This window comes from Spinacia oleracea, chromosome 1, assembly GCF_020520425.1.
Source record: "Spinacia oleracea cultivar Varoflay chromosome 1, BTI_SOV_V1, whole genome shotgun sequence".
NCBI classification, from domain to species: Eukaryota; Viridiplantae; Streptophyta; class Magnoliopsida; order Caryophyllales; family Amaranthaceae; genus Spinacia; species Spinacia oleracea.
The window spans coordinates 4,739,759-4,811,847 of NC_079487.1; the positions used below are offsets into that span (position 1 = coordinate 4,739,759).

The 72,089-nt window shown below is 39.4% G+C and overlaps 1 protein-coding gene and 2 long non-coding RNA genes across 12 annotated transcripts in view; all 3 read left to right on the forward strand.

Annotated features, from left to right (window-relative positions):
- The first annotated feature begins 29,177 nt into the window (after nt 1-29,177).
- On the forward strand, nt 29,178-35,085 carry LOC110781523 (uncharacterized). 2 transcript variants are annotated; one of them, XR_008925715.1, is made up of 6 exons: nt 29,178-29,258; nt 29,344-29,515; nt 30,286-30,438; nt 30,705-30,956; nt 31,045-31,104; nt 34,835-35,085. It is a non-coding gene; the product is annotated as an uncharacterized lncRNA (long non-coding RNA). The 2 variants fall into 2 exon arrangements; XR_008925714.1 differs by lacking the exon at nt 29,178-29,258 and having other exon boundaries at nt 29,279-29,515.
- Nucleotides 35,086-46,954: 11,869 nt separating this feature from the next.
- Nucleotides 46,955-48,613, forward strand: LOC130465699 (uncharacterized). Of its 3 annotated transcripts, none has more exons than XR_008925717.1 (2): nt 46,955-47,230; nt 48,243-48,613. It is a non-coding gene; the product is annotated as an uncharacterized lncRNA (long non-coding RNA). The 3 variants fall into 3 exon arrangements; XR_008925718.1 differs by having other exon boundaries at nt 48,342-48,613; XR_008925716.1 differs by having other exon boundaries at nt 48,363-48,613.
- Nucleotides 48,614-67,066: 18,453 nt separating this feature from the next.
- Nucleotides 67,067-72,089, forward strand: part of LOC110794062 (uncharacterized) — a 7,591-nt gene continuing 2,568 nt past the window's right edge. For 6 of the 7 annotated variants that reach the window (XM_056834967.1, XM_056834969.1, XM_056834970.1 and 3 more), the window contains exons 1-5: nt 67,071-67,231; nt 68,075-68,610; nt 69,044-69,484; nt 70,074-70,581; nt 71,249-72,089. The exon at nt 71,249-72,089 is cut by the window's right edge and continues 571 nt beyond it. In XM_056834967.1, the coding sequence (XP_056690945.1) occupies nt 68,085-68,610; nt 69,044-69,484; nt 70,074-70,581; nt 71,249-72,089 (2,316 nt within the window). In that variant the 5' untranslated portion in view covers nt 67,071-67,231; nt 68,075-68,084. Of the gene's footprint in view, nt 67,232-68,074; nt 68,611-69,043; nt 69,485-70,073; nt 70,582-71,248 lie in introns of all 7 variants that reach the window. The other variant, XM_021999003.2, reaches the window with a different exon arrangement.

Below are 72,089 nucleotides of genomic sequence, written 5' to 3' on the forward strand. Positions count from 1 at the left end.
TTGCCAGAAACTGAAATATGGACCGTATCGCAAATATAAATATTATCCAAGTCGTAGATGTTGCCGGAAACAGAAACATAGATCGTATCGGAAAATATTATCGGAAATGGAAATATTGCCGGAATCGGAAATATTGTCGGAAACGGAAATATTGTCGGGATCGGAAATATTATCGGAATCGGAAAAATGATTCCGGAATCGGAAATATTAAATATTTGTTCGAAACGGAAATTAATTCCGGAATCGGAAATATTAAATATTGTTCGAATCGGAAATGAATTCCGGAATCGGAAAATTAATCGGAAGCGCGTCCTACGAAATAAACATCGGACGAGCTTGCTAGACACAAGGCCCAGCACGAAGCCAGGCCTGCGCCTAGCGAAGCCTGCGCACAGCAAGGCGAGCCAGCAGTCCGCCAAGGCAAGCAAGGCCCAGCCAAGCAGCACGCAAGGCCAGGCCCAGCGAGCAAGGCAAGGCCAGCAGACTGGCGCGCCCAAGCATGGGCTGCGAGCCAGCGCTGTTGGGCCGAGCTCCGCGCACGCGCGCCCAGCGCCCTTCGTGGGCTGTGCGTGTGTGTGCGTTGAGTTCGTGCATGCCTCAAATCCTTAAGAATTTAGGATTAGTTCGATTAAAGATTATTTTCCTAAAACTACTAGAATTAGTTGTTGAGTTAAACACTAATTTAATAGATTTAATTAGTATCTAATTCTAATAGAATTAGATAAGTTGAATCCTAGTAGGTTTCTAGTTCCGATAATCCTACCCTATAAATAGGTGATGGCATTCAAAATTTATAATACATCAATTCAAGTATTCATATAGTTTTAAGTTAAAAACTAAAGTTTATAATTTGCCACAAAATTATAACCGAATAAAATAATACCTTAGGCTAAATTCTAGTTAGTTGAATCTAAGGCGGATCCGAACGTGCTATGGACTATCTACGGAGGGACTACACACTTGGAGTCCTAAACTTGTTCTTGTTCGGTTCGGGAGCAGCTAGGGAAGGCACGCTTCAAATGTATGCATCCTAAATTATGCTAATTGTTATGTGGCTATTAATTTGGATTCCTGGCTTTATGGTTATTCCGCATGAAATATATGTTTTATATTTGTCATAACCTAACAATCGCCTCCTATTAATATAATTCCTATCTTTGCGTAAAAAACGGTAGTTGTTTTATATTTCAAACCGCTACTAATGATAATAGTTCTTATTAAACTATTATTGTTGGAGATTTTATGTCGATTAAAAAAAAAAAAAAATCGAAGTTCATATCCGTTCCTATGTGAACGGTATCACGGGAAATATTTTTTGTTTAATGCAAATTGGGGTTTAATTATGATTTTAGCTACTTCATATTTCTAGGGAATTTTATCTAGCCTAACGTAACATGCACCATAAATTACATTTTAAAAAAAATTTGTTCATTAATACTAACTTAAAAATAAACCACTTTATCAGCCTAGAGGGATTTGAGGGTAAGTGAAAAATAAAAGAGGGTAAAGAGAATGACAAAAACCACCAAACAAACAACAACAAATGGAATGAAAACCTTTCATTCCCTTTCCCTTTCATGAAGACCCCCAACCAAATGCCCCCTTACTAGCTTATGAAACTTGATTGTTATTTAGGCTCCGTTCTATTGGACTTATTTTGACTGAACCTATATTATCTTAACTTATCTGAACTTAACTGGACTTATCTTGTAACACCCCGACAATTCTCCTTTTTCTAAAATAACCCTTTTTATAAATATAACTGTAGAGAATTATCAAAGTATTATCGCCCGTGTGAAAACGTAACGGCTTATTCAGAATTTTGCAGCGGAAAACATAAAACTAACTTTAGGTTTATGATTACAGAAACGAAAATAAGGAAATGTAAATAGTATGACAAGTTTAAAGTCCAACTTAACAAAACCAAAATCACTTAGCAAAACAAAATAAGTACAAGCTCTCTAATCCCGATCCCAGTGATGCATCATCTTCAAACCTGTAGATGGGCAACGCTTATTGATCCTTAGAGACTGCTCACCAAAATGGGTCATCATAGGATCAATAAGGCATAACCATGATCAACACACACAAACAAAGCACGTAATCAGCAAAGCTGAGTACTACATCTTAAATCAATAATAAACCTAACATGATTCTATTAAACGAACAATCCTAACATGATACTAATAAAACATAAGTAAGGGCAAACGAAACATATTAATTTGAAGACCACATTTGACTAGACTAGTTTAGACTGGACTAGAACTTTTATAACAATAATATTATTTGAATTGAAATAGTCAATGGACCGAGTTGTCTAACTAGAAGCTTCACTAAGGAACACGATGAAGGAAATAATGCCCTTGGTCCAAGTATGCATTTAATGATAAGTCTAATAAATGCGGTTCAGTATTAATTAACAAGTTAATAATTCAGTGAGATCAAGTGAGCTGAATGCCTAGCTAGAGGTCGCTTCAGTTCAAGTGGAATTAATGATATAATCCACAACTTACTCTTGACTGAACCCGTAGGGTCACACAAATAGTACGTAAACGGATCAAGTATTTAATGGCATTAAATTCTCCATCTATGGATATTCGGAATCGACATATCTTGGTTTCAGTGGGAGCTGAGATCGTCAAAGGCAAGTAAATGAATACTCCGGAAACGATGATATTGCCGGAAACGGAAATATGGATCGTATCGGAAATATAAATATTATCCAAGTCGTAGATGTTGCCGGAAACGGAAACATGGTACGTATCGGAAAATATTATCGGAAATGGAAATATTACTGGAATAGGAAATATTGCCGGAAACGGAAATATTGCCAGAATCGGAAATATTATCGGAATCGGAAAATAATTCCAGAAACGGAAATATTAAATATTTGTTCGAAACGAAAATTAATTCCGGAATCGGAAATGTCAAATACTGTTCGTATCGGAAATGAATTCCGGAATCGGGAATTTAATCGGAAGCGTATCGTACGAATTAGCATCGGACGAGGCTTGCAAGACGAAGGCCCAGCACGAAGCCAAGCCGTCGCCCAGCAAGCCACACGCATCAAACAAACATGCCAAGGCCTCGACCAAGCCCAGCGCAAGGCCAGACCCAGCCAAGGCTTGGCGCGCGAGCACGGATCAGCGAATGGGCTGCGAGCATGGGCCTCGGCGCCGTGCAGCTCGCGTGGGCCGCGAGGCATGCGCGGGGCTGTGCGGTGCTCGTGTGCGTGCTATACGAATCCTAAAGCTATCGGAATTCGTGCATTGATTAAATCCTAATGCTAAAAGAATAAATTAATTATTTAGAGTTCTAAAAGGATTCTAATTAATTAATTAGTATTCTAACAGGATTCGAAATCCTTTCCATGGTTCTATAAATATATGCCTAGGGTCATAAATTTATACGCGAGTTTTTTAACAAGTATTCATACAATTAAAGCAATGATTTTTGAGCAGAAAAATCGGTCATATTACTTGCCCATATTAGCCGAAAATTATAGTACCTTAAGGGCGATTCTAGTTGGTCAATCTTAAGGCGGATCCGGACGTGCTGTGGACTATCTACGGAGGGACGACACTTGGAGTCCTAAAGACTTGATCTTGTTCGGTTCGGGCGCAGTTAGGGAGGGCAAGCTACAAAGTGTATGCACCTAAATTATGCTAACTGATTATGTGTAAATAATATGTTTCCTGGCATTAAGGTTTTTCCGCATGATTTATGTTTTTCATATGTATCATAACCTAACAGTGGTATCACGAGCCTCTTATTATTTGCATAATCTAAATTGCATAACATGGTTAAATTTTACAAATTTGCAAAGAATTAAAAGGGGTGATTAATTTCCGTAATTGTTAATTAATTGCAAATTGCGTTTATTTAATTATATGTACGCAGTTTTTCGGCAGTTTATTCGTTACTCAACCAAATCGAGTGATTTTTGTGTCAATTCTGCATGTAAAAGGCATTCTAAAATTTTGACAAAAAAATTATTTTTCGGCCGAACCCAGAATTCCCAAATTCGAAGCCTAACTATGACTTTTCGGAGGTTTTAGTTTTTCGAACGCAAAAGTTTGTAAATTTAAGATGTTAAATTGAATATTTGCGATTCTTGTTAATAAATCTTGAATTTTTGATTGACCTACTGTATATGTTTAACAAATTTGAATGCCTAGACTTGTTAATTATACAACCTAATTTGTAATTATGATTAATTTGTTGAAGTTCGAATAATTTAGAATTTATTTGATTTTCATAATTAATTGATGATTTAATTAGGTATCCATGATTAAAAACCACCATAAAATTGTTAATTTGTGATAAATTTTAAATTTTTATGACCTAGATTTGAATCCATGTTAATCGGAAATTAATTGATTAATAAATTTTTGATTTTTTGCCCTAAAATTATGAAATTAATATGATTTATTAATTTTAAATTAATTTTAAATTAAAAAGTTTTAATTTTATATAATTCGCTCATAAAAGTTGCACGCACAAAGCAAAGGACGCTACGTGTTACCCTTAAGGGGTGTTGTATAGTGCGGGCATGCGACGACGAGCAAGGGAGCTCGTCGCCCATGCGGTACGAATGCAGCGAGCAACGAGCGTGGCATGCACAAGGCAATGGGTGCCTAGGGGCTGTGTGCTACGCGTGTGGGGCGATGGGCGATGGGCAAGCAAGTGCAGCGAGCAAGGCAAGCTCGCGTGGGCAGCGATGGAAATTGCGCCACAACGTGCGTTGCCTCGCCCAGCAGCACGCCAAGGCAGAAGTCAAGGCAGCGACAAGCGCAGCACAACGTGCACGCGGGCAGCGTTGGATGGCATGTCCAGCAAGCGTTGCCCAGCAGCGCGCCAAGGCGATGGGCGAGTGGGTTGCGCGCAAGCGTGGCCCGCTGGGCCTGACGCATTGGTGCGTTGTTGCTTGGGCTTTGCGGTACGATCAATCGAGTGACAAGGGGTTTGTTGCTTGTTGGACTTGACGAGGCATGGGCGCAAGCCCATGGCCTTGTCTTGACCCGATTGGTTCGTTTTAATTTTAATTTGAAATTTTCAGTTCGGAAATAATTTTAATTAATTTTAAAATTAATAATTTAAATTGTTTTCTCGGATTTTAATTTTGAATATTATAATTTTTATAAATTTTTATTTATACTAATTATTTTACTAAAATTAAACCTTGAATTAATTTAAATTCTTAAATTCAACTGAAAATAAATTAAATGGATTCGATTATAATTTTATATGAGCTTTAAATTTTAATTGAACTTGTATGTTTCCGGTTAGACTGGAAATACATTTTTATGTTTAAAATTAGTAAAGCATATTAAGTTATTGGTTTAAGTGGGAGCCTTTAGTCATAAAGTCTTGATTAGGTCTACAAATCCTTTAAGGTTAAACAACTTGATTAGAATTAATAAGGACTGAATAATTGGTAGATTATTGGTGCCCTTGATTAATTGCTGCAAATATTTATGTGATGCATAACATGTTTTACTAACCAGCTATGTGGGCCATTCATGATAATGAATGGGTGAATGGTATATATATTGTATATGTACTGTTTTGCAGGTTATGAAGTGACTAGTATGGCCCAAATAGGATAGAAAATATGGTCTACGTACCATTAATTTGAATGTAATTGGTCTAATGCACCAAAGTTTGTTTTTTCAATTCAAATATGGTCTGCGTACCATCAAATAGTTGTAATTAGTTTAATTATAGCTGATCCTATTTGAAGAAAATGGCGCCTCACACGGTGAAATTCAAGACGGAGTTTCCAACCCATTTTCAAGACGGACTTTGAAGTTGAAGCTTCAAGATGAAATCGGGCCATACTAGATCACATTTATCTTATGCATGCTTTAACTTATTTATTGTTTTTAAATATGTCTTAAATATGCATGAGATTGTGGCTTGATTATGTTGCATGATTAAGGATTTTAGTTCACTTAAAATCTAACCAACATAGTAAGAGCCTTAAGTTCCAAACTTAAAAATTGAGTTAAAAGGTGTCATGCCAAAATAACACTTACTTGGATAACCTTTACATCAATCTTAGTAATAGTTTTCCGCCATAGCGAGGTGTTACTTATTGATTCTAAAGGGGTAAGGTACACAAACAATTGTGAGTACATGTTAGTTTTGGTGAAACTCAACGATATAAGTAAGGAGTCCTTTTATGTCGTGGCAAAATCGATAGGTTTACCTAATAAGTTCTTAGACGCACCTATCAACCAAGAGTAGTTTCTAGACTATTAGCAAAAGACTTTTGCTTACCTAAAAGATTTTAGAATTGAGTCTAAATACATAATGTGCTTAATTCTTCAATGGTTTTTGGGGTCTTGGAATCATTTTATTCACACCTGCCGGAATACATAACTTGAATAAAATGCTTAATGAACATTAAATTATGCATGTATGCTAGAATTTAAGTTTATTAAGAGAAACTGTGAATGATTATTTATTTGTTTATTCTTTTTTCAATTGTAGTTTTAACTATGGCAAACAACAATTAATTCAACATTCGATCAATTCTCGAAAAGGAGAAGTTGAACGGGAAAAACTTCCTTGACTGGCAAAGGAACTTGCAAATAGTTCTTATGCAGGAAGAAAAGGAGTATGTCCTGGAAGAGGCGATGCCCGAAGCCGCGGGCGACGGGGTCACTCAGGCAGCCCTCAATCGTTGGATTGATGCCAACAATGTCTAATGCTTGCAACTATGAGTGCAGATCTACAGAAAATGTTCATCAACTCAGATGCTTTCACGATCATCAGTGAGTTAAAGAACATGTTCCAGATCTGGCTCGGGTCGAAAGATTCGAGACTCATAGGCAAATTCATGAGACCAAGCTTAAGAAAGGCGAGCCCGTAAGTCCACATGTTCTCAAAATGATTGGACTCATTGAGAATATGAGTCGGCTGGATCAGCAATTCTCTCAAGAAATGGTTGTAGACACCATCCTCCATTCTCTTCATAACGGGTATGATCAGTTCAAACTGAACTACAATATGAATAGTCTGGACAAAACGCTCACTGAGCTTCATGGTATGTTGAAGACCGCTGAAAAGACGCTCAAAAGTGATAAGCAAGATGTGCTTATGGTGCGTGGGGGCAAGTTCAAGAAATCTGGTAAGAAGAGGAATGCTAAGAAAGGTGGCAAGAAGGCCAGCCCGACTAAGCAAACTGGCGCCAAGTCTGAAAAGAGGAAGGTCGGTCAACCCACTTCTGAATCCGAATGCTTCTACTGCAAGAAGAAGGGGCATGGGAATAGAGATTGGTTGAAGCTAAAGGAAGATCAGAAGAACGGAACAGTCGTTCCATCTTCAGGTATTTTCGTTATAGAATGTATACTTGCTAATTCAACTTCTTGGGTATTAGATACAGGTTGTGGCTCACACTTATGTTCCAATTCACAGGGACTAAGAAGAAGTAGAAGGTTAAGCAAGGGTGAAGTCGACCTACGAGTGGGAAATGGAGCAAGGATTGCTGCATTAGCTGTAGGAACTTATTATTTGTCGTTGCCCTCTGGGCTAGTTTTGGAACTGGAAGACTGTTTCCATGTTCCAAGTCTTACTAAAAACATCATTTCTGTTTCTTGCTTAGATGCTAAGGGATTTTCCTTTTTAATAAAAGACAATAGTTGTTCGTTTTATTTTAAAGAGATGTTTTATGGATCTGCTAGATTAGTCAATGGACTTTATTTATTAGATCACGACAAACAAGTTTATAACATAAATACCAAAAAGACCAAAAAGGATGATTCAGATCTCACCTATCTGTGGCATTGTCGATTAGGCCATATTAACTTGAAACGCATGGAAAGACTTCAAAAGGAAGGAATTCTAGAACCATTTGACTTAGAGGATTATGGTAAGTGCGAATCATGTTTACTTGGAAAAATGACAAAGCAATCTTTCTCTAAAGTTGGAGAAAGAGCAACTGAACTATTGGGTTTAATCCATACAGATGTATGTGGACGAATGAGTACAAATGCTAGAGGTGGTTTCAGCTACTTTATCACTTTCACTGATGATTTTAGTAGATATGGTTATGTCTACCTAATGAAGCATAAGTCTGAATCCTTTGACAAATTCAAGGAATTTCAGAGTGAAGTAGAGAATTAATTAGGCAAGAAGATTAAGGCACTGCGGTCTGATAAAGACGGTGAATATCTAAGCTATGAATTTGATGACCATCTGAAAGAATGTGGAATTCTATCAAAATTGACTCCTCCTGGAACACCGCAATTGAATGGTGTGTCGGAACGGAGGAACAGGACCTTGCTAGACATGGTTAGATCAATGATGGGTCAGGCCGAACTTCCAATAGAATTTTGGGGACATGCACTAAATACAGCTGCACTCACTATAAATAGAGCTCCGTCTAAAGCTATTGAAAAGACTCCATATGAGTTATGGTTTGGAAATCCTCCAAATGTGTCTTTTCTTAAGATTTGGGGATGTGAAGTATACGTCAAACGATTAATTTCAGACAAACTTCATCCAAAATCTGACAAATGTATCCTTGTGGGCTATCCAAAGGAAACAAAGGGGTATTACTTCTACAATACATTTGAGAACAAGGTGTTTGTTTCTCGAGATGGTATCTTTTTGGAAAAGAATCATATTTCCAAAATGACAAGTGGGAGGAAAGTAGACCTCGAAGAAATTCGAGTCGAACAACAAACTCTAGAGAATGCTCAAGATGACATTCAGGATGAAACTCAGAGATCTTTAGAAGTATCTGGTGAGAATCATGGACAATCTAGAGATGTAACCCCGCGTAGATCGCAAAGATATAGATCTCAACCGGAAAGGTACTTAGGTATTTTGACGAACGAGAGCTATGACGTTCTATTACTTGAAAGTATGAACCTGCGACTTACAAACAAGCTATGACGAGCCCTAGCTCCAAGCAATGGCAAGAAGCCATGCAATCTGAATTAGACTCCATGTCTGAAAACCAAGTTTGGGATTTGGTCGATTTTCCAGATGGCTACCAAGCCATTGGAAGCAAATGGGTTTTCAAACTGAAAAAAGACAAGGATGGAAAACTTGAAGTTTTCAAAGCTAGATTGGTTGCAAAAGGTTACAGGCAAGTCCACAGTGTGGATTACGATGAAACCTTTTCACCAGTTGCAATGTTAAAGTCTATTCGGATAATGTTAGCAATCGCTGCATATTACGATTACGAAATATGGCAGATGGATGTCAAAACCGCTTTCTTAAACGGCGTTTTAACAGAAACTGTGTTTATGACACAGCCTGAGGGTTTTGAGGATCCAAAGAATGCTAAAAGGGTATGCAAGCTTAAGAAATCAATCTACGGATTGAAGCAGGCATCCAGGAGCTGGAATATACGTTTTGATGAAGCAGTCAGTGACTTGGTTTCATCAAGAACGCAGACGAATCTTGTGTATACAAGAAGGTCAGTGGGAGCAAAATTGCTTTTCTAGTATTAAATGTCGACGACATATTACTTATCGGAAATGACATTCCTATGTTTTTCAATGAAGGATTTAGGAGAAGCACAGTACATATTGGGCATCAAGATCTACAGAGATAGATCTAAAAAGATGATTGGACTTAGTCAGAGCACTTATATCAATAAGGTGCTTGATAGGTTCAAGATGGCAGACTCCAAGCGAGGCTACCTACCCATGTCTCATGGAATGACTCTAAGCAAGACTCAGTGCCCAAAAACACTTGATGAGCGTAGACGAATGAGTGGGATTCCATACGCATCATTGATTGGTTCAATAATGTATGCTATGATATGTACACGCCCGGATGTTGCGTATGCACTCAGTGCTACGAGCAGATACCAGTCAAACCTAGGAGAGGCACATTGGACTGCTGCCAAGAACATTCTGAAGTACCTGAAAAGGCACAAAGATGATTTCCTGGTCTATGGTGGAGATGATGAATTAATTGTTAAAGGTTATACGGACGCAAGTTTCCAAACCGACAAGCATGATTTCAGATCACAGTCTGGGTTTGTCTTTTGCCTCAACGGAGGTGCAGTAAGCTGGAAAAGTGCTAAGCAAAGCACCATTGCGGATTCTACAACTGAAGCGGAGTACATTGCTGCACATGAAGCAGCAAAGGAAGCTATATGGCTAAGGAATTTCATAGGTGAACTTGGTGTAGTCCCCTCCATTAAAGGACCAATAGCCCTATATTGTGATAATAACGGAGCTATTGCACAGGCAAAGGAGCCTAGACACCACCAAAGAGTCAAGCATGTACTTCGTAGATTTTACCTTCTACGAGAGTTCGTTGAAAGAAAAGAAGTCGAGATAAGCAAGATTGGAACTGATGACAACATCTCAGATCCATTGACTAAACCTCTGCCGCAGGCGAAGCACAACTCGCACACTTCAGCTATGGGAATCAAGCATATTGGATAATGGCTTTGATGTCCTTGTTTAATGTTTTAAAGTTTTAGAGTTTAATACTTTGTAAAACATTATTGGTTAATCATTCACAATAAATGAATAGAATTCATTTTTCCATTTAATTTGTGGTTTATTAAATGATGAGTCCCTTCAATTTGACGAAATATTGAAGATAGACTGTCAGGACCAGTCCTGTGACTAAGAAATGTCTATCAAGTGAAACTTGAATGTCAAAAGTTGAAAATGGTCCCTGGTCGGAGTTTTCTATAAAGATTGACGCATAGCAAACGTTAGACGTTAGAATGCAAGATGACTAGTAGTTCTGTTTCTTGAACTATGTGGACATGGCAATGTCATAATCATTTGCATAGATACTTACTTTGGGAAGACTAGTATCGGACAGACCTATGAAACTTTACTGTAAGAGATGAAAATCTTTCATAAGTAAATTTCATTAAAATTATTAGACACTAATCCTCAATACCTGAGTGATTTGAGATTACTTGTTTGAGAACTGCTTACTTTGACGTTGTCAACCGTCGCACCGTAAAAGGAGGCTATAAAGGAAACGCTCAGGTAATCACCTATCAAACGAAGTCTAATTTCAAGATCGCAAGATTGGGATTGTCCTCCCATAAATCAGGATGAGATGCTAAAAGTTGTACAAGGCCACTCGGAGAGCTAGAAACTGTAAAATGCATGGCCGTGCTCAGATAAATCATAGGCTATAATTATCTGTTTTATTTGATCAGTTGAACTATGAAACCGAGAAACACCTTTGGACATAATAAGGATGACAACTCTTACCTTATGTTCAAGAGCGAGCATCGAGCGACAAAGGAATTAGGAAATGCACACTTGTCCCTAAGGACAAGTGGGAGACTGAAGGAAATAATGCCCTTGGTCCAAGTATGCATTTAATGATAAGTCTAATAAATGCGGTTCAGTAATAATTAAAAAGTTAATAATTCAGTGAGATCAAGTGAGCTGAATGCCTAGCTAGAGGCCGCTTCAGTTCAAGTGGAATTAATGATATTAATCCACAGCTTACTCTTGACTGAACCCGTAGGGTCACAAAAATAGTACGTAAACGGATCAAGTATTTAATGGCATTAAATACTCCATCTATGGATATTCGGAATCGACAGATCTTGGTTTCAGTGGGAGCTGAGATCGTCAAAGGCAAGTAAATGAATACTCCGGAAACGATGATATTGCCGGAAACGGAAATATGGATCGTATCGGAAATATAAATATTATCCAAGTTGTAGATGTTGCCGGAAATGGAAACATGGTACGTATCTGAAAATATTATCGGAAATGGAAATATTACCAGAATCGGAAATATTGTCAGAATCGAAATATTATCGGAATCGGAAAATAATTCCGGAAACGGAAATATTAAATATTTGTTTGAAACGGAAATTAATTCCGAAATCGGAAATGTTAAATATTGTTCGTATCGGAAATGAATTCTGGAATCGGGAATTTAATCGGAAGCGTATCGTACGAATTAGCATCGGACAAGGCTTGCAAGACAAAGGCCCAACACGAAGCCAGGCCGTCGCCCAGCAAGCCACACGCATCAAACAAACACGCCAAGGCCTCGACCAAGCCCAGCGCAAGGCCAGGCCCAGCCAAGGCTTGGCGCGCGAGCACGGATCAACGAATGGGCTGCGAGCATGGGCCTCGGCGCCGTGCAGCTCGCATGGGCCGCGAGGCATGCGCGCGGGCTGTGCGGTGCTCGTGCGGTGCTCGTGTGCGTGCTATACGAATCCTAAAGCTATCGGAATTCGTGATTAAATCCTATACCTAAAAGATTAAATTAATTATTTAGAGTTCTAAAAGGATTCTAATTAATTAATTAATATTCTAACAGGATTCGAAATCCTTTCCATGGTTCTATAAATATATGCCTAGGGTCATAAATTTATACGCGAGTTTTTTAACAAGTATTCATACAATTAAAGCAGTGATTTTTGAGCAGAAAAATCAGTCATATTACTTGCCCATATTAGCCGAAAATTATAGTACCTTAAGGGTGATTCTAGTTGGTCAATCTTAAGGCGTATCCGGACGTGCTGTGGACTATCTACGGAGGGACGACACTTGGAGTCCTAAAGAGTTGTTCTTGTTCGGTTCGGGCGCAGCTAGGGAGGGCACGCTACACAGTGTATGCACCTAAATTATGCTAACTGATTATGTGTAAATAATATGTTTCCTGGCATTAAGGTTTTTACGCATGATTTATGTTTTTCATATGTATCATAACCTAACAGACGAGGTACGGGCGCGACTCCGTAAACTCAGTGACCTGCGATATCGAGGAACTTTTGAATAAAAATAGGACACGGTGATCAATCTGGTCCCAGAAAAGGCCATGGGCTACCACCATGAACCCCAACTCATGTTTGTCCGTCACTTCAGACGTGCACAGTCTAAAGCTATTGCTACTCAGTTTCACTTTACATGATTTACATATTAAAAACTCTTGTTGATACGGTTATGGATGAAAGTGATAGTCTTATGCTAGCAATTGGAACCAAAACTGATTTGGGTTCAATGGCTCTTTTTGTGTGCATGGTGACTTGGATTGAGTGAGCTCGTTATATGGTCCTTATTATCAAGGTGGTACGTTAATCAAACTGGTCCGTTTAATTACATTGGTCCGCTTGTTTAAACAGATTATACGCACTTATTATTTTAATTTCTTTGGTTAAAGTCGGTTTAATAAAGGGATATTTGTTTAAATCCCCAATTTAAATTCATTCATTACTTAGCTTTGATTATTGCTGTTTGTAAGGAGAGTTTTATAGCCTTTGTAACCTCCAATTTAGTGACTGAATTAGGAGGCTTTAGAGCTTGTAACTGCCAGTTTTAAAGGCTCTTAAATGGCTCTTAATTAGCCGTTTAAAGCTCTTGTAGCTGTTGGTTTTTGGCTATTTATAGTCAGCTTCTTGATTGGAATAAACAACCAACTGGATGATTAAAACACTTGTTTGTTACATTTCGAATTATAGTTTATAATTCAGCCTTTTTCTTTGTTTTGGACGCGTTTCCTATTCAAAGAACTGATTGTGAGTCAATAGGTCTTGTCTTGCATTCACGATCAACGAGTTAAAGGTCTAGCTTGTTAATCAACTATCCTTGTTTATACAACGAGTTTTTAAACTCCTATCATTAGTGGTATCAGAGCTGCTGTTCGTGTGATCCGCCCAAAAAAAAAAAGAAAAAAAAAAAAAAAAAAAAAGAGCTGCTGTTCGTAATTCTTACAAACTGAAATATGGATTTTGATGATCCTGACTTTCTACAACATCTCCAAGAAGCCTTGAAGAACGTTAGAGATGGGGGGTATCGTAGGCCTCCTAGGCGTGATCTACGGGCTATGGATGAATTCAAAGTCACCGAACTTCCTGAATTTGTTGGTGGAACAGATCCGAAAGCCTATTTGGAGTGGGAGCGCAAAATAGAGAGAATGTTCGATTTCAAGGACATTGATGATGAGAAGCGTTGCAAATATGCCATATTGAAGCTAGGACGAGGGGCTTCATTGTGGTTCGAGGGACTGAAATCCAAGAGAATACGTGAAGGGAAGGAGAAAATTACCTCTTGGGTGTCTTTGAAGCGTAAGATACGTAAAAGGTATGTGCCAACAACTCATAGAATAACAACTTATCGTAAAATTGCCGAACTGAGGCAAGGAAAAATGAGTGTGGCTGAATATATCGATGAGTTTGAAAAGTTGTCCTTAATGGGAGAAATTGAGGAAATTGAGGAACAAAAACTGTCCAGATTTTTAAGGGGTCTAAATTATAATATTGCCAATACCGTAGACCTTTATCCATATTCTGATTTTGACACTCTTTGTGGACTTTGTTTAAAATTGGAAAATCAAGGGAAGGAAAAATATGGGGGAGGGTCTAGTATGGATGGTAAAGCCAAGTCTTGGGCTAAATCCGAACCTAGCTTGAAACCAAACACATCACCTAGTACCGTAGGTTCAAGTAATTCTACGGCTGCCCCTAAACTATCTAACCCAACCAAAGAAACAAGTCTGTCCAAGGTGCGTTGTTTTAAGTGTCAAGGGTTTGGGCATTATCAAAATGCGTGTCCAAATAAACGAGTAGTGACCTTGAGAGAAGCTGTTGAATGTCGAGAGGAGTTGTTTGAAGAGGAAAAGAGGTTGGGGGACGTATTTGTGTTTGATGAGAGTGGTTATGAGGAGGAAGAGGAAGGGTATAAGGCTCCAATTTATGACACAAATCTGGTTCTTAGAGCGCTACAAACTCAAATTTCACCTATTGATCTAGACCAACGAGATCAGTTGTTTCATACTAAATGTCTAGTGAAAGATAAGTGGTGTAGTGTAATTGTTGATTGGGGGAGTTGTACCAATGCTGCTTCTAGTGAAATGGTGTCAAAATTAGGCTTAATCACTACTGCCCATCCTAGGCCATACGCACTCCATTGGCTTGATGATGGTAATAGTGTAAAAGTGTCGAAGCAAGTAAGGGTTGGTTTGACTATGGGTTCGTATGTGGATGAAGTTCTTTGTGATGTTATTCCTATGGATGCTTGTCATATTTTGTTGGGTCGTCCTTGGCAGTTTGATAGGGACGTGATTCATAAAGGGAGAAGCAATGAGTATGAATTGAGAGACAAAGGCAAGAAAATTGTGCTAAAGCCTATGTCATCTCAAGCGGTTCGATCCATGAGTGTGAAACAAAAGAAAAAGCCGAATCTCACCATGTTGGCTAGTGAACAAGAAATTGAGAAAGCTCTTGATCATGGAGAGTTGGTGTATTTGCTCGTGGCTAAGGAGAGTCCAATTGAAGGCCAAAATTGGAAAGAAGGCAGTCCCATTGCCGAATTGCTGTTTGAGTTCAAGGATGTATTTCCGGATGAATTACCACCAGGTTTGCCCCCTATTCGTGGTATTGAACATCAAATTTATCTTATTCCAGGAAATTCTTTGCCTAATAAGGCTGCCTATCGTTGCAATCCGGAGGAAACAAAGGAATTACAAAAGCAAATTGATGAACTTGTGAATCGAGGCTATGTTAGAGAAAGCTTGAGTCCATGTGCTGTTCCGGTGTTGCTTGTGCCTAAGAAAGATGGAACATGGCGAATGTGTGTTGATAGTAGGGCTGTGAATAACATTACCATCAAGTATCGTTTTCCAATTCCGAGACTTGATGATATGTTAGATGAGCTCCATGGTTCGAAGTTGTTCTCAAAAATTGATTTGCGAAGTGGTTATCATCAGATTCGGATGCGTGAAGGAGATGAGTGGAAAACGGCTTTCAAGACAAAACATGGTTTGTATGAGTGGGCCGTCATGCCATTTGGTCTCACTAATGCTCCTAGTATGTTTATGAGGCTAATGAACGAAGTGCTTAAATCATTTTTGGGCAGATTCGTTGTGGTATATCTTGATGACATCTTGGTGTATAGTAGGAACGAAGAGGAGCATCTGATTCATTTGAGGGATGTTTTTGAAACACTTAGAGCTCAAAGACTCTATGGGAAGCTAGAGAAGTGTTCATTCCTTGTTGACAATGTTGTATTCTTGGGCTATGTGGTTTCGAAAGATGGAGTGTCCGTGGATCAGTCCAAGATCGAGGCTATCAAATCGTGGCCTAATCCTAAAACTATAAGTGAGGTGCGTTCATTTCATGGTCTTGCTTCATTTTATAGACGTTTCATTCGTGATTTCAGTACTATTACTAGTCCTATCACTAGTTGCTTGAAGAAAGGTGCTTTTGTATGGGGAGAGGACGCTCAAAAGGCGTTTGATGTGATTAAAGAGCGTTTGTGTGCTGCTCCTATTTTGGCGCTGCCAGATTTCTCTCAACCTTTTGAGGTCGAGTGTGATGCTAGTGGAGTGGGGATTGGTGCTGTTTTGATCCAAGGTAAGCGTCCCATAGCTTATTTTTCGGAAAAGTTAGGGGGTGCTCGTTTGAATTATTGCACTTATGATAAAGAGTTCTATGTCATTGTTAGAGCTTTGGATCATTGGAGTCATTATTTGCGTTCTAGCCACTTTGTTTTGCATTCTGATCATGAATCTTTGAAGTATATTAATGGGCAACAAAAATTGAGCCCAAGGCATGCTAAATGGGTTGAGTTCTTGCAATTCTTTCATTTTTCTTCGAAATACAAAGATGGTAAAAGCAATGTGGTGGCTGATGCATTATCACGAAGGTACACTTTGCTTGCTACACTTGATGTTCGTTTGTTGGGGTTTGAGACCTTAAAAGATTATTATCATGATGATGGTGATTTTGGAGTTGCATTCGAGAAATGTGCAGTTGGTGCTTATGGGGAGTACATGTTGCAAGATGGGTTTCTTTTCAAAGGTAATCGCCTTTGTATTCCTAAGCATTCAATTCGTGAGTTACTAGTGCGTGAGGCTCATGGTGGAGGATTGGCTGGTCACTTTGGCATAGCCAAGACCTTGGAAATCTTGAGAGAACATTTCTTTTGGCCTAAAATGTTAGGTGATGTAACGAACATTGTGAATAAATGTGTGACTTGTCATATGGCCAAGAGTTCTTTCAAACCCGGTTTATACTCACCTTTGCCGGTTCCAGTTCGCCCTTGGGAAGATGTATCCATGGATTTTATAGTGGCTTTGCCTCGTACTCAAAGAGGTAAGGATGCTATTATGGTCGTGGTGGATAGATTTTCAAAAATGGCTCACTTCGTTGCTTGTCACAAAACGGATGATGCTTGTAATGTGGTTGATTTGTATTATAAGGAGATTGTTCGTTTGCATGGAATTCCAAAGACTATTGTTTCTGATCGAGATTCCAAGTTCTTGAGTTACTTTTGGAATACATTGTGGAGAAAGGTGGGAACCAAGTTGTTGTTTATCACTTCACATCACCCTCAAACTGATGGGCAAACAGAGGTGACAAATCGAACCTTGGGAACGCTATTGAGAGGGTTGGTAAGTAAAACGCAAAAGGATTGGGATGTCAAGCTTGCTCACGCTGAATTTGCTTATAATCGGTCTCCTACTTATGCTACTGGTCATTCTCCATTTGAGGTAGTATATGGGATTAATCCATACTTGCCCTTGGATTTAATTCCATTACCAAAAGATGAGTTGGTTCACAAGGATGCCGATGCTAAGTTAAAGTCTATGATGAAACTGCACCAACAAGTTCGTGAGCGAATTGAAGCTATTAATGCCTCTTATAAACAGAAATCAAATAAGAATCGCAAACCGAGGTTGTTTGAAGAAGGTGATTTGGTTTGGGTTCATTTAAGGAAAGAGCGTTTTCCAAGCAAACGCAAGAACAAGCTTATGCCTAGGGCTGAAGGTCCTTACAAGGTGGTTGCACGTGTGAATGATAATGCTTACAAGATTGAGCTTCCGGGAGACTATGGTGTCCATGCTACTTTCTATGTAGGTGATCTTTCACCTTATCTTGATGATGATGGCCTTGCTGAATTGAGGTCACTTCCTTTTAAAGGGGGAGGGGATGATACGGTTATGGATGAAAGTGATAGTCTTATGCTAGCAATTGGAACCAAAACTGATTTGGGTTCAATGGCTCATTTTGTGTGCATGGTGACTTGGATTGAGTGAGCTCGTTATATGGTCCTTATTATCAAGGTGGTACGTTAATCAAACTGATCCGTTTAATTACATTGGTCCGCTTGTTTAAACAGATTATACGCACTTATTATTTTAATTTCTTTGGTTAAAGTCGGTTTAATAAAGGGATATTTGTTTAAATCCCCAATTTAAATTCAGTCATTACTTAGCTTTGATTATTGCTGTTTGTAAGGAGAGTTTTATAGCCTTTGTAACCTCCAATTTAGTGACTGAATTAGGAGGCTTTAGAGCTTGTAACTGCCAGTTTTAAAGGCTCTTAAATGGCTCTTAATTAGCCGTTTAAAGCTCTTGTAGCTGTTGGTTTTTGGCTATTTATAGTCAGCTTCTTGATTGGAATAAACAACCAACTGGATGATTAAAACACTTGTTTGTTACATTTCGAATTATAGTTTATAATTCAGCCTTTTTCTTTGTTTTGGACGCGTTTCCTATTCAAAGAACTGATTGTGAGTCAATAGGTCTTGTCTTGCATTCACGATCAACGAGTTAAAGGTCTAGCTTGTTAATCAACTATCCTTGTTTATACAACGAATTTTTAAACTCGTATCACTTGTATGACTCAACAATCACATAAGTCATACAATCAACAACTATTCACAACTGCTTTTATCTTGGAATTAAGTAAGTGATCACAAAGGCATCAATCAAGACTCATTCCAATTAATCCAACCTTTCCTTTAACAATGATCAACCCCTGCATATGGGTATAAGGTTTCAACTTACTAAACAACGTACTCGGCCCTCATAAAGTGGTGAAAGGCTAAAAGGGAACAACGATCAATCGATCTGAATCAATATATATATATAAAATAATCTACTGTTCCCAACCAACATGTTTGCATCAATCATCCATACTAACATGTTATAATTCTCATAACGAAATATATGTTCAACATGTCCATCCAACAATATTAAACATGTAATTTCAACATAACCAAGTTCATCAGCAATTTCAACATAGTTTCAACAAATAACACACATCTCCAAGCACACAGGTATGTGCGTACCTTGTGTAAACAAACTGATAGGCCACTTTAACACTTTTAAAAGTCGCCTATAGATAATTCTCCGCCTAAAACAATCAACAAAGATTACCAATCAACTTCTAATCATTCACCACAATAATAGAGCACTCTAAATACATCCTAAACATATTTAGAACATTCCTCAATATCCCAAACTTAATTACTAAATCTCCTAGCATAGTGAATACTTCACTAACGATCACGAATCATCACAAATCCCAATATAACACGCAATTTACAATTTCCAGCAATATAAAATAGTTTCAAACTAATCCAAAATATATCCAACATACTTAAAATCATAAAAATAATAACTTTAACAACTTATAATCATTGTATCATGATTTTAAAATATTAAAACCTTAAAAATTCATGCTTTAATAATTAAAATCCTTATTTCAATTCAATTACATAATCTGAAAATAAAATTATTAATTATGTAAAATATATAATCTAAAATTCATAACTTAATAATAAAAAACTATAAGTTTAATTCAAGCAACATAAATTAAATTATCAAAACATAACTAAAGATCAATTAGTTTAGGGTTTAAGAAATAACCAAAAGTGAGGGAGAGAAGGATGCTGGCCGGCGATCATGGACGGCGGCAGCAAGGCAGGCGGTCGGCTGACGCAAGGTGGTCGACGGCTGGTGTCAGCGACGGTGGTGGTTGTACTGATGGTGAAGCAAGCAAAGAATAAAGGGAATTGACGTGAGGAGGGAGAGCAAGAAACAGCGAGCCTGACTGTGAAGCGACGTTCGACGGGGTAGGTGGTCGGTCGGCCGCGGAGGCACTAATCTGCGGCGGAGCAACAAGGTGGCTGGGCTTGCGGGAGAAACAAGCAAAACATAACCCATGATTAAGGAGAAAAAAAGAAAGAGAGATAAGGAAACACGAAGGAGAAGAGGAGGAAGAAGAAGTACCGGATGAGAAGAAGGACCGGTGGCGCTGCGAACGGCGGTGGCTGGTGCGGCGGAGCAAAGAGAGGTTTTGGGATTTGAGAGTTTCACGCGAAGAGAGGAAGGGCAAAATAAAGTACGTAGTTTTGTTTTTGGGTTTGAGAGTTGGGTTTTTTTTTCTTTTTTTCTTTTCTTTTAGCTGAACTTGAGCAGAGAAGAGAGATATGGGTTTTTCAATATTGGGCTTTGCCAATTTGGGCTAGGATTAGATATTAGTTTGTTTGACTCTAAAATGGTTAGGATTGTTTTTCCGAATTCAATCGAACGTGTTTTCGTAATTCAAATTATTTTCAAAATCAAATTTTAAAATTATTTTTGATTGCATAAATCGTAAAATATTTAGAATTTAATTAAGCAAAATAAATATAGTTAATTATATATTTATTACTAAAATTCGTAAATTCTATTTAAATATAAATAACTATACGTTAACATATATAAATAAAATATATAAATTTACGGGGGATTAAAATCCAACCCCTCTTAAAAGAATTTTCGTCCCGAAACTTGACAAGGAAATTCACCTAATTTTCAAAAGTTTTCAACTTATTCTTACTGGAGAATTACTTGTGCCACTTATGTGCATTCTTTTGCCAACTTAAAGTTGTTTGTGTTACTCATGAACACATTTTTCTTGTGCGGAGAATCTACTTACTTGCATCAACATGTATAATTTGCTAAAAATGAGCATAAAATGCATAAAAATGCCATAAAAATAGGTAAAAGCGCGAATTTCTATCGCATTCTACCCCTCTTAAAGAAAACGAGTTACGCCCTCGTAACTCACCTCAGGAAAAAAAACTCTGGATATATTTCCTTCACCGAATTTTGCCCCTCAATACTATATTTTTACTCAAATCATTCCAGCAAATGGAACTCTACACTTTTCCACACAATGCCTCAACAGGTGCCATCTTAAAGCTCGCATAGTAACTATTGTTGCAAGAAATTCAATCGAATCTTGGTGGTTTTGCCAATTACCCTTAAAGTCAATAACACAGGTTTTCAACATATATTCCGCTAGTAATCTCAATCTGTCTATTGGTTGCAGGGTGGAAAGCAATACTCATTGTCAATGTCGTCCCCAAGATTCACTGTACCTTTTTGCCAAAATTTCAGACTTTTATGGTCGGTAAAGATCTTACATGCCCTATAAAGGTAATGTCTCCAAATATTCGAAGATAACACAATAGCAGCTAGCTTTAGGTCATGAGTAGGTTAATTAGCCTCGTAAGGTTTCAACTGACGCGACAACGAGTGCGGAGGTCAAATGCTCCTTTAAAATCTGGAAAGCTTCCTCACATTTCTCACTCCACTTGAATTTCGATTCCTTTTTCAACAAGTTGGTCATTGGTTTTGCTTTCTTCCAAAAGTCTTTCACAACCTCCTGTAATGGTCATCTAGGCCTAGATAACTTCAGATATCAGACGCGTTCTTTGGAGTAGGTCACTCACTCACAGCTTGAATCTTAGCAGGATCTACAGAAACTCCTTCTGCTCACTTTTCCTTTTTACCGGACCTCATCACGCCTTTCATGGGTGCATAACTTTTGGGCTTAACTCCTAGCTCTTTTACCAATTCATATAATTCCTTCCATCTTTTCAAGACACCAGATGATTTCTAACGATCCTGGACCACTCGAATCTTCTCTTAAATTTATTCCTTTACGTAACGTAGTTTTCAATCAATTTAGTCCTTCACTTTTCCGTTGGTGTCACTTATACACACATGACTTCAATATTTGTATACTTCATCTAATAAAACTAGATTCTTTCTAAGCGTCTCTAAATAATCCTCAAGTGTTTGTCATTCTCTTTCTCATTCCTTGAATAAATCAGGATATCATCAATAAAATAATAACGAACTTAATTCGGAATTCGTGGAAAATCTTATTCATCAAATCCATAATTATGGCAGGTGCATTAGTTAACCCAAAAGAAATTACTCTAAACCCATAGTGACAATAACGAGTCCTAATGAAGTGTTAGGCCCTTATCAACTATTCTCAATTGGTGGTACTTCAAACACAAATCAGTCTTCGAGAACACACTCGCCCAACTCAATTGATCCAATATGTCATCTATCCTAGGCAAAGGATACTTGTTCTTGATGGTGTTTAGTTCCCTAAAATCGATGCATAATTCCATACTCTTATCTTTCCCTTAATAAACAACACAGGAGCTCCCCACGGTGATGCACTAGGTCTAATATACCCCTTAACGAAACAACTCTTGCAACTGTGTCTTAATTCGCTCATTTCGGGAGGTGTTATGCTATAAGGTGCTTTAGATATAGGTGTCGTTTCAGGAATTAACTCTATAGTGAACTCAAAGGCTCTAACAGGTAACATACTTGCAATTTCACTCGGAAATACATCAATGAATCCACTCACAATGGAAACATCCTCGATTTTCACTCCAACTTCTTTACTCAGCTCTAACACACTACAGAGAAAAAGTTCACACTCTCTATTCATCAATTTCCTCACTTGCATTACAGAAATCACTAAAGGTTCTTGGACTTCTCAAAAGCATCTTCATGAGGTCAACCTTCCATTAGGGCTCCTTAACTTACTTTCTGGATTTCACAGTCTACCTTAGCCTTGTACAAACTTAGCCAATCCATCCCCAGAATTACATCTAGGTTTCCCAGGTTAAACTCTATCAAATCAGAAGGAAAACGCAATCTTTTATCTTCCAAGACAAGTTCTTAAACAACTTGATACACCTTATGGTTACACCGGTAGGTATACTAACAGGTAAATCAACCACCTCAAAATCTACTAAGTTTAGACTCTTAACAACAAATGACGAAACAAAAGAATGAATTGCCCCTGAATCAAACAACGTTTTAACTAGCACAGAGTTAATAGAAAAAGTACCATGAACTATGTCTGCAGAATGTTCAGTTTCATTTCTACTCATCACGAACAGTTTGCCCGGAGCCTTATTATGGTTGTTATTCTCATTAGCAGACTTATGGAGGTTCTCTTAGTTGTTCTGCGCCCCTACAGGCTTCGAACCCTAATTTCCTGACTGGTTAAATCCCTACTTCACCTGGTTACCACTCCCATTACCATTTTGTTCCTTTTTCTACTTAGTAAAGCACTCATACTCCCTATGTCCCTTTTTCTGACAATAGTTACAGGTCACTAATTCTTCCTTATAGTCCTTCCCATGGTGGTTATTGTTGCACCTCTTGCAGTGGTACGCTCTCTCAGATTGGTTTCTATTGTTGTAGTTATTCCCCTGGTTGTTTCTCCCCTAAAAATTCCCATGTTCATTCCCATTTCCATTCATAATCCTTTTGAAGTTCCCTTGACTTCCCCCAGCATTAAACTCTTTTCTTTTCTCCCCAACAACATTTTTCTTGTTCCTTCTGGACTGCAAACCATAAATATGAGCAGTTCTCTCATACACATTATCTAAAGATGTAAAGGTTTCTCCACCTAATCCCGACTGGATCTCATCGGTCAACCCTTGCTCAAACCTCGGAGCCTTTATCTCCTCTGTGGCTACAACCTCAGGTGCAAACCTCGACAACTCTAAATTTGCTATAATATTCAGCGATGGTCATACTCCCCATCCCAAGGTTTATGATTCCTGCGCTTTTTGTTTTGTTATAAAAGGAGGATAAAGTTTTCCCCTCAATGCAACAACAAATGAATCCCAATTTAATCCCTCAGCAGCTCTAAGTCTATCCTCATTTTCTCTCCACCATAAATCAACTTCATCTTTCAAGTACAATACAGCTTGACCCACTCTCATATTCTCATGACAGTTTACAGCCCCAAACAGTTTCTCAAACTCTCTAACCCGGTTCTTTAAAAAGGTAGGATCAGCTAGCCCCTTAAAGTATGGCAGCTTAACTTTCGCAAGCCTTTCAAACACTTCCCCTGCAGAATCGGGGCGCTCAGTTCTTTCCTGGGTTAGCTTTCCGTGAAGAGGCGAATAGCAGCAGGTAGGTCATTATTGTTGGTCATTCTAGAGAGCGACCTCAAATTAATATATTCTACTTTAGGTTCAAAACATCATTTATTAGTATCCTATATCACGTAATATCGCTTCAACAGATAGAATTCACGTAAAGCAACCAATCATTTACGAATGTGCAACAATCATCTACGAAGGTGCAACAATTTTTCAAGGTAATCTCCTTGATCATACATGAACGATATTCACATAAAGGACATTCAATTGAGGAACAAGGAACGAAATTCAATCATCACGAATAATAAGGTAGAATAAAAGAAGAAAACATTCCCCTATCGCGTCCCAAAATGAACTCTTGATCCTTTGAATAATTAATAATCTAACTTTTATTCCTCAAAAGAGTGTTAATAACAATTTTTAAACCGTAATAACGCATTCGTCCTCAAAATACAATAAAGGTTCTATGATATAAACATAAACTATTGTTGGGAGAATTATGGAATTTTCACATCGAAAACGAATACATTAGCTTTTATTGCTAATTCTATAAAGGTTTAATACATCCTTGAAAAGAATAAAGAATAATTCTAACTCCTATTGCTTTAACTTTAAACTGTTGTAGCTTTGCTACTTATTCTTCAAAACATAAAAGAATTACCTAACTATTATAACTTCAAATATTTGTGGCATCTTGCCTATCTGTTCTTTCCTTGGAAACTTGCGGAGTGAAATCTAGATTTTCAAGATTCGTAGAACTCTTCCTCCAACTCCACATCTGAATCACTAGAGATCTCAATGGTAGGCTCATGGGCCCCTTGGTTAGGGTTTTCTGCCTCAACCCCTGCATTCTCATCCTCAACGGCTACATCATTTCCCTCTAGATCATTATTTACACCCACTCCCATAGGTTCCTTAATAAATGTGTCCCAAGCATGACTCCCTATGTCTTTACCCTCCTTGAACTCGCTTTCTGCTACCTCAATAATGGTGGTCATAATCTCTGAGTCGTATCTCCAACTACCATCCTAGTCCCATACTTAGCCAAATTTGGTGTTCCATCATTAGAATGCATGTCTTTAAACCTATATTTGAGTTCTAGGTATGGCATTTGGTTAGGTGAGCAATGAACAATAGTGGATACTATGATATCTTCTCTCATTAAGGTAGGTTGGTCTTGTATCCTATCAAAATACTCACATCCAGACACGACTTGGAATCCTATGGTGGTGTACTTGGAAAGCCACATTTCATTCCTAAAAGAAACAACTTAAAGTCTCACTAATGATTTCCCAACCAAACCATAATCAAAGTTCAACAAAGCAATAAGTTAGGTTGAATCAAACAATCTCTCTAATGCACATTTAAATGCAACACTTAAACATTTAACACATGCATATAACAATTAACTTCTTATGCTAGAATTAACTAGCTACTAATGCACACATAATTCTATCCTATATGCCCTTCTTATACTACCCATCATCTCTCATAATATAATTAGAATAAACTAAAGCATTTAAGTAATTTAAATAATAAAATAAAACAAAGATAATAGTGAGAAAAGAAAAAAAAAAGTAAAAGTTTAAATGTTTTTTTGTTACTTTTCAAATAAGAATTAAAGTAGATTCGAAAATGAAGAATAATTCGAACAAAATAATTTAAATTTCCTAAAAAAAAAAAATTGTACCCTTTTTCCTTTTCTTAAAAAAATTCGAATATATTAAATAAATTCGAATAAAGACATTAATCAACTCGAACAAAGGGAAGTTAAATTTTCATATAATTTTAAATAATTTTGAAGAAAAAGGAATTAACTAGCTCAAATAATTTAAAATAAATTCAAGGAAAATAATTAATTCGAACCATAAAGAAAGTTTCGAATTTATAAAATTTTAGATTTAGGCCAAATAAAAGAAATTCGGACTCTTTGGAAAATGAAGAAAATATTCCGATCCACTTAATTTAATTATTTGGAATTTAACTCAATGAAATTCGTTTTAAGTAACTAATTAGTTAGTTAGGCGCCTAAAAAGTTTAAAAATAGACATAAAAAGTCAATAAAACCTATAGCTCATAACGCCTCGACAATTCTCCTTTTTCTAAAATAACCCTTTTTATAAATATAACTATAGAGAATTATCAAATTATTATCGCCCGTGTGAAAACGTAACGGCTTATTCAGAATTTTGCAGCGGAAAACATAAAACTAACTTTAGGTTTATAAATAATCAATTACAGAAACGAAAATACGGAAATGTAAATAGTATGACAAGTTTAAAGTCCAACTTAATAAAACCCAAATCACTTAGCAAAACAAAATAAGTACAAGCTCTCTAATCCCGATCTCAATGATGCATCATATTCAAACCTGTAGATGGGCAACGCTTATTGATCCTTAGAGACTGCTCACCAAAATGGGTCATCATAGGATCAATAAGGCATAGCCATGATCAACACACACAAACAAAGCACGTAATCAGCAAAGCCGAGTACTACATCTTAAATCAATAATAAACCTAACATGATTCTATTAAACGAACAATCCTAACATGATACTAATAAAACATAAGTAAGGGCAAACGAAACATATTAATTTGAAGACCACACTTGACTAGACTAGGCTAGACTGGACTAGAACTTTTATAACAATAATATTATTTTAATTGAAATAGTCAATGGACCGAGTTGTCTAACTAGAAGCTTCACTAAGGAAGACGAGGTACGGGCGCGACTCCGTAAACTCAGTGACCTGCGATATCGAGGAACTTTTGAATAAAAATAGGACACGGTGATCAATCCGGTCACAGAAAAGGCCATGGGCTACCACCATGAACCCCAACTCCCGTTTGTCCGTCACTTCAGACGTGCACAGTCTAAAGCTATTGCTACTCAGTTCCACTTTACATGATTTACATATTAAAAACTCTGTTATGACTCAACAATCACATAAGTCATACAATCAACAACTATTCACAACTGTTTTTATCTTGGAATTAAGTAAGTGATCACAAAGGCATCAATCAAGACTCATCCCAATTAATCCAACCTTTCCTTTAACAATGATCAACCCCTGCATATGGGTATAAGGTTTCAACTAACTAAACAAGGTCCTCGCCCCTCATAAAGTAGTGAAAGGCTAAAAGGGAACAACAATCAATCGATCTGAATCAATATATATATATATATATATATATATATATATATATATATATATATATATATGTTTGGGCTCCCAATTGATATTCAATTGGGCCACTAAGTCCAAAGCCCAATGGCTCAAAACAACAACATCAAACCTGCCACAAACCAACATGGCTATTGTGAGGGGGTCGAAAAAGCGCGAGGCTAATGCGTGACCATGTCCCTCGTGGGTGTGACGATTCTATTTTGTTCAATCAAGTGTAGTTGGATTTCCTGTGAGTATACACCCAATTGACTTGTAATATAGGAGTCGCCATTCAGTTTTTAACGACAATGAGAAAAACTGACAAAACCCGGTTATCGTGACATAAAGGGGGTGCAATTATGTTTGACCACGACGGCCGTAGGTTCCCTTGTGATCCCTGGTGTGGGGATCTCTCAATATACGCCCGCAAGGTAGAGATTGAGGGTTCGGGGGACTGTAACTACCGAGAGGAGTACTTCGCTCGTCGATAACTCCAGAGGCAGGATATCCTTACTAGCTCAGCATAAATAATTGAAGGGACATGCGTTAACTATCAAACTAATCTGAGTTGATTTTAGCAATATGCAACATATAATACTAATTCGATCGTGATTATCTGATTTAAATAGCGTTAAGGGACCTAGCATGATAATCCGATTTCCCAAAAATATTATATTTGTTAGGCGTGATAGAACAATCAGATTAGGTTAGTTTAACAGTTCATAAAAAGGGCGAGGAAAGCAGTTAAATCATCGAAAAGGGACACATTACGACGCACCTTGAGAGGTGCATCACGGTTCTCAGAAAACTAACCACTTTGACTTTGCTATTTCTCCTTTTTATTTAATGAATCTCAATTATGGGACAGGATACGTTCTGTTCGATTTATGGATCGATTGTGACAGAACGCGTGAACAGTTTCGCAGCGAGAGGCTTAGGCTAAGGGTTGGAGTCAATACTCAGAATATAATTGTGTGTTGTTGTGTGTTGTATCACGTCGAATCTAGGGGCCTATTTATAGGGAAGAGTTCGTGAAAAGATAGAATTGCAGAGTTCTAATCCACATAGAATTAGGAAAAAACACGTACCCAGGTATTTTCAGCGCCCAGGGTTGGGCGCCGAAGATTTCGGCGCCCAGAGCCAGGCGTTGAAAATAGGGTCTGGGCAGTTTTCTTTAGTCAGATTCGGATTCCTGAAATCCGTAGAGTTTGAGACTTAATCGAGTCTTTTAGCGCGTATCAATTTTATGACGGAATGCGTCTGGGCCCGTTACGAACTCTAGGCTCGTTAGGATTTCAATTAATACGTAACTCTTATTTCCGAATCCTATTAGGAATAGGATTCTCGCAGTTTTCTATCTCATTTAGGATTTATGTTGGAATGCAACACCTAATTCTGACAGGTTTCTATCTTTTATGATTTGCCACTTTTAGAAGCTACCTTTTACGGCAGTTACTATTTTTAGCAGGTTTCCATAAATAGCAGGTTTCGGGTGAAATGAAATGGGGAATCGAGATTCGTTTATTTTATAGGAGATGCGTTGTCAAGTGGAGATTTTATGCTTTCATCGTCGAACCTTTCCCTTTCGGGAATGGGGACAAAAGTAGGTGTCTACAGTTAGCCCCCACTTTGACTGAGTCTTGGAGTAAGACGATGGTCAAAGTATTAGACGGAGTGCGTCACACAAGCCATGGTGTATGTGACCTGTTTTGCGAGGGTCTCACGAGCCCCCGAGTGATAACATTTGACTTAAGGGTCATCACTTGAAGTGTCGACATATCCCTCACGTTTCATTGGGATTTGTCAACTGATAGTATAGACACTAGTAGAAAAAACCCCTGTTGCAACCCCCTTGTTGCAGCGTACATGTAATAATACGCTTCAACAACCAGTAGGTCAACGCGGGTCAAACTTTATAAAGGGTTGTTGCAGCGTACAAATTAATTGCCCGCAGCAAGAGAGTTTTTTGCAGCGTACAAAGTAAAAGCCCCCTGCAATAGCCCATTTATTTTGCAGCGTACAGATAAAAGCCCCCTGCAATAAATTTTTTTCGCTGCAAAGCTAATTAAGAAAAACATTTCATCTCAAACCTAAGGACCATTTCCACGCTCAGTACTCCCTCTTCTTCCCTCAGCTTTCCCTGCGTACTCTCTCGCCTCCTCATTCTTCTTCTTCTTCATCTGCTCTCTTTCTCTCTCTAATTCGTGGTTTTTTTGGGTTTTTTGCAAGTAATTGTTGAAATTGGGTGAGGAGTGTGGATCTGGGAAGAATGCTCCTGATTTATTGCTCTGCGACGGTTGCGATCGAGGCTACCATTTATATTGTCTTAAGCCTATTCTGGCTGCTGTTCCTAAAGGCTCCTGGTTTTGTCCGCCTTGCTCCGGTGGCAAGAAGCCCAACAGTATGTTTCTGGGTTCTCTTTATTTTCATTTAATTTTATCTGAAATTTTGTGGGTCTTGTTTTCTCGTGCTTATACGCCATTTTACATTAATTTCAGCTAGAAATTTGTGGGTATTTTGATTGCTGAAGTTGGTCGGATTTAGATGTTATAATCAATTGTTCTGATTTTGGGTTTTGATCTATTTTAGGATTAATTGGGTTAGCAGTCTGTTAGTAGTTGATTTGATTTTCTGGGTTTTGTTAATTTGGTGAAATAGCTTAATATTGGATTGAATTGAAATTAGGGTTTGTTCCAGACAATCCCGATTTTAAAGATCGGATTAAATTGGGAAAGTACATTTGGGGAAAATGGGTGAAATGGTTTATTGCTTCAAATTGGAGAGAGAATCTAGTGGTGCATTGCTGGAACAAATGGTGAGATATGACACATTGCAATTTGCAAATAAAAAAATTGAGTGCTTTGCATGTTGATTTGGTTGAATTGTTGGAAATTGATCATTGCTTAGGTGGTCCAATTCTTGTAAAAATCCGTTGTTGGACTTGATTAATTGTCTTTAATTGTTCAAAATTATGGTTTCGAACTTTTGATTATTGAGTTTTCTAATGATTTTCATCCTTCTGGCTTTTGCACATTTAAGGTATCCTTTTTATAGATTATATTTACTCACCATTTTTGCTCTGGTTGCAATAAAGGAAGGGAAAGGTAATTGATTAAGGGGACTGCGGTTTGTTATAACAGCTACTGTGCTTGACTTTTTGTGTTATTTCAGCAAATCAATCAAATGATTGCGGATGTTGACAAGGATGGAAGTGGTGCCATTGATTTCGATGAATTTTGTCACATGATGACTGCTAAAATCGGAGAAAGAGACACTAAGGAAGAATTAATGAAAGCATTTCGTATAATCGACCAAGATAATAATGTAAACCTCTGTTTATTCTTGTTTTAGTGTCTTATTTCAGTCATCAGTGATTTGTTTTGTCTATTTGACCAATCTAGATTTTCCAGGTTTACGTACTAATCTTCTTTTGTGATATAAAAGTACAATCTCTGCATCTGTTTCCAGATTCTTTACTTGTAGATTTCCAATATGTAGTTCAAAATCCCCATATATATATATATATTGCAGGCCATTTTGGTAATTCCAGCTGTTATCTTACCTAAATATTGTATTGTTATCTGCTACAGGAACACTAATGTCCCTGTCTTCCCTGAAGAAGTATGTGTCACCTAGTTGGGGGCAGCCATTTGTAGGAGCTAGCATTTTGGCAATTTCAAGGAATGGAGCTAGCATTTGGAGAGAGGCTGAACTTGAATCTTGGGACGACAAACTCAATAAAGGCCTGGTTGTATTTCGTGACGATGGAAGCTCAGAGACGGTGGGGGCAGAAGCAATGTCATTATCATTCGAGTGACAGATCGAAGTAGACTGATCATAAGGTTAGAAGTTGTTCACTCTTCTCTTTTCATGCTATTTGACATCTTGTAGCTTCATTTTTGTAACATCTTTAAAGATTTATTATTATAGACTCTACGAAGGCTTGCTCAGAACCGTGAGGCAGCAAGGAAAAGCCGGTTGAGGAAAAAAGTAAGACATCTAATTTTGTTTCTTGCATGTACTTTGGTGTTGGTTAATTATTTAATTTGTTTTCTCATTTAATTAATTAATGGAATTAGCTGAAGAAGGATTCCATGTGGGGAAAAAATAAGTCATAAAGCTAATATGAAAATCGGCTAAGTTTCTACTTGTTTTTATTTTTTGGTCTTTAACATGCTCTTGTATTATCTTTCTTTTTCTTTCCCTCCCTTTTTCTTTTTTGGAAATAGGCATAGGTTGTTCTTGGATTTGGGTGGAAATAGGCATATGATTAGTTGTAACTTTCCAAGACTCAATCCAATCTATTTATGTACATTTGAAACTTGTTTGGCTATATAGGTCATATTTAGGCTAAAATGACATTTTCGCTCCCAACTTTGAACTAATGAACCTAAGAACTCATTTCAAACTTACTATATGATTTATATGATTAGCTTTAACTTTCCAAGACTCAATCCAATCTATTTATGCACATTTGAGACTTGTTTGGCCATTATAGGTCATAATTAGGCTAAAATGACATTTTTCGCTCCCAACTTTGAACTAACGAACCTAATGACTCATTTTATTCTTATTACATGATTAATATGCATAGTATTAACTTTATAAAACTCATTCTAATCTATGTATGCACATTTGAGACTTTGGTCGTTATAGGTCATAGTTAGGCTAAAATAAGTCATTTTCGCTCCCAATTCATAACTAGATAACCTAAGGATTCATTTCAAACTTATTACATGATTAATATGATTAGTTTTAAATTTCCAACACTCGTTCCAATCTATCTCTGCACATTCGAGACTTCTTTTGCCGTTATAGGTCATATATAGGCTAAAATGTCACTTTCGTTCCCAACTTTGAACTAACGAACCTAAAAACTCATGTCAAACTTAAATACATGATTCATATGATTAGTTTCAACTTTCCAAGACTTAATCCAATATATTTGGTTTAGCATATTTTGGAATTAGTATGTGTTTAAAATTATCCAACCCCAGGCTAAAATGACATTTTCGCTCCCAACTTTGAACTTAAGAACCTAATAGCTCATTTTAAACTTATTATATGATAAATATGCTTAGTTTTAAGTTTCTTAGACTTATTATAATCTATTTATGCACATTTAATGCTTGTTTTATCGTTGTAGGTCATATTTAGGATAAAATAAGGTATTTTCGCTCCCAACTTTAAAATAAAGAACCTAAGGACTTATTTTAAACTTATTAGATGTTTAATATGCTTAGTTTTAAGTTTCTAAGACTTATTCTAACTACTTATACACATGTAAGGCTTGTTTGGTCGTTATAGGACATATTTAGGCTAAAATGACATTTTCGCTCCCAACTATGAACCAAAGAACGTAAGGACTCATTTTAAACTTACTAAATGTTTTATATGCTTATTTTTAACTTTCTAGGACTCATTCCAATCCATTTATGCACATTTAAGGCTCATTGTGTCGTTATAGATCATATTTAGGCTAAAATGACATTTTCGCTCCCAACTTTGAACTTAAGAACCTAATGACTCATTTTAAACTTATTATATGATAAATATGCTTAGTTTTAAGTTTCTAAGACTTATTTTAATCTATTTATGCACATTTAATGTTTGTTTTATCGTTATAGGTCATATTTAGGCTAAAATGAGGCATTTTCGCTCCCAACTTTAAAATAAAGAACCTAAGCACTCATTTTAAACTTAATACATGTTTAATATGCATAATTTTAACTTTATAAGACTCGTTCCAATCTATTTATGCACCTTTAAGGCTCATTAGGTCGTTGTAGGTCATATTTAGGCTAAAGTGCCATTTTCGCTCCCAACTTTGAACTTAAGAACCTAATGACTCATTTTAAACTTATTATATGATTAATATGCTTAGTTTTAAGTTTCTAAGACTTATTCTAATCTATTTATGCACATTTAATGCTTGTTTGATCGTTATAGGTCATATTTAGGCTAAAATGAGGCATTTTCGCTCCTAACTTTAAAATAAAGAACCTAAGCACTCATTTTAAACTTAATACATGTTTAATATGCATAATTTTAACTTTATAAGACTCGTTCCAATCTATTTATGCACCTTTAAGGCTCATTAGGTCGTTGTAGGTCATATTTAGGCTAAAATTACATTTTCGCTCCCAACTATGAACTAAAGAACCTAAGGACTCATTTTAAACCTACTAAATGTTTTATATCCTAGTTTTAACTTTCTAGGACTCATTCCAATCCATTTATGCCCATTTAAGGCTCATTGTGTCGTTTTAGGTCATATTTAGGTTAAAATGACATTTTCGCTCCCAACTTTGAACTTAAGAACCTAAGGACTCATTTTTAAATTATTATATGATTAATAAGCTTAGTTTTGAGTTTCTAGGACTTATTCTAATCTACTTATACCCATTTAATGCTTGTTTGATCGTTATAGGTCATATCTAGGCTAAAATAAGGCATTTTCGCTCCCAACTTTAAAATAAAGAACCTAAGCACTCATTTTAAACTTAATACATGTTTAATATGCATAATTTTAACTTTATAAGACTCGTTCCAATCTATTTATGCACCTTTAAGGCTCATTAGGTCGTTGTAGGTCATATTTAGGCTAAAATGACATTTTCGCTCCCAACTATGAACTAAAGAACCTAAGTACTCATTTAAAACCTACTAAATGTTTTATATTCTAGTTTTAACTTTCTAAGACTCATTCCAATCCATTTATGCCCATTTAAGGCTCATTGTGTCGTTTTAGGTCATATTTAGGTTAAAATGACATTTTCGCTCCCAACTTTGAACTTAAGAACCTAAGGACTCATTTTTAAATTATTATATGATTAATAAGCTTAGTTTTGAGTTTCTAGGACTTATTCTAATCTACTTATATCCATTTAATGCTTGTTTGATCGTTATAGGTCATATCTAGGCTAAAATAAGGCATTTTCGCTCCCAACTTTAAAATAAAGAACCTAAGCACTCATTTTAAACTTAATACATGTTTAATATGCATAATTTTTAACTTTATAAGACTCGTTCCAATCTATTTATGCACCTTTAAGGCTCATTAGGTCGTTGTAGGTCATATTTAGGCTAAAATGACATTTTCGCTCCCAACTATGAACTAAAGAACCTAAGGACTCATTTAAAACCTACTAAATGTTTTATATTCTAGTTTTAACTTTCTAGGACTCATTCCAATCCATTTATGCCCATTTAAGGTTCATTGTGTCGTTTTAGGTCATATTTAGGCTAAAATGACATTTTCGCTCCCAACTTTGAACTTAAGAACCTAAGGACTCATTTTTAAATTATTATATGATTAATAAGCTTAGTTTTGAGTTTCTAGGACTTATTCTAATCTACTTATACCCATTTAATGCTTGTTTGATCGTTATAGGTCATATCTAGGCTAAAATAAGGCATTTTCGCTCCCAACTTTAAAATAAAGAACCTAAGGACTCATTTAAAACTTATTACATGTTTAATATGCATAATTTTAACGATCTAAGACTCGTTCCAATCTATTTATGCACCTATAGGCTCATTGGGTCATTATAGGTCATATTTAGGCTAAAATGACATTTTCGCTCCTAACTTTGAACTAAAGAACCTAAGGACTCATTTTAGACTATTAGGACATTGTCATTAGTTTCTTGAATGTTAAAATGTGATATTTAATTTGTATTTAATCTAATGTTTAATTTAAATTTCTGTTTTTGTAAAGGTCTACACTCCGAGGATTGCGCCTTATGCGAGGAATTTGATGTGGTTCGTGAGCAATGGGCCAAGTTTTTTACCAGCAAGTATTTATTATTGGCTTTAGCGCGCTTGATCGAGTTGGTTTAGTTGTTATAGAATAAATTTTATATTAAAATGTATGTTTATGTTGAAATTGGAACATATATTTAAATGTAATATGTGCACTTAATTTGGTTTTGGGATATATAGTATACAAAACTCCAGTTGTTGTTTTTATATTTGTTATACAGGTTGCGTTATTCTATTATTGTTTTGACAGGTTTCTATATTTGGTGCAAGACACTCTAGGTATCCCTAAACAAAATTAGAATTTTCCCGCCAAAAGTGCTTTGTTGCAGCGTACATATATATTGTACGCTGCAACAAGGGAAAAAAATTTCGCAAAAATTTAGACTTGTTGCAGCGTACAAATAAATGTACGCTGCAAAAAGTTGAGTCTTTTGCAGCGTACATATATATGTACGCTGCAACAAGTCCAAATTTTTGCCAATTTTTTGGCACTTGTTGCAGCGTACATCTAAAAGCCCGCTGCAACAAATCACTTTTTGCAGCGAACTTGTACGCTGCAACAAGTTCAGACTTGTTGCAGGCCCCCCAGTTGCAGCATACGATGTACGCTGCAACAGGGGTCTAAAAGCCCGCTGCAATAAGGGTTTTTTCTACTAGTGAGAAACTTCCTCACTTTGTCATTGGAAGGATCTAAAGGTGCGTAGAAACTCCCTGACTTTGTCATTGGGAGTAGCTACAGATGTTTTCGAAATTAAAGCTGTAAATTGTAATTGGGCCTGGCCAAGCCCAATCACGAGGTAAAACGTTTTTTTTAAGATTCTCATTTTCAGGGCTAGCTAAACGAGAAAACCCCCTTGTTTTTATAGGACGTAAAACGAAGGAAAATCCAGCACATCGTTCTTTTTTGGAAAAACGGAAAACCAATCCTTTAATTTTTGGAAAAAGGGAAAACCAATCCTTTAATTTTTGGAAAAAGGGAAAACCGAAAAAAGTTATCGCTGCAGCGACTAAGGACCTGCGCGGTTAGTGAGGCAGACCCCGCCCGCTGAAGGTGGGCGAGCCTGTCCGCTGAGGGTGGACTCCCCGTCCGATAGAAGTGGACGAATTTGTTTTGATGTTTTGAAAATAAGGACCTACGCGGTTTGTGACGTAGACCCCGCCGGCTGAAGATGACGAACCAGTCCGCTGAGGGTGGACGCCCCGTCCGATAGAAGTGGACGAATCTGTTTTGAAATTTTATTTTGTTTTTTTTTTTTGAAAATAAGGACCTACGTGGTTTGCGCCGTAGACCCCGCCGGCTGAAGATGGCGAGCCTATTTTAAATTTGAAGACTTTGTTTTTGTCGAAAACTGAGGACCTGCGCGGTTAGTGACGCAGACCCCGCCGGCTGAAGATGGCGAGCCTGTTTTATTTTGAAAATTTTATTTTCTTTTCATTTTCGAAAACTGAGGACCTGCGCGGCTACGGCTAGTGACGCAGACCCCGCCCGTTGAAGGTGGGCGAGCCCTGTCCGCTGAGGGTGGACGTCCCTGAATTCGTTTTTTTTAATTTTGGAACTCGCGTGGTTCGATCTTGCCTGATTGAGGTGGGCAAGTCCCTATTTCATTTTTTTCTTGTGATTTTTTTTTGAGAATTTCTTTTTATTCATTCTTATAGGAGCGAATTCTTCCGAGGGATGCTCGGATTTAGTTGCAACCTGAATGTGGGTTGACAATGTGCTTAGATGGACCATAGTCTCGTGGTCATCACCTTTTCATGGTTTTGAGCTAGTCTTTTGGCTCAATTTTGCCATTACCTGGGTCCTTGATTGGGGGACCATGTATAAGTATCAACGGCGACCTTTGTCTTGAGGTCGTAAACCGGTTCTTTTTTCTTTTGAGATTATCCAAACACGGGATTTTGTACAGCGTAGTCTGGGAATATTGTTTTAACTTTGCATACCCCTTTTTTTTAGATATATTTTTTTCTTTCGAGCCCCCAAGCACTTGTGCTTGACGGTCATTTTTTGTCAAAGAGGTTACTACGCATTTTTCAATGTCTTTGATCGTGTTTGGGATCGTGCTCGTAAGTGCGAGCGATTTTCGTAGTGGTGTGCTACTCTTGACAAAGTCGTGAGGTGCGACTTTCAGTAAGGAAATCGGCAATTTTCGAGTCGAATGGATGCGGCATGGCCCAATAGAAGTTAGGGCCTTTTTTGAGCCTGGGTTCATTTTCAGCGCCCAGGCCTGGGCGTTGAAATAATTCACGCCCAGGTGGGGCGTTGAAAGTGTTGTTTGGGCTGGTCTTTTGATGACAGAGTTGAAAGTTCTATGTATTCTCTTCTCTTTTGTTTTTTCTTTATTTTCAGAACGTGATGATTTTCTTGAGAAGCCGTAGCCGATTGGTGGACTACGGTGCTTGTCGCTTTGGGGCGATTATTTTAAGGAACTGTTGCTCTTTAAGGCGTACAGTTATTGCAACAGTTGGGCGAGTCTATATGGCCCGAGGAACATACCTTGAGGCGTAAGACTTTGATCGCTCTTGTATATATTTTTTTTCTTTTGAATGCGTTCGTGAATGATGACATGTATGTGCGAACGAGTGTTCATAGAATGGCCGTTGTGTGCGGTCAATTAATCAGTTTGCTTGAATCATTTTTTTTTAGCAATGACTTATTGTGAATAGTTCGCTTAGAAGCTTGATAGGGTTCAGGCCCATTTACGAGGTGGGCTCAAACATCGTGCCCTTTTGATTGTTTCAAACATTTGCTTCGAGATTTTTTTTTTATTTTTTTATGGTTGTTTCGTAGCTTGGAGCCCCCAAGTATGCATGTTGGGATGCTTCCTTTTGGCGTACGAAAAGATGCCTTGGGGTTCCGCTCGTGTAGGTGCGAGCTATCCCTTCCGTTGTAGGTAATATTTTGCTACCTTTAATCCTTAATGTAGAAGTCGTGTGGCTTGCATTTTGAATTTGGGCGATAAGTAGTCTTTGCCTCTTTTACACGTGCTCTTGGTCGTGCCTACATTAGTGCAACATGCCTTACTCCTTTTTAGACTTGTACCGTGGGACGGTTGAACTTATGGTGCGACGTAGGCTTGTGTGGCCTAACGACGTGTCTTATAACATTCTTCCAGGTGTTGGGATATCATTTGCATTGGAGTATTTCATCATGCCTTGTTCAGGTGCTCGAATAAGTGTAGCACCTTCTGCGTGGGTTTGCACGGCTTATTACTTCGTTCGATGCGAGGATTCATAGGTGTTTCTTTCTTGTTTTTATATCAGGGCAAGATTTAGCATGCAGAGATATTCAGCGCCCAGGCTGGGGCGTTAAAGATATCGGCGCCCAGCCCTGGGCGTTGAAATTGATTTCTGGGTATATTTTGACAGTTCTTATCCTTGATTTTTTTCTTTCGCTTTTGTTTTGGAACGAGGTAGACTGTGTAACGGGCGCTTGTAGGGCGAGCGTTATCTGCAGTAGTTTGATCGGAGTTTTGGTGACTCGCGATTTTCAGTTACCCTTGTTAGTGGGGTGACTTTATATATTCTAAGTAGCGCTTAGAATTTGGGAGGGGTTGTAGCCATTCTAAGGTTCGTTTTACACGATCAAATCTTAGGATTGTGCCCCTATGATGTATGTATAGCATTAGCGTCGAGAATTTGCGATAAAATCGTCATTTCGAGCATTTTAGAGTGTTTTTCTCAAGCCCCCAATTGTAGCTACGGGATTGGCTTGGTGCTATAATGTTGTGCATACGTTTTTGTGCATTCATGGTGACATGGATCATGAATAGTTTGAACCAGACTCGTTTAGTGCGAGGTACGTTCGAGTAGTGATCTGCTACTACTCTTGTAAATGTCGTATTGTGCGACATTGCCATGGTCAAGGTAGTCACATGTTGAAGTGTACCTTGACCAAAAGCTAGGTGCCTTTCTTTACCCATAATCATATTTAGAAATCTCTTGACTCACTTGCAACATTGAGATAAACGCATACTTAGCTTAAACCAACGACACTTTATTATGTTCGAAGAAGTCTTTGAAAATCATTTGAAAATTATTTAAAATCCGAGTCCTACTATGTACAACCCGAGGTGTCCTAGGTAAGTTGACTTATAGAAAGGTTCGTACAGGATTATATGAGTGAATCAAAATACTGTTACGATTTTTGGAATGCTGTCTAAGGATTTGCTGGAAGCCAGGGTGCAGGTGTCAAGATATTACTTGTGCCCGTTTGGCATATGCTTTTAGGCTTTTCGGGCCATCTTTTCCAGAATTGCGGGAATATAAACCGTTTTCAAATTGACTTAGATTTACTTGGTGTATGTCTGCACAAAAGGTCAAGGTATACTTAGTTCTTTCCCTAGCTCTTTCATTTCACTTTTTAGCCCCCAGTTGTTGTTATGTCTTCCCATTAACGATGCTTTTTTAAATTTCGATTTTAGATGTCCGTGTCATATGTCTGAGTAGGGTGAGCCTTGGTTAAGTGCCAAGTCCTATTGACAATGTCTGATTTTTTTTTCAAAGGGGATTCGCAAGTATTTGAATTACCATGAACGGGTGCCCTGAGTTCGAAGGAATGATGGGGCAATGCCGTAGAACAATTCTCTTTATTGCAAGCCTACTGCCTTTACTACTTGTTGGCGATCATGACTGTGTCTAGTGGTGAAAGAAGGTCTTTAAGCGAACGACTATGTCTAGTGGTGAAAGAAAGTCTTTAAGTGAGTTAGTTCGCTTTAGGGAGGGTCAAGCCGAGTACTTTAGAGGTCATGGACGCTTGCGCTAGCCCCCATTCAATTGAGGCAAAGCGATCTTTTTGAGTCTTGGCTAAGTGCCTAGGAGTGTGAGTGCTCCTTCTGGCAAGGGTACGTGCCCTTATTATTTTTCGATGTGTGCTCATTAATTTTGGCATTTTGATGACTTGGATTCTTCATTTTGACTTAAATTTTTCTTTCGACTCGGATTGCAAGTAATTAAATTTCAATAAGGGACTTCTATTTTTATTCTTGTTTTTCTATACGCTTTAATATTTTTGTCAAGTTGGTTGGACCGAATCATGGATTGCCTACGTATCCGCCTTAAATAAATTTAATTTGGAATCAGGTCTTGCGTAGTTCTTAGCCTAGAAAATGGTTTTTTAGAATGCCGATTTTAAACAAGTACGTTCTGAGGTGGAAACATATTATTTGAAACGGTAGAATAAGTGAAGTTTGTTATTATTTTAATCTGCTGCTTTGCCGTAAGCCAAAAATTTGTTTTATATTTTTTTGAGTACATGTATTTCTTGGTGGTACGTATATCTGAATACGTGCTGTACCCCTCCAAGTGTTCGTTATTTTTCCGTGCATGTGCAGATAAAATGACGAGCACTTCGGGACAAATTTTTCAGCAAGCAGAGAGATTCGGCGCCCAGGCTTGGGCGCTAAAGATTTCGGCGCCCAGCTGTGGGCGCTGAAATTATTTCTGGGCGGATCTTTTTTGGTGCGCTAAATGCTTATTTTTCTTTTTTTTAGACTAATTTTAGGGGCTCTTTGCAAAGTTCCTTTTTTGTTATTCACATTTTTTATATATTTTTTTATGTTAAGCGTAGAATGTACTTTTCATTTGTTTTTTTTTATATTCGTGACTCAAGACGACTTGAAAGATGGGTTGAATGAGTGGTATAGGTATTAGTCAAGCACGAGGATTACATCAACCAAGGCCAATGAATAGCATGGGGACAGCTCAAGGGTATAGGATGTATCCACACAAGTTATATGGTCATTATGCCAATGATGGTGTAAGAACAGGTTTGGGCTTTGGAAATAATGGGTATGACGCACGTGTCAATGGCCGTGCGTGGTTTGCGGTTGACAACAAGTTCAAGAACACGAGTTGAGGTAATGGTTTCTTGGGTTATGGCAATGAGAACATGGATGGGTTAAATGAGCTGAACAGGGGCCCCAGAGCGAAGGCGTCTAAGAACATAAGGATTGGAAAGGGTAGACATCGTAGAATTTTATGATTTGGATTGGTTAACTCAATTCTTTTCCTTCGTTTACTTGGGTAGGTTTCGCACTTTGGGAGGTACGGGCTAAGTATTTCATGGCTCGCTCTTTTCGCTCTCTCTTTTCTCTTTCTATTTTTTCTTTTTTGCTCGGGATTTCCCCCCTCAACATAAATTTTTTATTTGGGCTAAAAGGTAGGTGGTTGTGGTCTTTGAGTCACGAGGCGAGACTGAGTGAGCCTCGTTTGGTAGGCCTATAGTGGACCTTTAATTTGTCTTACTTTGCAAGCGTATTTAGTCGTTTCTTAAAATGTGCAAATAGCGTAGATTCAAAATGTTGTTTTTACCTTATTGAAATTTAACGAAAGAATTACATCGAAAATAATCTTTTTTTGCTTCTTTTCAGATTCCAGTTTTCGGGATTTAATTGGAAGTTGTGATTTAGACTCAAACTTTCATTAATCTTTCTGATTATAACCCGTGTATGAATACAAGGAGGTGGCCTAGACTCAAAATAATGACGTGGCGTAAGCCTATAATACTTGACCAAGCGACTCTCAGACTTAGGCTAATTGGACCATAACTTTCGTTGGTTGACACTTTAGATTTTAACCCTTGGGTGTTCATTTGTCATGCGCCATTTTGCTTAATGTTGACAAGGTAGTTAGTTGGGGAGATCGAATTTTTATTTTTGCAAGGCTAGAATCATTAGTGCGGCTTCTCTCTTAGTGTGTATTGCTTTACCCAATGGTAGCCTTATGGTATGCCGATTTGGGTATTTTCATGGTTGGTCATGTTGCATTCATGGAAAATCTTTTAGTCCGTACTTAGTAGTATTTCAAGGAGTGAGTGACTCGAGAGGACTATGATAGTCGTGTCCCAACGTGATCATAAGCCTTGAGGCCATTAATTTTGCCGATGGTATTGATACCTTAGGTTCACTTTGGGGGTTGTGCGACTATGGGGGAATGATTTTCAGAACGTGACTGTTTCCATTTTGCAAATACTATAATATTATTTTTATTGGTGAGAGAGAGTATTGAGGCCGTGGATTCTTAGCAAGGGATGACAATTACATATGGGTGCTTATTGATTTAAATGTTAGGAAGGGAGACTCAATATGGTTTAACCTTTTAACTTGCAGAACGACACCAAGCATTAGGACCGATTCTATGGATAAGACAACTAAGACTTAGGATTTGGATTGTATTTTGGCATAGCCTAGTCTAGACTCGGATTTATTTGAACATTTATTTTTTTCTTGAAGACTTTATTCGAACATTATTTTTTGAATATTTTGCCCATGTGACATTCAAGGTTGTTTAATTAGCATGCTCGGTTTTGGTGCCGAGCATTGTCATCGTAGGAGGCCTAACAACGACACAAAGAGTTATTTATTTTTTTATTTTTTAGTCGCTTTTAGAGTCGAGTGCCTTTTCATACGCCCCTGCAGCAATTTTTACGAAAAGTTTTTTTTTTGCTACGTATATTTTTTCATGCGTGGGCACCGAGGCTGCTGTGCCTGACCAAGAGGCCAGGCAGCAACTTCAGCGCCCAGCGAGGGGCGTGAGAAATTTTGGCGCCCAGCCAGGGGCGTTGAAAATGCGTCCCTGGCTGGTTCTCGTTTTCTGTTTGCGTATACTTTTGTTTATGCGACTTCGATTTTGCGTGCTTGCCTAATAACGTCCTTACGCGTTGTGCAACGTTTGTGGGATTCGTTACAGGCCATCCCGAGCGTCGCTTATTTTTGTGGTGATCGTTCGGGTTTGTGGAACACGTGTTTCGGTATAACTCTTTGGCAAATTAGTCTATGAATGTTTGGGCAATTTTTAAGGTCGTTGGTTTTCTAGGATAGTTTGTCACACACAATCACATATTTCGCTACACATAACTACATTACAAACATGGATTTGAAAATTAAATATGCCACGTAGTTTATGATAGACTTCTATAGGTAGTTTATTTGCGCCTGGCTTGGTACCGCTTCTATCGTAGATCCAACACATGCCCCGGTCGAGGTAGTGTCTTCAACAGACGAATTTCGCTCAAGAGGCCAACCCGCAAGTGCAAGCCAAGGGGGCATGCAGGCGAGAGGGACCTAATGGGCGAGCGATTAGGTTCGGGATAGGTGTACTACCTGCACAAGTACCGAGTGGGAAACATGCGCGGCGTATGCACCCCCCTATTGGCGAAAAAAGGTATCCTGAGTCCCAACTCCCGAGGGAGCCGAGATTCGTTATGATGTTCTGCCCGTTCACATTAATATGCTGATTTTCAGGTCGTCCCAACTTGATGGGGAAATAAACGCGGGGTAGGATCGTTTCACCCTTCGGCTATTTTGATTACCTACAAGCACGAGTATTTCCTTCACTATCCCCAGTGGAGTCGCCACTGTGAGGGGGTCGAAAAAGCGCGAGGCTAATGCGTGACCATGTCCCTCGTGGGTGTGACGATTCTTTTTTGTTCAATCAAGTGTAGTTGGATTTCCTGTGAGTATACACCCAATTGACTAGTAATATAGGAGTCGCCATTCAGTTTTTAACGACAATGAGAAAAACTGACAAAACCCGGTTATCGTGACATAAAGGGAGTGCAATTATGTTTGACCACGACGGCCGTAGGTTCCCTTGTGATCCCTGGTGTGGGGATCTCTCAATATACACCCGCAAGGTAGAGATTGAGCGTTCGGGGGACTGTAACTACCGAGAGGAGTACTTCGCTCGTCGATAACTCCAGAGGCAGGATATCCTTACTAGCTCAGCATAAATAATTGAAGGGACATGCGTTAACTATTAAACTAATCTGAGTTGATTTTAGCAATATGCAACATATAATACTAATTCGATCCTGATTATCTGATTTAAATAGCGTTAAGGGACCTAGCATGATAATCCGATTTCCCAAAAATATTATATTTGTTAGGCGTGATAGAACAATCAGATTAGGTTAGTTTAACAGTTCATAAAAAGGGCGAGGAAAGCAGTTAAATCATCGAAAAGGGACACATTACGACGCACCCTTGAGAGGTGCGTCACGGTTCTCAGAAAACTAACCACTTTGACTTTGCTATTTCTCCTTTTTATTTAACGAATCTCAATTATGGAACAGGATACGTTCTGTTCGATTTATGGATCGATTGCGACAGAACGCGTGAACAGTTTCGCAGCGAGAGGCTTAGGCTAAGGGTTGGAGTCAATACTCAGAATATAATTGTGTGTTGTTGTGTGTTGTTTCACGTCGAATCTAGGGGCCTATTTATAGGGAAGAGTTCGTGGAAAGATAGAATTGCAGAGTTCTAATCCACAAAGAATTAGGAAAAAACACGTACCCAGGTAATTTCAGCGCCCAGGCTTGGGCGCCGAAGATTTCGGCGCCCAGAGCCAGGCGTTGAAAATAGGGTCTGGGCAGTTTTCTTTAGTCAGATTCGGATTCCTGAAATACGTAGAGTTTGAGACTTAATCGAGTCTTTTAGCGCGTATCAATTTTATGACGGAATGCGTCTGGGCCCGTTACGAACTCTAGGCTCGTTAGGATTTCAATTAATACGTAACTCTTATTTCCGAATCCTATTAGGAATAGGATTCTCGCAGTTTTCTATCTCATTTAGGATTTATGTTGGAATGCAACACCTAATTCTGGCAGGTTTCTATCTTTTATGATTTGCCACTTTTAGAAGCTACCTTTTACGGCAGTTACTATTTTTAGCAGGTTTCCATAAATAGCAGGTTTCGGGTGAAATGAAATGGGGAATCGAGATTCTTTTATTTTATAGGAGATGCGTTGTCAAGTGGAGATTTTATGCTTTCATCATCGAACCTTTCCCTTTCGGGAATGGGGACAAAAATAGGTGTCTACAGCTATTCAGCCATCCACTAAGGCCCAAGGCCCAATAGCAATAAATGACCTATGTGCATTTATTATGCAAACACTATAAATAGGCCGTCAAGGCTCACACCTCAAGGTACGTCCAATTGATCGCCTTAAGACTACTCTTCTAGAGAACTTCTCTCTAGAATCTGAGCATCGTTCTTACTTAGGCATCGGAGGGGCTTTCCTCGGAAAAACCCCGAGGCTAGTGATTTTACTCTTGTGCAGGTGAATTCGGACTCGACTCATTCAAGCAAGCAAGATCTTCGACACACACGAAAGGGCCTTCATTCGAAGCTCATTGTTTCCACCTTTACAACACCGGAACAATTTGGCACCGTCTGTGGGGAAGAACACTTCAAAGCCTTGAAAAACACGAACCATCTCTTCCTGCAAAATGGTTAAGGATGTTGTCAACAACCATAATGACGATATGATAGTGCGATCAGATTCAGAATCTGATGAGGAGGCGCATCCTCAATCAGTGGCGAGGTCACAGCCAAGCAGAGCTACGACCGCCACAAACGTAGGACCTCCGATTCCATCCAGGGAAGAACTTAATGCGGCCATGACCATCATGCAAAACTTCCTCTTCAACGAGAAACATCAAGGATTGGCAAAAGATCGCAGAGAGGAGAGGAGGACCAAGCGACGGCTGAACGAGCCGCTCAGTGTCGAGGTGTCTAGACCCGAACGAGAACTCCCTCCCTTGACAGGAACACACCTAACGTCAAGATGGATGGAAAGCACATGGGACACCCAAAAAAGGGCACAACAACAACCAGATTGGTTTGCAAAACCAACACCTACCCCAACAGCTCTCCAAAGCGGATCGACTACTCCTAACACTCGGATCCGAAGTTCGGTACTCAGCAGGTTGAGGCCCTCGGTCCATTCGAGGTTAAGACCTTCGATCCATTCAAGGCTTGGGGTAGGCGAATCAAGTAGATCCAGCGAACGGCCCGAGGTCAGTAGCCGAGAAAGAAGAAGAGACAGGAGACATGATCGAACCCCTAGCCCTTGTCGTACGCCCGAGCGTTCTAACCATAGAACCCCGGCAAGCGAAGGCATCAGGGCTAGACTCAGGAAAAGAATCATGACTCCAACGTCATCCCCTTTCTCGGATGAGCTGATCATGGAGGAAATCCCAAAGGTCAGACTGCCAGCACACCTGACGTATAGCGGAACCACGGATCCGAGGGATCACATCATCTCCTACGAGAAAAAAATGTTCTTGAGCCCCTACTCCGAAGCATGTTGGTGCAAATATTTCCCAACCACGCTAACCGGAGTGGCGGGAGAGTGGTTCAGATCGCTGCCGAAGGGATCGATCAAAAGCTGGAAGAAGTTGAAGAAGAGATTCTGCACGCAGTTCGTGAGAAACAATCGCCCCGAACGAACCACCGCGGAATTAACCTCAATCCAACAAGAAAGAGACGAAAGTCTAAGAGAATTCATGGCCAGATTCATGAAGGAATCAACAAACATATCAAACTTGCAGCCAGACGTGGCCATCTTCGCTTTAAAGCACGCACTCCAGGAGGGGAAATTCCGTGACAAACTTTCAATGAAAAACCCCTCCAAAATAGCCGACGTGCTCCAAATGGCTGATGCATTTATCAGAACCGAAGAATTCAACAAAGCTGCTGCAAGGTTGAAAGGATCGTCGGGTCCGAGAAATACGAAAAACCACCCGAGAAAGCCCGAGGGCAGCTCAAGGAAAGGGAAAGAGAAAGTGGGAATTAGAGATATGAGCCCGAAGAAAGACGGGAGAAGGGGTGAACTTCAACCCAAATACACTAACTACACTCCACTAGCTGTGCCCCGAAAAGAAATTTTTAGCCTCAACAGAAATGATGAGAAGTGGAAGCTACCAGGAAAGCTCAAGTCCAACCCGGCACGGAGAAACAAGAACAAATGGTGCGAGTTTCACGATGACTTCGGTCACCACACCGAGGAATGCAACTCGCTGAAAGATAACATTGAGGACCTCGTTCGCCGAGGCTACCTGTAAAACCCCATTAATTTATGATTTCGTAAAATATAACTTATAGCCAAAATAAAGTTATAATTCTTATTAAATGATTTTCCGTTTTTAGTTAGTCTCTTTTAATATTTTCAGAAAGTTCAAAACGCTATTTTAAATTTAGTAGGACTCTTATTATGAGTACTATATATTTGTACTTCCGTTAAACCTAATATTAGTTTCTATAAAAACTCTCATCGTTCTGCCGTTTGCAATATTCCTTTACCCTAATTATATTAGACCCGTGCCCTCTCGTGATTTTGAATGCAGCAAAGTGATCTTTAAAAAGAAATATGCTAGTTCCATCTTTTTCCAGCGTCGCCGTCATCAAATTCAATCTCATGCGTGAGATTACAATCACCCAAAATTCTACCACTTATTTCCACCACACCTTGTTCTATTTTGATATCAAGTAATTTATGTTCAGACTCATTCATAGGACAATTCTTTCGGTTCGACGCAGATCCGTTTTTGTGATGGATATTTTGTTTCGGAAGGTAATCACGCTTAGTCCCTTCTAATAGTTCGTGTATATTATTAGTTGTAATCACGCACACTAAGTCTCTTAGAGTTGTATGTTATTGTTAATTATATGTATTTCTATTATAAGATACCGTTAGATTTATAATCTCTTAAGTGACGTTTGTGTACTTGATTCTTATGATAATACTAGTACTTTATATAAATCAGTATGCTTTATATTTTTAATGTACCGTATAGTTTAAGTGTTTCTTATTGTGCTAGTTATTGGTAATTATATAATTATAGCCTTGAGCATAGGAGTTACGAGTAGAATGTATTTATTAATGATATTGTTTCAGAGATTATCATGTAAAGGATATAGGTTTAATTGTGAGATTGATCAAGAATTAGTTTATATTCGAGAATTATTTTTATTTTCCTCAAAGAGCTAAAGTATATTATGGAACAAATTATGTCATAATATTATCTTGAGATATTGTGCCAAAATCGAGATGCATAGCTTATTAATCCATAATGGATATCGGTGATATTGATCAGGTTATGAGAAAGGTTGAGAATATAATTGTTGTATTATTGGTTTGAGGCTCAATGTGATAGACCTTAGTTCTTGGCATGTTGGTAAGGAGATGATAACCATTAGTAGAGGAGCAAGATACAATCTTTATTATTTTCTTATTATCCCCAAAGTGGGATTTGGTCCAAAAGTGGCCTTGACTCAGAGAGTCTTTCTAGTAGCTATTGAGAGTTTCAAGTTTTTATACTTGTTGGTTTATTATTCAAATTACCCATGTCCAAGGCTAGGTATAGAACAAAGAGCAAATATGGCACCTATTGGTTTGAGTACGTTTAGTAGAGGAAAAGATCATATTGACATATTTGAGGTTCATAGGAAGAGAATATTTATAGTTTCCATAGAGTATGGAGTTAGTTTTATCTTTGGGATCGTATTTGAATGTAGTTTCATACTACATTATTTACATGAGCTTTATTATATATTCTACATTAGTATGTTTTTGTATATTACAGGTGATTACTCAGCTTTTTGCTGACGTGTGTGTTTATTTGCTATGTGTGTTTGCGGCCATGTCTTTTTCTTATGGTGGCCCTACGACGATCCTTTTGGAGTTTGTCCTCTATGGTGAGCAGTCAAGATTAATTGGAGCAGACTGATCGTGAAAGATCGCAGTTCAAGATGAAGGAGCTCAAGTGTTATTGTTTAGTCTTTTATGACAGTTTTACACTTTTCCGTTGTAAATAGACCACCTAGTAATTGAGTTGTAATAGTTTAAGTCTTGAAAGCCTTAGCACTTGACAATGTGGTCAAGTGTGGCGGTGATACCACCGATTTAGGTGTAAGCTTCCGCAATTTTTATAAAGTCTTTTATATTTCTTATTTATTTATAGTTAGTAAACCGGGGGTGTTACACTACCTGAAACAATACTTGTTAGACCGAATGGAGGAAAAGGAAAAGGCCGCAAGCGGCAAACCGCATGAGCAATCCCAGAAAAGGGTTTACGAAGCAACAGGGCAGAAGAAAAATGACATCCTAGTGGTGTTCGGGGGGCAGAGGTCTGGCCAGGCCAGCAAGAAACACCTAAGAGCTCTCTCCCATCGAGTCAACTTCAGCGTCGTGGGAGACAGCCAACCACACCTCCCGAACATGACTTTCACCGCTGATGATTGCTTCGGAGTCCAATACAAACATGACGATCCCTTGGTAATTTCCATGGACCTTAATAACCACAATGTACACCGAGGGTTGGTCGACGGAGGAAGTGCCGTCAACATCATCTTCAGAAATTGCTTCGAGCAGCTGATCCTCGAGGAGTCAGAAGAATCGCTGACGAAAGTTAGCTACCCCCTGATCGGATTCAACGGATCCGCAGCTATCCCTCGGGGAAAGATCACTCTACCAGTTACAGTTGGCGAAGGCCAAGCAGCAAAAACCCTTCGAGACGAATTCTTAGTGATGGATTGCGACTCAGTATACAATGTCATCATGGGGAGAACCATGATTCACAAAATGCAAGCAATCCCATCCACATACCATCAGCTGATGATATACGTCTCGGACGCAGGATTTGCCGAGCGAATCAGAGGTGATCAAGAGGTTGCAAGAAGAACCTGCCACACCGCCATCCGAAAGCCTAAGTTAGGAGACGGTTCCGAGGCTGAGGAAGAAAAGAAAGATACTCCAAAAGAGGATAACGAGGCAAAGAGGAGAAAAGCAGGCACGAGCAGCCTATCTCCCGCGGAGGTTGATGCTCGCCCCGAAACCCTATCTCCCGAGCTAGATCAAGAAATGGAGGATATCTTCCTCGAAAAAGATTCAGACAGGAGCGTTCAAATAGGCAAGGGCCTAAGCTCGGGGCTCCGAATCGATTTGATCCAACTGCTTAGGGATCATAAAGACATTTTTGCATGGTCAGCAGCAGACATGCCAAGGATAGATCCAAAGCTGATTTGTCACAAGCTGGATGTCAACGTTGAAGCTCGGCCAATCAAACAGAAAAAGAGGAATTACTGCTCGGAGAAAAACAAAGCCATCGCCGAAGAAGTAAAAAAGTTGCAAGAGGCTGGATTCATCGAGCCATGCATGTACCCCAAATGGTTGGCCAACGTGGTAATGGTCAAGAAAGCAAACGGCTCTTGGCGAATGTGCGTGGATTTCACAGATCTGAACCGAGCCTGCCCCAAAGACTGCTATCCCCTGCCGAGGATAGACCAATTGGTAGACTCTACAAGCGGCCATGCACTGCTCAGCTTCATGGACGCCTTCTCAGGATACCATCAAGTGTTCATGCACCCCGATGACAGGGCGAAGACAGCATTCATCACGAGTGCAGGAGTGTTCAACTACAAAATGATGCCCTTCGGCTTGAAAAACGTCGGCGCTACCTACCAAAGGCTAGTTGATCACGTCTTCGCCGACCAGAAAGGGAGGAACGTCGAGGTTTATGTAGATGACTCCATCGTAAAAAGCATCAAGGAAGAGGACCATGTCAAAGACTTGGCCGAGACCTTCGGAAATCTGAGGAAATACAACATGAAGCTGAACCCGAAAAAATGTGTCTTCGGGGTGAAGTCCGGAAAGTTCCTCGGATTCATGGTAAGCGAAAGAGGAATCGATGCAAACCCGGACAAAGTCCAAGCAGCATTGGATCTACCCGAGCCGAGGACCAAGAGAGACGTGCAGAGGCTAACCGGCAGGTTAGCCGCACTGACAAGGTTCATATCAAAGGCCTCGGACAAAGGAGCTCCTTTCTTCAAAGCGCTAAAACCAAAAAATCTCCCCGAAGGAGAAGCATAGCCAATCAAGAGAAAGGGCGTCCCGAGGAAAGTGGATCCCGAGCTGATATGGGAACAAGAGCAAAAAGAGGCTTTCCAACATCTCAGAGCCCACCTAGCCCAACTGCCGACACTGGCCAGACCAAAGGAAGGGGAGACCCTATATCTATATGTCGCAGTTAGCCCGGAACCGTTAGTGCAGTACTCCTTCGGGAAGAAGAGAAAAAGCAGCAGCCAATTTACTTCACCAGCCGAACACTCACAGGGGCCGAAACTCGGTACCCACTCATTGAGAAAGTTGTATATGCAGTGGTGGTAGCTGCACGGAAACTGAGGCCATACTTCGACTCTCATCAGATCACAGTACTGACCGACCAACCGCTCGAGAAAGTACTTGACAAGATAGAGAGGTCGGGAAGATTTGCTGCTTGGGCCTTCGAGCTATCAGAATTCGACATCAAATATCAGCCGAGGACAGCCATCAAGGCACAGGCACTGGCAGACTTCTTGGCCGAGTGCTCATACCAAGAGATGTTGGATGATACGAAAAGCACTTGGGAGGTCTTCACTGACGGATCTTCCACAGTAAACGGCGCAGGAGCAGGAGTTGTATTAATCCCCCCAACAGGGAAAAGCATAGAGTATGCATTGAAGTTCGGATTCAAAGCAACTAACAACGAGGCCGAATATGAGGCCGCAATCGCAGGGATAGAGCTTTGCTTATCCCTGGAGGCCGAGCATGTTTGCCTCAAAACTGATTCCCAACTTGTAGCCAATCAGATCCGAGGGGAGTATGAGGCCAAGTGGCCCAGCATGACAGCTTACTTAGCAAAAATTAAATCCTTAACGTCAAAGTTAAGATCCTTTGAAGTCACTCTCATTCCCCGAGGACAAAACACGCAAACTGACGCACTATCAAAACTCGCAAGCTCAACACTCATCGACCTAAACAGGTCGGTCCACGTGGAGTTTCACCAAGAGAGAAGCATTGATCTACCACCCCCCACAGTATGCAGTTTACGTACCGAGCCTAGTTGGATGGACGCAGTAATTGCATACAAAGAAAGGGGAGAACTTCCCGAAGACAAGCTACAAGCGAGGAAGCTGAAAAGATTCAACAAATGGTTCATCATTGACGCCAAAGGAGAGCTCATGAGGAAATCATTCTCTGCTCCATTGCTGAAGTGTGTGGGTCCAACCGACGCTGACTACATCCTAAGGGAAATCCACCTCGGAATATGCGGAAACCACATCGGAGGCAGGACATTGGCACATAAAGCCCTTCGGGCCAGATACTGGTGGCCCACCATGGTTTCCGAAGCAAAGCAGATGGCGAGGAAATGGAAATTCGCACCAGCTATCCACCAGCCAGCCCAAACTCTACAATCAACAATATATCCCTTACCCTTCGCATAGTGGGGGTTAGACATCATTGGTCCCTTCCCCTCAGCTGCGAACCAAAAGAAGTGGCTGATTGTAGGAGTCGACTATTTCAGCAAACACTAGTGAAAAAAGGGTCATTTGCATCGCACATTTAAGTGCATTTGCGTCGCACATTGTGCGTGGCAAAAGCTCTCGACGCAAATGACCCTTATTTGCGTCGCACATTAAGCAAATCTGCGTGGCAAATGACTTTTCAGGAACCATGTTGAAAAGTCATTTGCCACGCACATTAGCTTAAAGTGCGTGGCAAATGACTTTCAGGCGCCAAAAAAAAAGTCATTTTCCACGCACAATAGCTTAATGTGCGACGCAAATGACAATTTGAGCGCCAAAAAATTAAGTCATTTGCCACGCACAATAGCTTAATGTGCGTGGCAAATGACTTTTTGGATATTTAAAAAAAATTGCTGCTGATTTTATTTAATCTACAGATTAAATAAAATAAGCAGCTTTTAATACTACCAACACACAAAATGCAAATATGGTGACATTCAATTTAAACAAAATTCCAGAATGTTAAAAGTTACAGAAATTATCAAAAGAACAAAAATATGGTATCGAAGCCGGAAAGATATACCGGAGCACCAACATCTAGACCTTACGGTTATAATATTCTATAGGGGAAATCCATGCAAGGACCCATCCCAAAAAAAGTGTTACTGGAGTCTTCATGGACTTCCTTATATGGTAGCACAAACTTATTCGCAAAACGAGACTCCTCTAAAACCTTCTCTGGGCAAGCAACGACCACTCAGCAGTCAGCACCAGCAACATAAGAAACTCAGAAGCTTCTAGCATACTATCACAACCATCACCAACCAGAACATAGACTCAAAAAACCAATACCACCACGCTGCAGGCAGAACCAAAATGACAGCAACACAAAAAAGAAAACCAGCAGAATCCACTAATAACAAAGCCCTTACTCAGTTTGGGCTGAAACCTGTTAAAATCCAATCAAGAGCGAAAAGAGGTTATAACTGAGAAATAAACTTCCAAGGTCTAGTGCGATGAGCATCAGTATAACATTCTTTATTAAAACCATATCTGCTCATAAGCTTCATTATGCCAAAGAAAACCAAATCCTTGTGAAAAATGGGAAATACCAACACATTTCCCATTAACAAGACGTTTTGTTTTTAGAAACCTAACTTAAAAAAAAAATCAAGCTTCCCTCTTCCTTGGGAAAGCAACAAGCAGAATAGAGCAATAAGCAGGAAGCAAGATGAGCAACGTCGGTTAGAATGGAAAGACTGTTGGGTTTGATCCAACCAATAACTTCTATGGTCATGAATATAACACAAAGACCAACAACAATAAGAAGATAATCTCTTTGCAGCATCTACAATGATCAATACTACCAATTCGTATCTACAATGATCAATAGCAAATCCTCCTCCTACAAATACCATGATTTAGTGATTATCAGCTCAAGTTTTAATCTAAAGCTATGGTATTCTTTTAAGATTATTATATATATCACCTTGAATTGACAAACTGGTCAAACAATCTACACATGCATTCTGAACCTTATTCGTTGGGTAAACACTAAACAGAAAAATCCAGACCTGTCTATCACCACATTTCACACAAGACATGAGCTAGCATAAGTTTACACTCACCATGAAAACTGAGATTTGATCAGTCATACCAATTACCAAGCAAGTAAATACCATGCAGTGCGTAACAATCTCAAACTCGTAGCTATGTCATGTGTGTTCTAAGTCTTCTAACCTAAGAGGCCAAGATTGCATTTTTCATGCAAACCTTCAATGCTTAACATGTGTTTACTTTCTCCCTTTGCTTTTTGCTTTTTTGCTTGAAGATTTTGTTATTAGACATTTATCAAACGATGAAGCTATCACATTCTCACGTGAGGGTGCACAAAACATTTTTCTACAAAAGTTGACCAAACATAATATCCGATGACTGAAGCGACATTTCAGAACAAAACGAAGGAAGAAGAAAATACTCCCAGAGAGCAGAGAAACAGAACTGCATCCAAGCCAGTTTCAAAAGGGCATGAAACATGGTTAAGCATTACAAGGAGGCATCATCGAATACTGTCATGTTCTTTCACGTTAAAACGGAAACTAACGATGAAAGGAGGAAGTTCATGGTACAGAGAGGGGGAAATTGAATATTAACAATCCAGTTTTGAAATTTTGCTGTTCGAGACAAACTAACATACAAAACAGCGAGAGCTAATGCACATAAACTTCCCTAACAATCTAAAATATATAGCATGCAAATTCTTGAATCCTGCAGCCATGGCTTAGTGCAAAATTGCAATATCCAATCTACAAAATTCTGATAAAGGGGTCAATAAACAAAATCGTGGACCGCTGCAAAAGGGCCAAAGTAATCCACAACATAATGATATATTGTTCTTCAAAATTAAATTCAAAGTAATATGCTAAGAATTAACACAATCCCAGAGAAAAATAGAGAAAAGCAAAGAGGAAATAGAACAGTAACCAGATATGATGTATTAATGATCACAATAATCAAATAATACAACTCACCTTCTTTCGAGAGGAAAGCAGCTCTCCAAGAGAATAAAATCTCAACAAACAAAAAGAATTTGAAGTTTGAATAAGTTAGAGACCATCTCATAATTTGTTGGAGACCCAAGATTCGACATAATCAATAACAAACAACACACATCTCAAATCAAAATCCTCAAATTAAAGTTCAATTAATCGCAAAATAAAACTCGAATTCACAAACTTACTAACACAATTAAACCCTAGATTCATCAAAACAATATAAAAATGGTCATTCAAAACAATATAACGGAGTCCCCGTCAAAACAATATAAACACTGGATTCATCAAAACTCGATTGAGCATATGTTCAATTGGGAAATGAATAGAACATGGAAATGACGGTAATTAGAAAGAAAACATCTCAGAAACAATACCTAGGCCCATTAACGGTGGCGAGGTAAACCGGAGCTCCATCCCAGCTTTCAAAAATCGAACAAGTCGACCCGCCGATAAACGCAAGCCAGCCAAAATGCATTGAGATGTCGCCTTCTTCCCAACGCCGAACCTAGGGTTTCGCCTCTTCCTACCATTTTTGAAAAGGTTGATTTTTCATAGAAAACTGAAATATTGGGATGGGTTGGTGAGAGAATATTTAGAAGGGAAAAGCACAACTGATTTGTTGAAACAAAGAAAAGTTGGAGTTTAATTTCATGCGGCAATGGAGAAGAAGAGGATGAGAGAGAAAGAGAAAGAGAAAGAGAGGAGAGGAGGAAATTGTAGATCTATAACTCCTCGGTGATATCGAAATTAAAGAGTTATATGGAGTAAATGGGATTGCATCGCACAATAGTAAAGCTGCGTCGCACGTTCGTTATTCTACAACGCAGATGACTAAAATCCCTCTTATTTAGTATTTTGCGTCACAAGTTTATAAACCAGCGACGCAAATCATATTTTTTTACCGAAATTACTACTTCTGCGTCACTCATTAAAATGAGCGACGCAATAATAGGGATGCAAATAGACCTTTTTGTACTAGTGAAATGGATCGACACTAATGTTGTTTCCTCCATCACCGAACCTCGGGTCCACAAGTTCATATGGCAGAACATCATCACAAGGTTCGGCATACCAAGACTAATGGTCTTCGACCACGAGAAGCAGTTCGACAACACCCCGATGCAAAAATGGTGCAAGCAATTCGGCATCCACCTAGCTTACTCGGCAGTCTGCCACCCACAAAGCAACGGGCAAGCCGAAGCTGCAAACAAACTCATCCTCAACGCACTCAAGAAAAGAGTCGAGGATGACAAAAACAAGTGGCTAGAAGAGCTACCTGGAACGTTATGGTCCCTTCGGACCACCGAGAAGGAAGCCACTAGGCAAACACCATTCCATCTAGTATACGGGTCCGAGGCTGTCATCCCTGTGGAAATCGGAACAGAAAGTTTGAGGATCCAGGCATACAACAAGTATGATGGACTCCAAGGAGAAAGCAACGACCAACTTCTGTCCGAAGCTCTTGACCTACTAGATGAAGCTCGGAACGATGCTAGAACACTCAACGCAGCCTACTTACAGAGGGTCAACAAGCATTACAATCGAAGAGTCAACGCCAGACCTCTAAAGGTCGGCGATCTAGTACTCAGAAACGCCGCCTCGGTTCAGAAAGGACAGATCCATGGCAAACTCTCAGCCACCTGGGAAGGACCATACATCATCCATTCCGAAAAAAGGCCGGGCACTTTTATGCTGAAACAGTTAGATGGAACAATCTTGAAGAACCATTGGAATACTGATGTTCTCAAAAAATATTTTGTATGATCTCTGTCTGTAATCCAAGTAAGTTGTTTAATGAGAAGAGGAAAGCCTTTGGCACCATGTGTTTCATTAAACGGTTTTTTCATGAAATACCCCCGAGGTTTACAAAAACGCACCAAATACCCTCGCGTGTTTCGATTAACATAATATACCCCTATTTATCCGTATTGTTCATGAGATGCACCTAACAGTTAACGGCGTTAGTCTACCGTTAGTGGAGTTTTACTATTTTGCCCTTAATTGTGTTATGACCCCATTTACTTACCTTCCCTTTGACAGAAACTCAAAAAAAAAAATCTCATATTCTTCTATTTCTCTCTCCTCTCCCCTGTTCTTCAAGCTTCAACCTACTCGAAACCCAGTAATTCTGGGTAGATCCTCCTGCTCTCTGGTCGCCGGCGACGTCCGATCTCCGCTCTCTGGTCGCCGGCGGAGGCCGATCTCTGGTCGCCGACAGTGATCCGGAGGATCACTTAAATCAGATGTTGATGGTGGTCGACTTGGCTTCGCGGAGGGTGGTCGTTCTCCGGTGGCCGCATTGGGAAGGTTGTCGATTCTCCGGTGGTGCGGAAGTTTCGCGGCGGTGCAAAAAACGAAGTTGTTCTTCCTCCTGCTCTCTGATAGCCGACGGCGTCCGATTTCCGTTCTCTGGTCGCCGGCGGAGGCCGATCTCGGCCCAGGGTTCAACATCCTCGGTTGCACCGTCGATTCATTGACCCACTCAAGTGCAACGAGCAATAGAGAAAGAAGGGATTCGGAGGACGAATCCCTTAGTTTCTGCAAAGGTAAGGGAGTTGAAGAAGATGAAGAGGAGAGAGAGTCTTCAAAAGTTTCTGCAATTTGAAGCACAAAAGGGTCAAAAAGTGCTGCATTTAGGGTTAGAATTGAAGCTGATTTTGACGAAATTGGGTATTTTGATTTGCAATTGAATGAAATTCGAGAAGTTGAGGGTGTTGGGAATTCGGAATTGGGAGAGTAAGTAAAATTGAGTGGAGACTGTTTGAAGAAAATTGGAGTCAATGTAGAAGCAGACATTGATTATGGATTTATGGTGGTGGATTTCCAGAATCGAATTCTAATTCTAAGGTTTCTGACTTACTACTAAGATAGTATGAAGCACTTAGTTAAGGAATTCTCTGTAAATGTTGTTGATCTGAATATCTTTGATAAAGTGGTTTAATTCTTGCAGCCTTTGTGTTTTAAGTAGCTCAATCCCGTATGTTCTTCTCTGGGTCCGCCCTTCTTGTTTCTCCAATCTCAGTCCAATTTGTGGGCGATTAGTGTGAATGGAAGTAATTGATTTTTCGAATTTGATTGTTTGCACGTTGATTCTTATGTTGGCGGTTGTAGAACAATGGAGTGCACCGGAGAAGATGGATCAGGAAAAGAGAAGGAAGGGATGGAGAGAAAAGAAAAAAATAAAAGCAGTTTGGATATTTAGTGCAACTTAGTTTACAAATAGGTGTATATTGTGCAATAAGTTTAAAAATAGGGGCATTCTGTGAATTATAAACATGACTTAACGGAGGACTAACGGAAGGTCGGATTAGGGGTATTTGGTGCAAACTTAGGCAAAAATAGGGGTATATTATGTGATTCGAAAGACACGAGGGTATTTGGTGCGTTTTTGCAAACCTCAGGGGCATTTCATGAAAAAACCGTTCATTAAACCTATCTCTATATTTCAAAATTCATTGTCCTTTTATATACATGCAGCCTCGGATCTGATCAATCCGAGACTATAAACAGGTTGACTTTGCCCATTCCTTGATAAAATGCAAGAAATGACCAAATCATATACTTTGGAGCATCGTCCAAAATCCTCGGATCCGCGATACCTCGATAAACCTTGTTCGCAACAAACAGTCGCTCAAATCAAGTTATAAAACTTCGGCTCAGATCCATGGATCGCCAAAGTCATAACTGAGAGGCAGACTAGCGATCTCTTGCCCAGGTTTCCGAACCACAAGAGATCGGAAGAACAATTCAGACCTCTTAGCAAATCGACGGATTTGAAGAGTTTGGAAATTAAAGAGTCTCTTAGCAGATCTACGGATTTGAAGAACTCGCAATCCTTAAAGAGTCTCTTAGTAGATCTACGGATTTGAAGAACTCGCAAACTTAAAGAGTCTCTTAGCAGATCTACGGATTTGAAGAACTCGCAAAATTAAAGAGTCTCTTAGCAGATCTACGGATTTGAAGAACTCGCAAAATTTCCAGAGTCTCTTAGCAGATCTACGGATTTGAAGAACTTGCAAACTTAAAGAGTCTCTTAGCAGATCTACGGATTTGAAGAACTCGCAGAACTAAAGAGTCTCTTAGCAAATCTGCAAAAAAAAAGAAAGAGCTCGAAAAATCCATGGATTCAAAGGCAGACTTAAAGCTTCGGAAGTGCAAAAGAAATTGAAAAGAGGCAGCCAAGTAACAAACATTCATTTTTCATTCAATATTCGGGGGAAGTATAAATACATCAAACAACTCGGTGCATACCCGAGGACCCTCAAAAATTGAAAACAAAATAAAACAGTTAAAATCGGCAGCCATCAACAGACAATACCGGCCTACCAAAGTACTAAGAAAGCAAACAGAAATAAGTACAACGCAGCGCCGAGGCAAAATGGGGGAAGGCAAGCACACATTCGGAAGTCCTCAACTGGAACCAACCGACTCTGAGGAAGACGACTGCCCGAATCCCTAACTCTTGGGAGTCTCAGAAACAGCCCCTGGGGGAGCATCTTTTGAAGAACCTCCAGCAATGGTGTCACCTTCGGAAATCGCCTTCTCAGCCCGAGCCTCTGCAAGAGCAGCTTGGCGTTCAGCTTCGGCTTCATCTCGGTCAGCCTGGCATTCCACCAAGTGGTCATGGGCCCGCATCCAGAGAGGAACCTTCTCATTCCAAGGGAAATGAGGCATGTGCTTCGCAAACATGCGCCGAGCACCCAAGATACCATTCCAGTACTGTTCTCTACACTGATCAGCAGTATAGAGGTCAGCTCTGTCCTGCTCCAGCCTCCGAATGTACTCATCCTTCTCTCGGATCTCCAACCGAAGAACGGGCACCTTGTCAGCTTGATTCTGGATCATCTCCCGGTTCTTGACAAACTGCTGGAGCCTCGCCTCCGCATCCTTGCTCTCCTTATCAGCCGCCTCAAATTTAGACTTCATCTCCTGTAGAAGTCTATCCTTTTCTTCAAGTTCGCCCGCGAACTTGGTGGCCATATCCTTTTTCTCCTTGTCGAAGGAAGCTATCTTCTCAGCATCCTCTTCGACTCGGAAGGTGATCTTGCCAACTTCGGCCCTGATCTTCCCAGCGATATCTCTAGCCTCGCGACTGTACTGGAGGTACAGTTGCTTGACTTCCACAAGCTCGGAGAATAGCTGCCCAGCCTTCTAGTCCAAAATAGGAATATCACGAGCATAAGCCTCCTGATATTTCTTCAGTTTTCTCTCCTCAACCGAGCTGCACCCGGAAGCGAACGAGGACCAGAAGACAGCCTGGGAAAGAAGAAAGGATAAGCAAAAAAAAAAAAAAAAACAAAGGGACAACCCAAAGAGAATCAACACTTACCTCATTCAAGTAGTATTGGGCCATCATAGCTGGATTCCTCTCTTCGACCCTAGGAACCCTCCACTGCGGATTGGCCCGAAGCAGGTTCTCCCTAGCAGCTTCGGGACCCACCAGCGAACCCACATGAGCCAAGGGATCCTCCCCCAGGACCGAAGGCCTAACATACTGAGCCATCGCCTCCCTCACTTCCTCGGGAATTCGCTTCAACGGAACATCCGAGCAAGGGTCAGCATGGATCAGCCTATCTAGAGCCGAAGTCGAGGTAGAGCCCAAAGTTTCATGGCGCCTCTTCTTCCCCTTGCCCTGTTCGGGCTGCTCCTCCTCAGCAGAAGGGACAGTCTTCTCGGCCACCGAAGCCTCGGGAATCTCAACATCAGGACCCGTAAGATCTACCATCACCTTATCTGGACTTCTCTCCCTTTCGAGAGGGACGTCAGCAGATTTCTCTTTTTCCTCGGCCACGATGGGGACATCCGAGCCAGGAACAGAGTCGGTCTCGAGCGCCTCCACCGCCTTAGTGATATCCTGGATCACAATCCCTGAAGGAGTAGACGGCTTCAGTGGAGAAGGGATGGCAGTTTCCTCGGCCAACGGTTAATCAACGGGCGGCAGCTCCGAAACCACCACACTCTTTAACTTCTGCCCTGTCAAGGGCATGAAGTGAAGAAGGTTCTTGGGAGGAGGCATCTCTTCCAAAGTCATTTCCTACAAAAGCAAGCATTCAAGGGTCAACTTCGGAAGAGAAAAGGACGGACTACAAGAAAGCTCTTGGATCAAAGCAATACCTTTTCCGAAGTCTGAGAAGCCTTCGCCTTCTTTGGATGCGCAGAAGACCTCAGAAGAGTGCTACCCTTCCTCTTCTTCTGATCTTAAGAAAAAGAGACCGAGGGTCAATAAACCAGAAGAAAACAAAAAAAAAAAGAAATAAAGAAAAGGTGAAGTACCCGGTTCCTAGATAAAGAGATATCTATCCGAGCCGGGGATGAAACTGAAGGAACGGCGCGCGGCACAGCGTCAGTCCCAGGACCCTAAAAAGATGGTCCAGGACCAAGACATTAGCCGACGGCCAACCAAAAAGGAGTAAAGACGAATAAAAACCGAAGAGATAGAAACACTCACCGGATTCGAAGTTGTCCTTAAGGGAGGAAGCACGACCTTCACTGGAACAGCTTCGGGAGAAGAAGCAGAATCAAACGGATCGGCTCGAACTTCAGAAATTCGAGAAACACCCGAAGGAGACAACACGTAATCCTTCAGACGAGGATTGCGAGGATTCTCTTTCCCGAACTTGTACTCAGGAGTCGAGTCGTGAATAGTTCGCAGATCCAAAGACATGCCCAGGATCTCAGGATCAAGACAACTGAAACCGTATTCTGCAAAAACAAATTACGAAACAAGTCAATAAACCGAAGGAAAAGAGAGGAGGCCAAACTCACTGAAACACGGTCCCAGCCGAAAGACACCTACCCCTGTCAAAAATCCTGCTGAGACCGGCGACAGCAAGAATGTCCTCCCGCAAGATGTAGTTAAGATTCGGGAGCCAACTAGACGGCAGTTTGTAGTTATCCTCCCGAGCCAGAAACCACTGGAGGAGATCCACGTAGTGCTGATGATTCCGATCCGGAGCAGCCACCCCCACCATATCAGGATCAGGCCTCACGAACCACTTGGGAGGACGATAGAAATTGGGGTGCTTCGGTTCCGTCGGCACACGAACGAGCAACCACTCCGTCTTCCATTTATGGTCGGAGCTGAGGTAAGGGTAAGCCGTAATATAGTTCGGCTCGCCCCTTCTTCGAGATTTTTTGTTGATGATGGTCCACCAGCCATACCCATCACCCTTGGAAGTATGGTTGAAGGACAGATCGTGGAGATCTCTAAAAACGGAGATGGAGCAGGGAAAGTTAACAAAATCGCACACCCATCGAAATCCGATGATGTGCCTCATAGACTTGGGAGTAAGTTGGGCCAAATTGATGTTGTACGACACCAGGAGCTCGGAAATGAACGGATCCAAGGGAAAACGGAGACCATTCTCCAAGTGATGAGTGTACACAGAGATGAACCCCTTCGGCGGATGAGTCACCCGAGGACGCTCCTGATCGGGAAGTTCACACCAATACCCCAAAGCATGCTAGATTCCATATAGCTCTTCGGCCTTCCGATGGTAGGCCCCCAGCTTCGCCTCCACTAACCAATCACCACTGACTGATTTCTCCAATGGACCATCAATCTTGGTGGTCTCATGCAAAATCGGAGCATACTTGCCCTTCGGATCAGCTTCAGTCCAATGAACTGGAAACTCAGGATAAGGCCGACGGAGACCCGAAGAACCAGCCTTCTTACCAGAAGCAGCGCGTTCAGACCCACCAGATCCTCCAACAGCGCCATCTTTGGAGGCATCCCAACCAGTCGAACGTTTCTCCACCACCTTATCCGAAGGCCAGCCATTCGAAGTTTTCTGTACCCTTTCCGAGGGCACCTCCTCCCTCTCACTGGAAGAACCAACGACGAACTTACTCTTGCCTTTGTTCTTCGCCATGGTTGCAAATTCTCGGTTCAGGGTTTAGATTGAGGAGTAGAAGAAAGAGCGAAAAAATAAGGGAAATTCACAAACAAGTTACCTTTTTCCGAAGCAAAATTCGCCGACAAAGTGAATGAGACAAGTTCCCGAAGACAAAAGCTAACTGAAATCCGTAGATCTGAAGAAACTCGAAAGCTGCGATCGCCGGAAAAAGAAAGGAATTTTGTGTGAAAGAGAGAGAAAGTAAAGGTTTGAAGGAAATCTTGCGCCCAGTATTTATAGAGAAAAAAGGGCGCACTAACTTCTTTCAAACCCACGATCTCCACGACTCAAAACAAGTCCCAACACTTGCCATCAATGCAAGTCGCCTCTTTTCAAAAAAGAGAGGGAACTTTTGGACTTCTGACAGCTGGAAACTCACCCATTTAACTCTAAATGGACCGGGTCTGGGGGGCATGTTGTTTGGGCTCCCAATTGATATTCAATTGGGCCACTAAGTCCAAAGCCCAATGGCTCAAAACAGCAACATCAAACCTGCCACAAACCAACATGGCTATTCAGCCATCCACTAAGGCCCAAGGCCCAATAGCAATAAATGACCTATGAGCATTTATTATGCAAACACTATAAATAGGCCGCCAAGGCTCACACCTCAAGGTACGTCCAATTGATCGCCTTAAGACTACTCTTCTAGAGAACTTTCTCTAGAATCCGAGCATCGTTCTTACTTAGGCATCGAAGGGGCTTTCCTTGGAAACACCCCCGAGGCTAGTGATTTTACTCTTGTGCAGGTGAATTCGGACTCGACTCATTCAAGCAAGCAAGATCTTCGACCCACACGAAAGGGCCTTCATTCGAAGCCCATAATCTACTGTTCCCAACCAACATGTTTAATTTTCATCAATCATCCATACTAACATGTTATAATTCTCATAACGAAATATATGTTCAACATGTCCATCCAACAATATTAAACATGTAATTTCAACATAACCAAGTTCATCAGTAATTTCAACATGGTTTCAACAAATAACACACATCTCCAAGCACACAGGTATATACGTACCTTGTGTAAACAAACTGATAGGCCACTTTAACACTTTTAAAAGTCGCCTACAGATAATTCTCCGCCTAAAACAATCAACAGAGATTCCCAATCAACTTCTAATCACTCACCACAATAATAGAGCACTCTAATTACATCCTAAACATATTTAAAACATTCCTCAATATCCCAAACTTAATTACTAAATCTCCTAGCATAGTGAATACTTCACTAACGATCACGAATCATCACAAATCCCAATATAACACGCAATTTATAATTTCCAGCAATATAAAATAGTTTCAAACTAATCCAAAATACATCCAACATACTTAAAATCATAAAAATAATAACTTTAACAACTTATAATCATTATACCATGATTTTAAAATATTAAAACCTTAAAAATCCATGCTTTAATAATTAAAATCCTTATTTTAATTCAATTACATAATCCGAAAATAAAATTATTAATTATGTAAAATATATAATCTAAAATTCATAACTTAATAATAAAAAACTATAAGTTTAATTCAAGCAACATAAATTAAATTATCAAAACATAATTAAACATTAATTAGTTTAGGGTTTAAGAAATAACCAAAAGTGAGGGAGAGAAGGATGCTGGCCGACGGTCATGGACGGCAGCAGCAAGGCAGGCGGTCGGCTGACGCAAGGTGGTCGACGGATGGTGTCAGCGACGGTGGTGGTTGTGCTGATGGTGAAGCAAGAAAAGAATAAAGGGAATTGACGTGAGGAGGGAGAGCAAGAAACAACGAGCCTGGCTGTGAAGCGGAGTTCGAGGGGGTCGGTGGTCGGTCGGCCGCGGCGGCACTGATCTGCGGCGGAGCAACAAGGTGGCTGGGCTTGCGGGAGAAACAAGCAAAACTGAACCCATGATTAAGGAGAAAAAACGAAAGAGAGAGAAGGAAACACGAAGGAGAAGAGGAGGAAGAAGTAGTACCGGCGAGAAGGAGGACCGGTGGCGCTGCGAACGGCGGTCCGGCGGTGGCTGGTGTGGCGGCGCAAATAGAGGTTTTGGGATTTGAGAGTTTCACGTGAAGAGAGGAAGGGCAAAACAAAGTACGTAGTTTTGTTTTTGGGTTAGAGAGTTGGTTTTTTTTTCTTTTTTTCTTTTCTTTTAGGTGAACTTGAGCAGAGAATAGAGATATGGGTTTTTTTATATTGGGCTTTGCCAATTTGGGCTAGGATTAGAATTTAGTTTGTTTGACTCTAAAATGGTTAGGATTGTTTTTCCGAATTCAATCGAACGTGTTTTCGTAATTCAAATTATTTTCAAAATCAAATTCTAAAATTATTTTTGATTGCATAAATCGTAAAATATTTAGAATGTAATTAAGCAAAATAAATATAGTTAATTATATATTTATTACTAACATTCGTAAATTTTATTTAAATATAAATAACTATACGTTAACATATATAAATAAAATTTATAAATTTACGCGGATTAAATATCTGAATTTAGCTTAACTTATCTGAACTTATTTTATCTGGAAAAAAAAACTTATTTTGTGTGATATACAATTATTTGTGTGTGAAAATGTATGGAAAAAATTTATTTTTGCTGAACTTATAATATTTGAACTTATTTTGTCTGAAATAAGTCAAAATAAGTCGAATAGAACAGAGTCTTGCTACTCTCTTTCCGGAGTTTTACTGAATTACATTTTGCGTTGTCTTCAAATTAGAAAATGCTAATGAATTTTAGGATTTTTAGTGTTTTACCACCTACCAAAAATTCAAATTTGTGTTTTACCACCTAAAAATCTCAAACTTTTATTTCACCGCCTAAAAAAAATTAAAAAAATTGTTTTACCATCTTTTAACAACAAAGTTTACGGAATCGTTATTGGGCCCACTTCAACGACTAGTAGCATTTCCTTATAAAATTCCATGATTTTTTAAGCATATTGTATAATACGAAGTATAAGTGTTTAATTTGATTGATTTGGAGATATGCAAATATGCAAAATGGGTACAAATTTGAATGAGAAGTAGGAAGTAGAAGAAAATCGCATAAAATGGGTAAAGAATTTGGGGAGGCTTAAATTGTGGGCTCCCCAAATGGTGTCATTAACTTTGCCGTTAAAAGGTAGTAAAATAATTTTTTGTTATTTTTTCTAGGTGGTAAATAAAAGTTTGTGATTTTTAGGTGGTAAAACACAAAAATTGGATTTTTTTAGTGGGTAAAACACAAATTTTCCTAAATTTTATAAAGGGCAAGAAATAAATAATTGATTAATTATTAGGAAAAATTGTAGTTTACCACCTAAAAAAACCCGAATTTGTGTTTTACCAACAAAATTAACGGAAACCGTTAGTGGGGTTTACAAATTAAACTTCCCCCAATCCTTTACCCAATATCTGCGATTTTTTTCTCCACTCCTCCTCCTTTATTTTTTTCTCCTCCCTTCTTTACTCCATTCAATTGTACATTCACCGTCCATTTTGGCACTCCAAATCCCCGGATTAATCAAATTAAAAAGTTATACTCCGTACTCCATAATAGATTTGTGACTTGACGTATGTAATAACAAGCCAAGCGTGTGACTTATACAAGGTTAGTTGTAGCCTTGTAAGCATAAAGCCATAAAATTCAAGAAAATGCAATAAAACAAGAAACATAACAAAGAATAAATTGTATAAGTAATATCAACTTAGAAAGTCAAGTAACCCATGTCAATAACATTCTCCATAGTAGTTGCACGCGGTGGAATGATACTTTTATAGTTTTAGGGGATGTATTTTATAATTTTAGAAGATATGCTTTTATACTTTTAGTCAAGGTACTTCTATAGTTTTATAGATTCATGGACGACACTTTTATAGTTTTAGTCGAGGTACCTCTATAGTTTTATAGATTCAGGGACTGTACTTTTATAGTTTCAGGGGAGATACTTTTATAGTTTTAGTCAAAGTACTTCTATAGTTTTATATTTTCAAAGATGATATTTTTATAGTTTCAGGGGAGATACTTTTATACTATTAGGGGAGATACTTTTATAGTTTTTAGGCCAGATACTTTTATACAAGGAACCTCTAACATTAAATTCAAGAAACTACAATAAAACAATAAAAGTAACAGCGAATAAAATGTAAAAGTAATACTAGCATAGAAAGTCAAGAAACCAGTCAATAACCTTATCAATAGTAGTTGTGCACGAAGAAAATACGCGCACGCGTCACACCATTAAGTTGATGGTGTGGCTGGTCACGTACGTGACACACTATCACTATTAATGACTTCCTCCGTTTTTTAATACTCGTAATGTTTGAACTTTTTACACTATTCACATATTCCACTTTGATTATTGTTGGTGATTTATATGTAAGATAAAACATAGTCATGTATGATCTTGTTAAATTCGTTTTAATGTGTATTTTTAAAATATCAACTTTCAAAAAAATTGCTTAAAGAGAATTAAAGACATTAATGATCAAAGTTGTTCATTGGCATTCATAAAATGGACCAACATTACAAATAAAAACAAACGGAAAAAGTATAAAATTAATCATAACATTTTAAAATGTGTAGTTATCATAAAAATCATATTGGTGAATAATAAATTTATCGTACAAGTGCAAAAAATTTTCATTACACAAAATTGTCATCAAACATCTCAAAGACCCAAACTACTGACCACGGATAGTTGTAGGCTTGTAGGCAAGCCATAAACTAAACGTCCCCTCCCTCCCTTGGCAAGTTCCAATCCCAAAATATCAAAAGCCTTTCGCAGAGCTACTCACCTTCGCAGATCTCCCTCTCTCTCTCTCTCTCTCTCCTCCCTTCCGTTCCATCGACTGTTCTTCAGGTATACTATTACTTCCTTTCTTCTTCATCTCAATGTTTGTTTGGTTCGTTTCAATTACGATGCTTCACTGTTATCTTCTTGTGATTTACCCCCAATTCCCCAATTTAGGGTTTTTTCCGTCTATTTTTCGACACATTATGCTGAAATTTGGACCAATTTAATTGCTTCGTTTGCTTAATTTGATCTTTAATTGAGGTTAAACTGAGGGATACTGATAATTATGCTACGAAAATCAAATTTTAATCAATTGCTTTAATTCTTTATTATTTTTCTTTTTAAATGGTATGAGATTCATGTTATTTGGCAATGTGAATGTGAATGTGAATGTGAATGTGAATGCGTTCTCTCCTCAAACTCCAAACCGGTCATACAGTCTCAATCTGCTCTGCAGCTCCTTCCTCCTCTTAGAACCCTAACTAGTCTCCTCCAAGAAAACTATCATCTTGTAGAGTTGTAGTTGTATCATCACAAACCACCCTTCCTCCTACGCTGCTGTTATTCTTATCTATTTTGTAGAGGCTTAAACAAAGTTGCAAACAAACAGACCAACGCAAGCCATAAACTCCTCTTAGCAGGCAGACCTGTTTATAAGTGTTTTTTTATCGATTAATAAAGTGTTATATTTGTATCTGATATGATGGCTTCGAATTGTTAAATGTATTATGTTGGGTTCTTTATTAACTTTTTTTGGTGTTGTTTTATTCTAATTAGTATATAGACACTTACCCGCATGTTTCTCATGAGATTGATTGCTATACTTGAGCTACGTTTCTTGTATGTTTTTTTTTCTCCCGTTTCAGGAACTTGGGTTATTAAATTAGTTTTTTTTGAAATTGTTGATAGTTAGGGTTTGATGGCTGACCGGAATGCACTGGTTGCTCGGCCAATTTGGGCAAGGCAGGCTGAGGAAGCTAAGCTGAAGAGTGAAGCGGAGAAAACTGCAGCTGCTAAGGCGGCTTTTGAGGCCACTTTCAAGGATGTGGATAAGAGCAAACCTAAGGCTATAGATTCATCTTCTGACAGCGACGATGAGGGGGAAGATCTGGTAAACAAGCCAATTGGGCCAGTTGACCCCTCTAAGTGTACTGCAGCTGGGGCTGGAGTATCTGGCGGGTCGGCATGCTCACCGTGTACATTTAATTTGACTACCAAGGATTCAGATGGGAGAAAGATACCTAAAGGGGATGCTCAGGTTAAGGTTAAGGTTACCCCGGGAGTAGGGGTAGGGGGCTCTGACATAGACGGGATTGTGAAGGACCTGGGTGATGGGACCTATACAGTTACCTATGTTGTTCCTAAAAGAGGAAATTACATGGTCCATGTGGAATGCAACGGGAAGCCCATCATGGGCAGCCCATTTCCTGTGTTTTTCAGTGCAGGTAATTTTTCTGTTTCATCTTTCTAGCTTAATGCTATTAAAAGCTTCTAGTTGGTGAGATGCAGCAATCGAAAATAAAAGAGTACAATCTCTTCAACTATAAAATAAGAACTTGGAACAATGTCCCTCTGAAATTTCAGTAATGAGATTAGTTGTGGGAGGAAGGGAACAAAGACGGATAAAGGGAGGTGTCTGAATATCTTAATATCCCCCATTAACATGGCTGTTTTCTTGCCATTGATTTTGTTGGTTTCTGTTGGCCAAATACGAGCTTTCTCTTAGGGGACAATTGAAATTGATCTACTAATTGTGCGAAAAACCCCGTTGCTTGTCAACTACTGTTGCACATCTTATTTCACACTATATATTTACTCCATGGACTTCTGTACTCTAATATTTCTTTGCTGACTAGTGTGTATCATACCATTTTACAGGAAGTTCGAATGGAGGGGTGCTAGGTGTGCCTCCAACAATGTCATATCCGAACCTTGTGAATGCAAATATGCCGAACATGCCAAACTATGCTGGTTCGGTCTCTGGGGCATTTCCTGGTCTGGTTGGAATGATTCCTGGACTTGTTCCGGGCCCTTCTGGTGGGGTGATTTTGCCTGGTATCGGAGCTTCCTTGGGTGAAGTATGTCGGGAATTTCTTAATGGGCGTTGCTTCAAAACAGATTGCAAATTTAACCATCCCACACACAACTTGCTCATGAGTGCAATAGCTGCAACCTCTACCATGGGAACCATGAGCCAAGTGCCTATGGCTCCTTCTGCTGCTGCGATGGCTGCTGCTCAGGCAATTATGGCTGCTCAGGCTCTTCAAGCCCATACTGCTCAGTTGCAGGCTCAATCTAAGTTATCCAAAGATTCTCCAGGTACTACACTCTACCCCTTTCCCTTGACTCCCTCCCCTGTTGCGTATCTTTGAAGATTGTTATAATCATTGTCATCTCTATCATACTTTCACTTATCTCTATTTATTTGGTTCTATTTTTGCTACTCATATCCTCCTCCCAAAAAAGAAGTTTTCTTTTTACAAGGGATGATTGTTAGGAGCAAACATATGAAACAGATACAAATTTTCTTACTATTCTAGAAGGTCAGAACACGTTTGTGTTCGTATAACATGATTATATTCAGGCTTGAGTATATACTAACAGAATGTGATTCCCATGAATTCCTTTTAAATAACATGTAGAAGCTAGTGAGCAGAACTTGGCAATATGCTCAAATGAACTTTGCTAAACAGTAATATCTCTTGTCAATATAACTATATCTTTATATTCTTAACAACAGAAATGAGTTGTCATGCTAATGCTTAATAAGTGAGTAACATCTTCATCATCTATTCACACATTTATTTCTCTTTTTCCTATCCACACTTCCCCAAAAAAAGGAAAAAAAATCTAAATAATCACATATTTCCGAGGGAATGTTTCTGATGTTGCCGGATGCTATTTGCAGGTGCCTCTGAGAAGGAGAATAAAGCTGATACGTTGAAGAAAACAGTCCAAATTAGCAACCTCAATCCTCTTCTCACAGCAGAACACTTGAAACAACTTTTTGCATTTTGTGGTACCGTGGTGGATTGCACCATCACTGACTCAAAGCACTTTGCTTACGTAGAGTATGTGAAACCCGAAGAAGCAACAGCAGCTCTTGCTCTCAATAACATGGATGTTTGCGGTCGCCCCTTAAACGTTGAGATGGCAAAATCACTGCCTCAGAAACCTGCTGCTTCTTCGGCTTCATCCTTGCCAATCATGATGCAGCAAGCAGTAGCCATGCAACAAATGCAGTTTCAGCAGGCATTGCTGATGCAGCAAACAATGACAGCACAACAAGCAGCCAACCGCGCTGCTACAGTGAAGTCTGCTACAGATTTAGCATCTGCTAGAGCCGCAGAAATATCTAAGAAACTGAGGGCTGATGGATTTGTAGCTGATGAAATAGAACCAGAGAAAAAATCCAGGTATGAATTTGGATTAAATTTGAGCTGTTGTTGTTGACTTGTTGTTGTTGTTGTTGTTTGCGAGTCTTTCCTTTACGACTTTGCTGCTATTACTGTATTAGTTGGAAATGGTTAGGTTTTGGCTGATTGGTAACATGTGCGTTGTTATTAGTTGTGAATCTTGTGATGAATATTATTGGATTGTTCTTGCTCCAGTTGGGCATCATGTAACGTGCATATTATTTGCTGCTACTCCGACTTAAGTTGCCACTAATTGGTGGATCAAAGGACATTTATCTTAGTGAACATGACAGAAGCCAACATGGGCTTAATTTATATGCTAAAATGAAGGTCTTGTGGCATAAGATATTTACGACATTTGGTCATGCCTTTTGGGAACTTATTGAATGATAGAGTTTGTTAAGGGATTTTAATTTGTCTCTTTATTCCGGTTGCTTAGTCAAAAGTATATCTTGATATGCTGCTAGAGAAAGAACTCAGTAAAGCTGATGATAATTTTCTTTTCATTGATTGTTGGAACTTTGTAATTTGTGCAAAATATTTGGCTTTCTGATCTTCTACTTTGACGTATGCTGTCTCGTTAAAGATAGAGATTGCTTTCTTGTGAAAGTTTTTGTGTTACTGCATTATTTCTTTAGTCACCTTAAAATGATTTTTACGATTGCAGGTCTCCATCACCTTCTATTGTAAGGTCTAAGTCCAAGTCTAGGTCACCTATAAGCTATGGTAAAAGACGTAAATCTCGCTCTTTCTCACCTATGCGCCAATACAGAGACCGGAAGTCAAAGTCCCCGCGGAGATCTCGTCATAGGTCACGTTCCTTTTCTCCTCGGATCAGACATTCTCGAGATCGTAGATCCAGGTCTCCAGTAAGGTATCGCCGCTATTCAGGCTACGAATATGATAGACGGTCATATAGAGATGTTAGTGATAGAGCTGGAAGGAGAGATTCAAAAGGTTCACGTGATTACCATGTGTCTGATTTCAAAAGGAATAAGAGTAGGAGTCCTAGTCCTCGAGGAAGGAAATCATATCGAAATCGGTCGGATTCCCCGAAACCTCGGCATCATAGGAGTTCTGCCCACCGTTCCAAATCACCAAGACTTTACCAAGGAGGTAGGTCTTCCCCCACAAATGATGCAGACAAAAGGTTGAAGCAGCGCCATCGATCTAGGTCTAAATCTGTTGAGGATAGGCAAAAGTCCAGTAAGAGAATTGATGAAAGTAAGGAAAAGGAAAAGCGTCGTGGTAGGAGGCGTTCTAGGTCTCCGTCGTACGAAATTAAGCATGAGAAGAGTGGCAGGTTGTCCCCCCAAAGTTCAGATGAGATTTTAACAACTCAGAGAAAGCGTTCAAGATCAAGATCAGTTGACTCTAAGGATCCTCCGAAAGTGAAAGAAGGTGAGCCCGGTGAAGAAAAAGAAGAATCAAAATGTAGGGAAAGAAGTAGATCCAGGTCCAACGATGGAGAAATTCATAGGAAGATGTCTTCACAATCAATGGATGAA